This window comes from Rutidosis leptorrhynchoides, chromosome 2 (genome assembly GCF_046630445.1).
Source record: "Rutidosis leptorrhynchoides isolate AG116_Rl617_1_P2 chromosome 2, CSIRO_AGI_Rlap_v1, whole genome shotgun sequence".
NCBI lineage: Eukaryota > Viridiplantae > Streptophyta > Magnoliopsida > Asterales > Asteraceae > Rutidosis > Rutidosis leptorrhynchoides.
Genome location: NC_092334.1, coordinates 635,531,831 through 635,603,919, shown reverse-complemented (window position 1 = coordinate 635,603,919; position 72,089 = coordinate 635,531,831). Strand labels below are relative to the sequence as shown.

At 32.4% G+C, this 72,089-nt stretch overlaps 2 protein-coding genes across 3 annotated transcripts; one reads left to right on the top strand and one right to left on the bottom strand.

The window, feature by feature from the left end:
• Nucleotides 1-3,598: 3,598 nt before the first annotated feature.
• Nucleotides 3,599-8,162, bottom strand: LOC139893666 (uncharacterized). Of its 2 annotated transcripts, none has more exons than XM_071876841.1 (8): nucleotides 8,012-8,162; nucleotides 6,629-7,839; nucleotides 6,417-6,535; nucleotides 5,457-6,056; nucleotides 4,967-5,249; nucleotides 4,716-4,884; nucleotides 4,203-4,305; nucleotides 3,599-3,929 (listed from the first exon to the last, which is right to left on the bottom strand). In XM_071876841.1, exons 2-8 carry the CDS (start codon nucleotides 7,748-7,750, stop codon nucleotides 3,812-3,814), a joined length of 2,514 nt encoding a protein of 837 aa, XP_071732942.1. In that variant the 5' UTR covers nucleotides 7,751-7,839; nucleotides 8,012-8,162; the 3' UTR covers nucleotides 3,599-3,811. The 2 variants fall into 2 exon arrangements, with proteins under 2 accessions (XP_071732942.1, XP_071732943.1); XM_071876842.1 differs by having other exon boundaries at nucleotides 4,716-4,881.
• Nucleotides 8,163-31,685: 23,523 nt separating this feature from the next.
• Nucleotides 31,686-32,324, top strand: LOC139890111 (uncharacterized). The gene has a single exon (XM_071873012.1). It carries the CDS (start codon nucleotides 31,686-31,688, stop codon nucleotides 32,322-32,324), a length of 639 nt encoding a protein of 212 aa, XP_071729113.1.
• The last annotated feature ends 39,765 nt before the right edge of the window (nucleotides 32,325-72,089 follow it).

The window sequence follows — 72,089 nt, the reverse complement described above, 5'->3', positions numbered from 1 at the left end:
TGGAGGCGTTACGATCACGATTCTTTTGGGGTGGTAATGATTCCGTAAAAAAACTTGCTTGGGTGAAATGGGAAACCATCTTGTCATCTCATGATCGTGGCTGGTTGAATGTAGGGAGCTTAAAAGCGTTTAATCTGGCTTTAATTCACAAATGATGTTGGAGGTATTTGTACATGTCTGGCGATTTTTGGGTTTCGATTTTAAAGTCTATTCATGGGGATAGTTTCGATCAGACTAATGGTAATAGTTGTTGGTTCTCTATTGTAGCTGCTTGTCACAAGACCATCTCTACTAGTTTGTTGCCCTCTAATGTAATTCGTAGGGATGTTGGTAACAGTCGTCAAGTGAGTTTTTGGCATGATACGTGGCTTGGTAACTCGAGTTTAGCCTCCCGTTATAACAGATTATTTCATCTGGACGTTAACAACCATGAGTTCATCGCGGATAAAAGGATTAACGATGATTGGAATTGGATTTGGTCTAGGGAAGATATTGGCCCTCGTAATCGTATTTATCTAAACTCGCTTCGAGATGAGTTGCGAGAATGTCATTTATCGGATCGGGACGACAAATGGGTTTTTTCTTTGAATAACGATGGTTTGTATTCATTAAAAGGAGCTAGAGAATATATTGATCGTGTCATTCTACCCTCTTCGTACTATGTGACAATTTGGTTAAAGTTTCTTCCAAGGAACGTGAACGTCTTTTTATGGCGTCTTATGTTGGACGCTCTTCCCCTTCGTTGGAATCTATCCGCGAAATGTATAGAGATTAATTCCATCGTTTGCCCGGTTTGCAACAATGGTGTCGAAACAACTACACACCTATTCTTTGAGTGTTCGTTGATAGTGGACATTTGGCATTCTGTATGTACTTGGATGGGTCAAAACACTCCTCATTGCTCTTTTTGGGTCGACTTGGTGGCTTGGATCGAGACTCTACAGATGACAAAGAGCAACAGAGACCGAATAGTGGGGATAATGGTTACAATGCTATGGGCTACTTGGCGCTTCAGGAACGGTGTCGCATTTAATGACCTTTTTTTACTAGTAGTAGCCTTGTTGATGTTATTAAGTTATTTTCTTTTCGTTGTTTAAAACATAGAGGCCATTTAGTTTCGAATTGGAATTCATGGCTCTCTAATCCTTTGTAATCATTTTTTGTTAAATGCTAAAACCCGTCAATGTTATTGATTACATCAACGGTTATTTGTAGAGTAGCTAACCCTAGAATTCCTAACTCTCTGAGCATCTTGCTAGGGAGCGCGTTATAATATATATTTTTGGTCGTTAAAAAAGAAAAAACAACCCCTATGAGTTTCCTAGGATTAAAACAAGGTTATCCGGAGAGTTAACGATTTAACTACCCCAATCCTCACACCTTTTTTTGTACTCGGACAATTATTTGCTTGATCACGTGAAAAAGCCTTATATTTGAATAAAATCCCTTCTACATGTTAATAGATCTAACTAGTTGTGGAGCTCTCGCTTCGCGCCGGGGGCTCCGTTTTGAATGCGAGTTATAAAAAAAAGGTCTTGATCTATTTTGTAAAAAAGAATTTTTTTCGACATCTAACATTGAAGGGTTGTTCCTTTTGTGAAAGTTGCTTCTTTTAGCGTTATTATTTTTTTTTTCTTAAAAAAAAGTTAGTTGATCTATTTTGTAAAAAAGAATGTTTTTCGACATCTTTTGGTAGTATTGAAGGGTTGTTCCTTTTATGAAAGTTGTCTCCTTTATCGTTGAGGAAGAAAAAAAAAATTAGTTGATTTTTTTGGTAAAAAAGAATTTTTTTCGACATCTTTTGGTAACATCGAAGGATTGGTTCTTTTATGAGAGTTGATTCTTTTATCGTTGGAGATCGAAAAAAAAAAGGTGAAATGACGAAAATACCCCAGATTACTATTGATGAATGATGTTACAGGATTTTGTCTATTAGATATATAGATAATAAGAGACCACGTTTAAAAGCTTGCATTCATCTCCATTGTTAATATCATGACATTTATTTGTTATCGTTTAAACTCTACATGTCTATTTGTTTGACCAAGTACCAACTTTGAAATACTATAATGTAATATTGTTTTTATTTTTTTATTATTAATTTTTTAACACCAATTCGAGATCACCCACCCAGACTAAACCACCCACGCGTTCATCTCCCGTAGTTGCATAACCTGTCCAAACTGCTGCCCTGAAGGAAACCCGGATCAATCTGAGGGCAGGGCCGGTAAAACCCATATCCCCCACTGCACCTAAGGTGATGTGTGAAAGGCGACATTGAGTGAAATTTAAGATCAAGGGGATATCTTTGTGTGCGATGTTACCACTTACCACCCCAGAAAATCGAACACACAACCTCTAAAAAAGAGGTATGGGCCATAGCACTAAACTAACAACACAAAGATAAATATAATATAATATTGTACTCCGTAATTTATTTTTGAACGGCAATTTTTTAATATTGTACTCCGTACTTTTTTTCGAATGGCGATTTTTTTAATATTGTACTCCGTACTACTTCCATAGTGTCATCTCATTTTTATTATTCACGTTGTCTTTTACTACCTTCGTCCCAATTCAGTTGTCAACGTTGTCTTTTACTATATCCGTCCCAATTCAATTGTCCACTTGTTATGATTTTGGTATTTTCTTTTCAATTTTGACTTTAAAATATTTTTATTTGTATCATATATTATTCGATGAACTTTATATCAATGGATTGGTTTTTAAATATATATTTACCGGTACAATGATCATTAAGTATTATATAACACATAAAAAGTAATTTAAAGTCAAAATTGAAAAGAAATAACATCTAAAATTAAAACATGACAATTGAACTCAAACGGAGAGACTAAGATGTTACCAGTTTTAACCAATAAAAAAGTTTATTAGTAGTAAAAAATAGTACGTACAATTATTGTATTTTTTTTTTCTTTAATTAAAAATGGGCCCAAAGCTCTAGTGGACAACCAAACGGCGACAACAAAAGTCCTTCGCACAACCTAGAAAATGACTAGTTTTAGTAATATATTATTAAACTATTAAATTATTAAATGGACCGACACGTACGAGGATAGGTCGAGTCCTTATTAAAAAAAAAAACACCATAAACATGAACGGTAAAATGAATCCGTAAGTCCACTTACAACTATTAGTGATGATAAATCCACTAAAAACACATTAACAAACACGTTGACAGTTGTACCCTTTGATCAATGGATCGCTAAATAAAAAGCAACAAAAAGAAGATAATATTAAACATAAGTCAAAGCAACAAAAAGAAGATAATATTAAACATAAGTCCATAATCAGCACAAGCTGGTGATGTATGCATTTGTTATATTAATGTTGAATGAAAGAGACTCGAATATGTAGAAAAAAATGGTCCAGAAACATTTAAAAATGAGAGAATAAAACATGACCTTACATTAATTATATTTAGACAACTCGTGCAAGAAAAGAATGTAACTGTGATGTATGACAGCAATTTCTCAACCACTTGGGTAGACTGATTAATAGCTTCCCTCAAATCAAACTCAAAACATTTATAAGAAATTGCTTTAAAAGGTTAAAAAAACACACATTTTTAGGGCTACAAGGAAACGAACTGCTGTATAATTTTATTTACGTGATAATCAGTTTATACTTATACAATGCACAGTGTGCGAGTTTCACATTTAATCAGATTAGAAAGTAAATAACTGAACAAATTTACATTAATGAGAACATGAAGAACCTGAAAAGACCTACTAATGATTTCAACAGTAGATGATCGAATTCTTGTTTCAAATAGTTCATCATCATCTTTTTACGATATGGAGTAAGCTCGAACTACCTCAGCAATGGGTGCCCGACACAAGGGACATTTTCCTCCTCCACGAACCAACTCATTTGCACATTTTGAACACGTGCACATGTGCCCACATCTGTACCCAGATGACGACAACATTAGATTCAAAACAAAGATCAAGATATTGAATTATTATTTTTTTGTTAATAAACATCACCCGTTTCATTACTAATTTAGAGAAGCAAACAGTCATTGTTATTGCAACAATGAAACAAACACACAAAATTGACCATCAAACCTCTTTTATTAAAAACACAGAAATTGTTGTGCCTTTTGCAAATAACCAAAATCCTCAGCAACCAATATTATATATAAAAAAAAAAAAAAAAATAGACAGATGATTGAGTACCTGTACAGTAGCGAATCAATTTGGCTGTCGCAACAAATGCAACAAGTTCCCCTTTTGACATGAACCCAGTTAGATCCATCTTCAGAAGTTGTTGCATCAAAACCTAAATGACATTTTGCAATGTTTAACATTCTTTTTTCTGCAAGCAACTAGTATAAAATGGGCGGAGTCCGCGGAGATGGAAATATGGGCAGGTTCGGAAACCAATTATAACAGATAACAATTTTGCATGGCCACAAAACACTTTTTGTCCATAAGTTTGTTCTTTTTATATAGAATTAACATGTCAAGTATAATTACAGTAAGAATATTATTCCAATGATTTTTATATTGAGTTAATAAATAAAGAGGTTGTATTCATCAAAAAAACGTCGTGGACTTGAACCATTTTACCCATTTGCGCCTAATCCGTTTCTTTTTTGTTTGACCCGCTAGAGATAAGAAATAGCCCAGATCAACCAAATTATTAGCAAACAGGTCACAATTGCCACTTTGTAAAAATAAATATAGTACCTTTTTCACCCGGTGTCCGATTCAAAGCAGCAGACACTTCCTGTCTGACAGAACGTTGCAACTCAAGCTGCATGTCCATACAAGCCTCAAGCATCCTCTGCATGTGACTCATTCCTTGCTGCAACCTTGCCATGTCAGCCCTCAGATCATTTATCATCTCCCACTCCTGCTATACAACGTTTCACATTCCCATATTATAATCATTAAGATGATAAAATAAAAAAAATAATAATAATGACATAAGCACTTACGAGTTCAGAGCGATGTAAGCTGTGATGGGACCAACTAGAATGAGGCAAATCATGATGGTGCCAAATTGGTTGTGGTGGGGGTACTGGTGGAGATGGTGCGGTTAGTGACGGTCTATCAATGGGTTCGTGCTGCTCTTGGCCACCTTGCGGTGACATTGGCGTCGGCAAGTTTCGGTGAAGGTCCCAATCAATGGGTGCACGACTTTGCCTTTCGACGTACGATTGAATCAAATGGTCTAAACTCTCACGGAAACCACTTCTTAGAAGATTAGAAACACTTCTCCTATGATAAACATGTGAATAAGTTACATAGGGGAACACTTTAAATTACTCAAACCCATATACTAAACAAATACACAATTCACATTATACATGTTTACAAGTGTAAACAACTTAACTAATATTACACATTTTCCTGATAAATGTGGAATAAAGTGTGTGCAAATTGCATATTTGTTTTAAGGGAATAACTTAAGAAATCTTGTATTACCTGCTTAAAAGTTCTCGTAATTCCATACTGTAAACATTATCATCCTCAGGTGCATGGAATCTGTTGGCCCTCCTAACAGGAACCGAACGCCGCATTGATCTTGGAGGATCAGGACGCCCTTCAGACCAACTTTCAACTGATTCTCGTGACCCAGATTGATGCCATGTGTCATTTGTTTCTTGCATACGAGTGCCTACTTCACTCCCTGAGGTTTCTTGTACCCAATCATTACCTGAATTTTCTTGCCAATTACGGTTAGATGAATATTCATTAGTAATACCATGGCCCTGCAAAGTTTCTCCTTCAGTAATCATTGTTTGCTGATTTGTACTTTGAACAGCTGCGTTACTTTCCACATATGTAACCGGATGACTGCTGGGTTCATGAACCAAATACTGGGCTTGGGCTTGGGTTTGGGCTTGGGTTTGGGTTTGGGTATGGGTATGGGTTTGGGCCTGATTTTCATGTTCAATCTCCTGTGTAGTGTTTGCATGAGTCTCATCACTTCTTAAATCAGTGTTGTTATTGTTAGATGAATTTTCAGATTGGCTGCTTACTTGACCACGAACAATGGATTCTAATCTGAACCGAAACCCTTCCCTAATTTAAAGATATAAAATTGTCAGAAAAAAAATAATAAAACAAGTATATAAGCATGTATCAGCAAACAACAACAAGTTACATTATAATTGAAATACAATTCTAGCAATTAAAGGTGGAAATATCTACCCTTTACTTATGAATGGGTCCAATTAATGTTAGTACACAAAGTCTTCCCCTGCCTAATTAATATAATGATAAAGAAGTAGGCTAAGTAAAATTTTTAAGTATATAAACATTTATTAGCAACCAAAAAACAAGTTACACTGAAATTGAAAATGAGTCAATGCAATTATATTATACAAAAATCACTATTATTTAAACAAACGATATATTTTTGGATTAAACAGCAAAATGTACCTCAAACCAGAGACTGTGTGACGTTGTCTGAGCTGAACCAACTCACTTGCTGCCATTGACGGTAGTCTTTCCTCCTCCACGGGCCTCTCGTTTCTTAAGAATCTTCCTCTTAATAACGACTAACATAAAAAACACAAATATCATGATCTGATCATCCATTATGTGCGTTGTACTACATTTTAATTTTAATACTAAATACTAATAAAACTAACCTGAATTCGATTGCGATGAGCAAAATCAGAAACAGCGCGAACTTCAGTCAAGCCCTGAAGTTCCCTCTGACGTTCCCTTTCAACCCTAACAAGTAGGTCAATTAAAGCTTGTCTCCCACGCAACCGCAACATGTCCCTTCGTATATGTTCCGGTTGACCTTCATCTTGACTATGATCATGAACCACTGCAACCTGTTCTTCCCTTTGACTACCACGTGACCCTCGTTGCTGACTAGTCATTTGCACCCACTCTCTCACAATCCTAACCCGTTCACGCTCAGTTTCACCGAGCCACTCGGCTCGCGGACTAACACTAGATGAATTATCGGTCACACCTGCATCCCTCCAACCCTGTACAATATGCCTAACTCTCTCCCTCTCGTTTTCATCACCCTCATTTAAATCAGCTGACTGGTTAATCACCGAATCATCGTTTTCTTGATGCTCGTTTTGTACTTCCATTTGTTCATTTGACCAGACTCCATAATCATTCTCACTTTCTTGTTCACTTACTCTGCTTTCAGACATATTAGACTCCACACTCCTCTGCTGCCTGAGTCTCTCTCGAACCCGTTCACGAGCCCTATTCAAAACATGTTCGTCTTCCAATTCCCGCCACATCTGCAAAATAGAAGACGCGCGTGTACTCGGTCTCTCAACGTTCCCCTGCATCCTCGAGTTAGGCGATTGAGACGGAGACTGAGACTCCCTCAAAAACGAAGAATCCAACATAGAAACTGTTTGTAAACCTGCAAGTGCCATCAACTCTGACTCATGATTCCTTCTCTCTATTGTAGTGATCATCTCTTGGGCTTGCCTAGCGGCCCACCTACTCAAAATCCTCGACTGCCGCCTTCTTGCAGCAGATGTTTCTGCTGTATCATCACCCTCGAGATCCAACCTTCTTCTCCTTCTCACAAGCTGATCACCATTTTCACTCTCACCATCATCATCATTCTCATCTTCATGACTACATGAAGCGAATGACAAACAATCATCCAGATGCCCTCTCATTAATTCTTCCAATCCCCTCTCGAAATCCGACCCATCCCTCTCGAATTCTGAACACGTGTCAGTAGTACTCTCAGGCTTCTGTAGCAGTTGTGATTGAACATCTGTCATCTTCTCTCACTAACCCTAAATGGCTAAATCCACCTCAATTCACCATATAAAAAAAAACACCTAAACACATAATTCACCATTTCTTCGCCCTATATATTAATTATCATCAGCAATATATTTAATTCGATATGAAATCAAGACGAATTGAATCCGAGATCCAGCATAATTCAATTTAGAAAATCAAAATAACAAACGAAAAACTACGAAATCAATTCATATCACAAAAATGAAACTATAGATTGAAAACAAAGAAATACGTACCTATGGCGATAATTTACAAAAAGTAATAATTATGATCCAGCAAAAACATCAAAATCGAATAAATGAAGTGGATGACGACAAAAGAGACAGCAGAAATGGTAAATCAAAGTTGATAAAGAGAGAATTTTGTGATAATTTAGTTTTCGATTGAGTGATCGTTTGTGTTTTTAGAGATGAACTAAAAAAACCCCTAAAATATCTATCTTTTAATTGATTATTAATTAATTAATTAATAATTAATGTAAATGTAATTAAAAAAAAAAAAAATGACACGCTATCATCATATCATGGAACAAAAAGTATATTTGCGATGACGATGTTTTTTTTCTTCTCTTATTTAAAAATAAAAATACAACAAAAACATAATCACAAATTGAAAGTATCTAACGTGTGGGATAAGCTCACATGAGATTTGAGATTCATTATCTCAAAAAATAATCTCTAAGTAGACTCGTAAATTTACATGTATTAATTAATCACGACTTTATACAAATAAGTTGTTGAAACGAGGATTAAAAATCTGCGCTTCGTTGCGGGACGATTTTGGTCGGCTAACGGTTGATCACTTAAACGTTAAAAAATTTAGTTAACGATTGATTAATTGTACGCTTAAAAAATAAAGGATTAAAAAAGGTGAAAAAGGTAAATGAAAAAAGTACGGTTGGTTAACTAAACTGTAAAAGAAATAATTAATGGTTGTTTAAATTTGTCGTTTAAAAATTAATGATATGTAAAAGGAAGGTAAAAAAAGTGTTAAACAATAATATATGAAAAAAGGCTTTAAGGGAAGAAAAAAAAAATAAGAGGTTATCAAATTAACCCCAAAGCTGGAGAGTAATTACACCGTGTCACCATGAAGTGTCACCATGAACAGTAAATGACTTTTAGTATTGTAGATAAAATAATTAGTTTTTAAACTCTCGCTTCGCGCCGGAAGTTCGGTTTTCAACGTATTTTATTGCGTTTAGTTTGTAAAATTATTTCGTGGCTAACGATGATGTCGTTGAAGCGCAACTCGAATCGAACTAAAAGGTATAATTCGTGAAAGATTTAAATGTTATTTTAAATTAACAATATATGTGCACCTCCGTGTTTCGCTATGGAATTGTCGACATTTAAAAATTTAACGCAAAATCAACGTGTATGAAAAATACCTCAAATATTTAGCGTTTTTTAAAAAACGTCCGTTTTGCATATAGTTAGTGACATTATGTTCCTAAAATTATTTCGAGTTTAACGATGGTGTCGAAAAATTTCACTCGTTGCGAACGAGAAAATATGACCCGTTGAATATTTGGGTGAAGTTTATCGGGGGTCGATTTTAATTATTCAACAAAGTGGGGGGCCTTTTTAGGTATAAAAAAAGAAGGTGGAAGGAAAAAAAAGGAAATGACGAAATTGACCCTGGTTACTATTCATGATTTTTATCTATTAGATATAAGTATTAAAATTAATATTAATATTAATTTAGTTTTCGTTATTAATTAATGGATCACTTGCAATGACGGTAAATGTTTTATCTGATACAATTAAGAACAATTATTGTCAATGTATAGAAATATTATTGGGGTTATGCCATGAAACAATAAAGTAAAATTATAAATAAGCATGTCAATATTCATCATAATGCTTTTTTTCTTGACCGCTAGAAATCAACCAACAAAAGTTTTCGTTTACTTCTTCACTACTCGTAACTCATGTCAGCCTTCTCACTTTTGATATCTCCAGGTCTTGTCACCAAAAACCTTTTCGGATTGACAGAATGTTCCGCTACTGATACTGGAACATATGATACGGTTAGGATTGATAAAAGGACTTTTCTTGCAGCGAGAGGATAAAGCCCTCTTCCAACAGCTGCTATAGATGAGTAAATGACATCACTTTTTTAATGCACTCATTGGTTGTCAATGATGTCATGGATATTTGTGTTGATGTGAGATTTTTTTTATCTCGTTTAAAGTACTTTTGCTTAGGTCATTGGCGTGAAAAATAATTCAAGTTGTATAAATTTTCAAATAATGTAGCGATTCAAATAATGCTATTATAACCTTATCTAAAAAGATTCAAGAACCGCAATCCAATTGTTTCCGATATGTGAATGATGTAGTTTGAAATAGCATATTGATCACCTATATCAACACATGATTTTCCCATCAAATGTATCAGCTAAAGTGTATTGTAGATTGACAATATCAGTTGTAATGTTAGCCTCGGCTTGGATATGATTAAAGTTTTAAGGGTGATAATTCATATGACATGATCAATACGTTCATGATTTAAGTAATGCATCACTCGTAAAATTCAAAAATATTTGGGGCGACTGTCCTTTGAATTTTTTTATATAGTATCACACTAATTCCGATAGCTATATTTACATAAACTCAAGTGTACACAAAATAAAAAAATAAAATAAAAATAGCACCACCTTATTATCAATATTTTTTTTTTAATTTTTTTTTTTTTTTTGACAAAAATAACGAGAACATAAAAAAAAGGAAAAACGTTTTAAAAAAGAAAACGGATTCAACAAAAGATACAAAAGAGAAGCACCGATGAGGCTCGAACCTAAAAAACGGGTAACAGCCTAACTATCAATATTTGTTACTACTCCATCCAGTTCATCGATTAAATGTTTAAAATTAAGTGTAATTGTAAATTTTAATCGGGAGCTAAAATTTAAGGATAATATTTCTATAATGTGTACGATATCTCTTAACATTCGGGGAATTGGGCAACTGGGTAAAATTAGCTGGCTTAAGCGTATTTGTCATAAAGAGAAACCAACGATACTTGGGTTGCAAGAAAAAAAAAAAGCGAACAAATTCAAGATAACATCATGGAATCATTTTGGGGAAACTCCGACTTCAAATTTGTCCAAAAAGATTCGGTTGGTGCCTCGGGGGGAATCATTACGATATGGGACTGTAATTCTTTTACCTACGACCATGCTTGTAACACCCCGTCAAAAATCCCTTTAACGGAATGTTAACTCTGGTCCCAGTGCTTGGCTTGACTTATACGTAACAGCAATATTCTACAGCGGAAGCAATTAATACCTGAGAATAAAACACGCAAAACGGATCAACAACAATGTTGAGTGAATCTACAGGTTTTAAGTAAACAATACATTATGTTTAAGAAATAACATTTCGAAGATGTTTATTAGTGGAAGACCACCAAGGTTTAACATTAAAAGTTTGTAGACAACACCGTGTCCCATTTCAAAAGTTTGTTGACATGACCATGTCAAGTTTCAATCATTTGTAGACAATACCATGTCAAGTTTCAAATATTCGTAGACAATACCATGTCAAGTTTTATCTCATTTGTTCGTAAACCACAGTTTTAAATAACGTTGTATAGTATCTGAAAACAGTTATCAGAAAATAGTTTAAGTTCCTTGATCACGAGATTTTACAAGTACAACTCCAAGTTGCGAAACGTTTGCATAATCTATGAGCACCTGAATACTAGCAATGACCCGAGTATAGAATCCACTATACCCGCCTTTACCTCATAAAAATGTTATACACTTGTACGAATGTATTATGTTCAAAATAAATGCACCACAGTTTTTATAGCGGGTGAGGTTGTCAACCTAACGGATCCGTCCATCTAAATTGTGACTACACCGATGGTATTTAAAGTATTCAAGCTAGAGGCTTTGTGTACAAACTCAATATGCAGATATAGTACTCGTGTCAACACAAAAAGCATTTGATAATATAAGTATAACAGCGTGTATTCTCATCCCTGAAAACATGTAAAAAGCGGGACTGTAGACTCACCTTTGAATAAAGCTCGGATTGAAAAGTGGACAATTTACTTGTACGGTTTATAGCCGAGTAATGCAACCTAAGTATATGTATTTAGGTTGGTCAATAAATATGTCTTAAATAAGTGTGGTTTCATAGTATAAGTTGTTTTATTGCTCGAATCGACGCGTTTCAAAGTAGAAGTCAACATACAGTCAACTAATTCATGCAAGTCAAACAAAGTCAACCGAAGTCAAACCGAAAGTCAAAATTGGTCAAAGTAGTCAACCAAAGTCAACATCAGTAGGTTCATGTCAAATGTTGGTCAACATGTCAAACCTAAGTCAAACAACACATTTTAGATCATAATTGGTCAATTTCACAATTTCAGTTTATCGTTGTGCACAAAGTTCATGTACATGTAGCAAACTTAGCATATTATCTCATAGTAAAAAATTCAAGTAAATATGGAAAACTCCAGATCATAAGTATACTCAAAATCGATTCCAAAAAGTCCGACCAGGGTCTCATACGATAATTAAAAGTCAGGAATCAGAAGGGGTACATTTGGGGTTCACCAAGTCAGTTTCTGACCGTGCACTGATTTGGTTTTAGCTATAACCGGAGTTAGGAACATGCAATCAATACAAGACCAGTGTCCATAGTTCACAAACAAGTTAAACTAACACATATCAAAAATCGAGCAATTTTGGTTTAGCCAATTTGTACAGTTTATTCATGCAAATTGAACATTTAGTTTTTCAGCTCAAATCAGAATTTACATAAAGTATGGCCCTATTGTGCCCAATGCATAAGGTTTCAGAGATTGACATAAGCTAACAATAAGTCACATATCATGTTAAAATTCATATTCTTGAAGCTTACATGCTCATTCAATAAACATAATCCACAGACTATAAAACAGAGAGCAATTTACAGATTCGATTCTAGTTTCGCTAGTCACATTCGAACGCGATTAGCCGAAGATCTAGATACAATTAGCCTATGATATCTACATGAAAGATGAAGTACTTTTTGTGTAGATTTCAAATATGCAAAGCTTTAATCACAGAAGCTAACACATTTTATCATACAAGGTCATTTTCATGCAAGTGCTGTATAAAACTACTTTTACACTAATTCAAGCATATCTCGGGTTTTACATAAGCAAACGACATGATATCCTAGTCTAAAGTGTGTGTTTTTAAATTATATTTCCAGTGGTATAATTTTCACATGCCAATTTGTAACACACAAATTGCAGTTTTCGTTTTGTTGCATAATTACATAATGAAACTTCAAACGATCATAACTTAGGCTATACTAAACGAAATCATGCGATTCAAGCGAGAAAATTCAATAGTTTTTCGATATCTATCCATCTAAACACTTTTTAATTACAGAAAACAAAGTCACAAAACCAGTAGCATAGCAATACAATTCGTGATTAAACCCTAACTCGCAATTCAGGCAATATAACGACTAATTACATGTACAAACGCGACCAATTGAGCAATAGAACATCTAAATCATATGATAAACAATTAAATCTGGAAAAATAGAGTTTTTAGATCTTACCCTAATCATACAATTGTTGGTATAGATACATGGGGCTCGTCGAGAGGAACACGGATATGCGATCAATTTAACGATCAAGCAAACATCGAGGGTGTTCTTGAAGAAAAGATGATCGATGATGGTGAGTATTCATGAGATATGATGCACCATTTAACTCTTTATTTTCTGATTACTAGTTTTACATGTAAAAGGTGATGCACATGTCTAAAAAAAATTATGAGATTACCTACTAATGGCCTCCTCTTTTTGACTAATATAAGATATTTTATGATATAATTGCCACCTTCTTTTGACTAATATAAGATATTTTAAGATATAATGGCCACCTTCTTTTGACTAATATGAGATATTTTAGGATATGATGTATGAGGTCACGGCCATGTGGCCTCGGGCTCGGGTCTCGGACTCGTTTTGTGTAAAAGCTCGTTCGCGCGTGGTTCGTTTCGAGTGCCGTTAACCGTACCGAATCTCCGAAACGTTAACTATTCGTTGAAACAAAATCACCGTGTTTAATTCATTAAGTAAATAATAAATTAAATTTCTTTCGTAAGTTCAATAATTATTAACAATAATTATTCTATCGTTTTTCTGAGTTCCGTTAACTGAAAAGTTTTCTAGGCGATTAACTTTAATCGTGTCGTTTCTTGTTTAATTCATCAACCGAATTAAGTTTACTAATTAATATAACATATTAATTCAAGTAATCCACTAAGGATCAAGTATGCATTTAATTTCTTTAAATACAAAAAAAAAAATTCACGTAAGTTCCATTAACTAACTAACGGACAGTTAACTAAAGTAACGAAAAAAGTTGGGTTGTTACATTACCTCACCGTTATTGAAATTTCGTCCCAAAATTTGGATGATGGCAGTTATTGATGAAAATAAAATATTTTCGTATCATTAGAAATCCACGTTTCAACGTGAGCTTGAATTCTATAACGAAGTTTGCAAATAAAGTTTATACTTGGCTTGAATAGTTTGTCTTTCCAGACGTAAGCCTTCATAGATTCTTTTAATAAAAGAATTTGGTCATATACGAGTGTTTCGTCAAATAATATGATAAGATTAAATAATCTTTCGAGATCTCTATACGGATGGACTTCTAAGGTCCGTTCGATTTCGTAATGAATACCAGTTAAGTGTATAGAATTTCTTATCATCAAGAATATGAATGAAATGATTCGGTTACGTGTAAAAATACGACTGAATATGTCACTAATGGATGTATTGAAGTAATAGTTGTCCGCCTTGACTTTTCGATGTAATCACTATTGATTCTTCTAAATTCAAGGGATTTGAATATAATCGTTTGAAATCTGTGAGATTTGAATCCCGGTAATTAAGGAATTTAGAATCCTTTTCTTTTTGATTTAGTACGATTATCTTAATCGGTTGACGCGCTGCTATGGTAAAAAGTTCTGATATAAATTAATCATCTCTGCGGCCTTATTTTCTCAACCTCAATCTTCTTACTTTCAAGATTCTATTTTCGAAAATTTTGTGAAGATGCTTCATCCGCTCTTGATTTTCGTTACTATTTTGACTGTGTATACAGTCATTCTTCTTTTTAGTCTTCCACCAGAAGAATCTCTGTTTTTCTATAATGCTCTAGGGGTGACAGTATTTTTAATTCTACCACTCCTCTGTTTTTCAATACTTATTGATATAAATGGTTTATGATCTTCCATGTTTGTTGTCTTTTATATTCTGACCTATTTTTCGAAGACTCATGCTTTTTATCCAAGAAGATCTTCAACTTGTTCTTCTATACATGGTCAAATAATACGGATCAATAGCCGATGATGATGCGGAAACATTCGCTGTTCATCGTCATAATATCCATTTTCACCTTGTTTTCTCTTCTCGACTTTAAATCAAGCAAGTAATGGTCCAGAATTCGTAGGTATGGAGTTTCGAATGATCATAATATACAAGGTAGAAAGGAAAGGTAATAGCACGATTTGATTTGTCAAATTACCAGAATATTCGAAAAAGACCGAATCATCAAGAAATATATTTCCTTGATATGTTTAGTAGTTAAATAGAATGAAAGAGTTATGTAACATGGTTCATGATGATTGTAAGGTCTGTGAATCATCATCTTCCATTAGAAATTCAGCATGACTTCAGAGCAAGATATTCTCTAAAGATATCATCGGATCCAGAATTACCTGGATTCTTTGAATATAGGGTTTGGTCCTTGTATTTATCCTTGGTCTCCTTCATGGTTAGCTCAATCCGTTTTTCAGTTCCAAATCTGAGCCTTTTTCAATACGTTATTCTTTATCATCGAACTTTTGGCCATTAAGACCATCTATATCTTTTGCTGCTTCGTCAGCATTCTCAAGGTTAACGAATCTGAATCATTGGTTATCAATCCGAGATGGTTTCAAGAGATTTTATTTTTAGATGATTAAACGCTGATTGTAATCGTTAACGGATCTAATGGTTGACGAATAGGCGTTGTTGATTTCAAAAGTAATGAATGATAATTTCGATGGTTTGATGCGATAATTCATCATAGAATACAAATGAATATAATTCATGAATGTAGTGATCTTTAGGAAGATAACACTTGCTAAAGCTTTACTTAGATTCCGATACGTCAAAATCAGAATATGTAGTAGTTGTTCTTCAGTGAACGGATACACATATCTTGTGAGTGTAATTAGTATAGTTACTGATTATTGAATCAGAATTTGAAGAATGTATAATGTAACATATTAATGTGAGATATAAATATTTCTCGGGTTTTGCCTACCCGTTAAATATTTTTACAATTTACAGTTTGTACAGAAGGGTTTTTAATTACAATCTTTATGAAGATATATATTCGTATATATTCTTCAGATGTAATCATAGATTTAATGAGTTAATATAATATTAAACTCATTTGATTTAAGGTTGAAGATAATCTCCAAAGCCTTAGAGATTTCATAATTGTCGCGAAATATTTTGCTAATGAAGTTATGAATCAATACTTCATCGTTCATTGTTTATTGATATACCTCGGTATATGATATTGATGCTCGTGGAGTTCTTGTGAAATTTACAAGGCACGAATAATGTTTTCTAGAAAGTTTCGAGTACATCGAAAATAGAAGTGAAAAATCAAACATGTATTTGAATAATACACTTAGTTTATTATGAAATGGAGTTTATTGTGCTGAAGCAATGATTAATGATTGTTAAGTCATTAACGAAGGATGTACATTATAGCATATTAATGATATGATTTAACCAAGTAGTACATACTAGTTAAGATTCACACGTAATAGTTTAGTACGAAAAGATTTATTATTGTTCCAAACCATATATATATAAAGTATACATATATAAATTTTTTTTTTCCAGGAAGAATGAGTCAATACATCTTAACTCACAATTACTAATATTCCTTGGTATCTATGGGGCGTATGATGTTGATATCCGAAGTACCGAGTGTGATGTTGAGGTGTGGGATGCGGATGTTGTTGGTGAAGTTGATGCTGTTGGTGGTGATGTTGATGGTACTGGTGGTGCTGGTTATGCTGCTGGTGCTGCTGGTGCTCTTAGATTTCGCACCATATTCTCCAGAGCTACTACTCGAGCGCGAAGCTCGTTGACTTCATCTACTATTCCGGGATGATTGGCGGTTCGGACAAGTGGATGAATAAGATCTAGAATTCTGGATATTAGATATTCGTGGCGGGATATCCTGGAAATGAGGGTGAAAATGGTGTTCCAGATTGGTTCGCCGGTAAGTGCTTCAGGTTCTTCACCAAGAGGTGAATTCGGTTGGTGGAAGGGATCACCTTCTTCTTGTCTCCATTAATTGAGTCGACTACGAACCCATCCCCAATTCATCCAGAAATGATGATGACTAATTGGTTCGTTCGTTTCGGTTATGCTGCCATTGGAGCTCAAGGAGTTCGAGGAATCAAGTGAGAAATCCATATTATATGATTGGATAAAGGGTTTTTGTTATGAATGGGTGTTGAATACTGAATGATATATTCGTCTCCTCGATATACGTATATAAGCAAAAAGATTTCCGTATTTTACGGAGGAAATTTAGGAAAAGTGTTTAGACAAAGTCTATTGGATAGATATGATAAGATATGATTTGTCTATACTCCATTTACGCAATAATTGCAGTAAGATGTCGGTGGATCAAAAATGATAAGCAGTGAGAAGTAGTGATCGGTCGCGACTAGTAGTGAGAGGCAGCGTTGAGTAGTAGTAAGCAACGAAAAATAGCAAGGAGTAGTGATATAAGATGATGAGTATGTCCAGGCAGTGTCTTCGTAGTGCCAAGTAGAAATCAGGGATGACGGACAGTGTCGGGTAGTGACGAATTGTGACGTGATTACACGCTCATTATAGGTTATAATAACAATTAAATCGTACAATGTAAACTTCTACTCATATTTGAAATTAAACAGTTTATGTTCTAAATGGTATTTATCCAAGTAACCTACTTGACTCTATAACAACCCCCATTTTTCCAATCTGAGTTTATCATCTTTCCCTTAGGGTTTCGTTGTCTTATTCAGTATACTATCATTACGGTTGTTATCCGTTCATAATTAATGATCTTAATTAATACTAGAATTTATTAAATACGAAAACCCTAATCTTATTTAAAACCCTAAACCTAACCCTGTACATTAAATACTAAACCCTAATACCCTTAATATTAAATATTAAACCCAAACCCTAATAACTATTATTATTATTATTATTATTAATGTTATTATTATGATTAAATAAAAAGTAATTTAAATAAAATGTAAAGTTATAAAAAATATAAAATATATATATATAATATAGTGGTTGCCGAATAAAATAAAATAAAATAAATAAATACATATATAACTAAATAAAAATCGGCTAATAAATAAAAAGGGGAAAAGATTTAATCACAACTCCTAGTCTAATTCTAATGCTTGCAATCCTAATCCTAATCCAAACCTTGATCACCAAGTTTCCTAGCTATTTTAAAGGGATTACAACTCTTGCAATTCATCTATAAAAGGCATTATGTTTTTACATATTTTTGCACCACAAAACAAATCACAATTTCCTTCCTAAACTGGCTGCATTAGTCGACAGGTTACCAGCTGTTTTCCCTCTATTTTTGTCGACTAAACAGCCCACCAAAATAACCTCCTGCATCGACTACAAATAGCCCCTCAATCAGCCCTTTTAGTCGACATTTATACCTTTCAAAACAGCTGCAAACTCGCCATCCTTCCTGCTTGATTTGCTAGCTGCAAGTCGCCATCTGATCAGCCCTCCAAACAACTCCCAAAGCAGCCTGCAAACCACCACGAAACTTGCTGTGTTCTTGTTGCAATACCCTCCTGTTTTCCTGCTGAATTCGTGAGCTCAACAGCCCAAGAACCTTCTGTTGTTGCTGCGTTTTCTGCTACTGTGTGTTGCTGTGTTTCTGTCTAACAAGAAGACTCAAAACAGCCTCTTATGGGTCGTACTACATCTGCTGGTTTCTGTCTCCTGCTTCGCAAATCTTCATCATTAATCCTTGATCCTTAAACCCAAAGGTATACCTAATAACTCTAGTTAATCATGTGTTTAAATCAAATTACTTTTAAGATGTTAATAAGATCAAGTATTATGTTTAATAATGAAGATTAAGATGTTGATTATGATAAGTTAAAAACATTATGGTTAAAGTATTATTATGAAGTATTATGAATATGGTTGAAAGGTTAAGATTGATACATTTAAAAGTAATATAGATAAGTAATTAAATTGATCATGATATAAATTATGTATATGAAAAAGATTAAAATTATTATGATTGTGAAGTATTAGTAAAATTGGTAATTAATAAGTATAGGATCGTGATTGTGATTATAGATAAAGAATAATAATAATTGTAATGATTATGATTTTATGTAGGTGAAGGTGGTGGTTAATAAGATTGTAAAACTTAAGAGATTATGAATAAGTTAGATGATTAATGGAAAAAGGTTAAAAGTATCATAAATGATTTTGATGATGATTAATAAGATTGTTAGATTAATAGTATTATAACTAGGTATGATGTTAAAAGGTTATGAATGAGGTTAAAAGTTATTAGGTTATAATCTAGCTAGTATGTTTATGTAAATTAATATGGACTTGTACATATAAAATTGGATTGGATGATAATTGTGGATAGTAAAGATTAGTGTTAATATATGATTTTAAGGATTAGTAATGTATAATGAATAATAAGATTGTCAACTTATCAAGGATGTGGTTAGTAAGATTAGGGATTATGTTTATGATGAGTTGTTATAGAAAAATAAGAGTTATGATTTTATGTGATGGTGATTAATAGTATTAGGTTATGATTATGACAAAAGTTATGATTTTAGAAACTTAGAAAAAATAATAAGAGAAGAAATAGAGAAGATGATATACGTGCATGCATGCATACTTATGTATGTGCATATGTATAGGTAGGTATATGTTTGTGTATATATGTAAATATATACATACACGTATATGTATGTATATATATGTATGTATATGTACGTGTGTATATATGTATGAATGTGTATTGTGTAAGTTATATAAGACTAATAAAACGTGAAAAGTAAAGTAGTTATATGTATATATATGTACCACCTTTCACTAGTGTATATGTAACACATACATATAATATATACATGTACATCATATAGCTATAAACACATACTTGGGTGATAATAATAAAGAATATATGTATGTATCATGTATGTAACTATATTTATGTAACACATACAAAGATTATATTATGTATGTATATAAAACATGATAAGGTTTTATAAGGATGATTAACTAATAAAGGTTGATTAATTAAATAATAATACTATTATTAGTATAACTTATACACCTATATATATAGTAACACTTAAGCACACTAAGTATATTATCACTTATATAAATATAACTTTTCTTGAGAACGGTCACTGTTAATATAGTTTACTATATTAATAAACAAATTTTATGTCTATTAGACATTAACTAATCGAACATAATATCTCTAGGTTGAGATCTCTGTGTTCAACACTCCGATCATATAACTTGTGTGGAATATCTATCTGCTATTAATGTGAACTTCATAGCCCCTCTTTTTACTATTTCTTAACTGTTTTATAACTTTGGGGTGAGACACATGCTTGCTTTTAAACTGTTTTAAGCTTAGGAATGAGTACTCAAACTTTATTTTGATTGGTTCAAACTGTTGCTAACATGCTTTGATTCATGCTTAATCCCTACCATGATATCGTTAGTTGCTACGTATAAAGGCAAGCTTAGTTATTGTGATAGCGCTATTGAGGGTGACGTCTCTATCCGGATGACCGCTGGTCAATGGATACATAATAATGATGAACGACACGAACGTGATGTGTTTAGGGTAACTAATGGTTAGTATCGATATCATATACACCAGCACTACTACCGAACTAATTAAACCGCTTATTTAAATCTTGTGGTCTAAAAACTTGTTATGATTATTAAACCTATGTTGTTCACTCAACCATTTTTGGTTGACACTTTTAAGCATGTTTTGTCTCAGGTACTTAGATATATTGCTTCCGCTGTAGAACTCTGTTGTTACTTAGAAGTCAAGCCGAGCACTGGGACCAGAGATAACATCCACGTCAATGGCGATTTTGGCGGGGTGTTACAGTTGGTATCAGAGCTCTGGTTATAGGGAACTAGGTTACATTAGTGTGACTAACATGAATAGTTATGATGCATTAGTGAGTCTAGTCTATAACCGAGTTGTTCATTTGCATTGATTATTTGCATTACATTCTAGATTATGTGCATTAAGTTCACTTATATTTGTTATGCCTAGAACTCCTATACCATTCAAATATTTAGAAACACTTTGCTATAGGAACTATACTTACACGTCTGACTCTTAGAATAAGAGCCATGACTTACTTATATTCCAATAATAGAATGCCACCATACCTATCTCATTATGTAATTTAGGAGAGCCAAGGCTTGTTATAGAGAACCAGGATTGCATTCTATGTGTGCCTTATGTGGGTGCCTTAGCAATCTTTAGGTCTATAACCTTTTCTGCCTTAGTTTTAAGTGCTTTCCCTTAATCTTTATACTGCCAATCCATCTTACTACATGTTTTTACCTCTTCTGACATTATGTATCCTTTCTTAAGGATGTCAAGCCAAAACCCTATCATATTGCATGATCCCGACTCCGAAGGATCAGCTAATATGTGATTGTTATCATATCCAAACATATCCTATGACCAGACCTCACCATTGTGATTCAAAGTATTCTTTGACTCACACGAAGGGATGTCACTCATGAATCAATAATCCCACGTCAACTAACTAAGTTTGATCACGTGTCCTGACCTTATGGAGTGACCTTGGAATGGAAATACGAATTAGTGAAATATAATGACGCTTGGCCAACGTGATTATATTACAGTAATTCATATAGAAATTTCAATATCATGACATATGGAATAGAAAGTGAATCAAAGAAAAATTTCCAAGCCATTCATTCAAAAATCTCAATGTTATTACATGAAGTGTAATTATCATCTGATTTATAGATATACGAAGAGATCGTTACGATCAAACTATCTATCTCATATCCACGAGTAGATTAACAAATTATCCTATCCCATAAAAGTTGTAAAGCTTAGCATTCTTTCCTTCTTAAACAACTTATCTCTTTGACGTTTAATTATCACATCTCCGCTGGAGGAAAGGATTCATGTTCTTAAGTGACCTGAAGTTTTTCCATTTTCTCGCGAGGTGCGGCTTGAGCTAAACCCCCCTAATCACATATGAAACTACTCTAGTGGATAGTATCCACATTTCTGGCCAGTTAAGGCTGAAGTGTACATATATTTCCATCACCATATTGAAAAGCACGTAATCCTTCACACGCTCCATATGATCAAAGGTAGCATTGGTATGATTATCATTACGTTACTTATGGTCAAACAACGCGTGATTTGTTGTACCTAAACAAAAAGTCGCGACCCTTGAATCATTAACCATTTTTACGATAAATCTTACGATTTTGCCTCGGTGTTAAAAGCATGTTAGATGTATCATCAAATGATCCTATATTAATGGTCCTAACAATAGGCAAGTGACACCCCCGAAACTTCTTCGAAGCATGCCTCCTGTTATCTGCAATTACGCTCCTAGTGTAGATTTTCATAAACCCATTAGGAAACCCGTCGAAGATAAGCGACAACCACTCGCAAGATTTTCATTTGAATATTCAAACGAAGATATTATAAACACCACATTCACTGTCCCGTTCTCATACTCTACCATCCATATCTCACTTGCCAGCAACAGCTTCACACATGAACTTTTCGAATTCCAAAAACTTATGATAGTCAACAACCGCATTTAAATACAATAGAATTCATTACCACGCAAGATTTTTGCTTAAAAATTGCCCAAAATTTTCAAAATTCCATCACCCGATTTTCATCAAACTTTTTCCAACCCGTAACCTCCAAAATGGGAAAATTCTGTCATTCTTGCAAATTTTATAAATCGTATATAATAAAGTAATTTACCCTTACGTATTTTTGACTAGTACATATAAAATTTTACTTTGACTTTTATAAATCAATTCTTTTATTTAAAATATATTTTACTTAAAATAGTACATGTTGTACATAACTCTAGTTTTACTAAGAACTTCGTTTCCTTTTTTTTTAAATTGTCACCTTAAACGACTCGAACTTCTGTAAAAAAAAAAAATTCATTGCTTGTTTATATAAAATTTTCGTATTATCCTACACCACGTATTAATCACAATCCCTCCAGCCCTTTGAAACTTATCATTAAGTTCATCATTCAAAACTCTATGTTCACGTCAACTTTTTCCCTTTTGAGGTTGAACGTTGAGAGGGTTTTACTTCTAATATCTCACGATTAAACCACAACACCCTCGTGAACATCATTTCTATAATTCTATATTTTGTGGTACAAGAAATCCTTTTTGGATATTTTCTCACCTAATGAAAACTATTCTTATACCCAGTGATTCCCATTTCTTCTCATCCGCACTTAAATTCATAAGTGAATGATAGATCGACTCGCCATCTGAGCGAGAAAGTCTTTCTCATTAAAATATCACACTTTTCATGCGGATTCCTATCAGAAATATGACTTATGATCCTCGCTATCTTCTTTAAAGGAGTGTCCTTAAATGTATATGACATTTATTTGTTTACTCCAAATATCTCTCTTCGTTGGTTGTAACTAGATGATTATCCTAGATAAGGGTTCGACCTCTGTTTCGACCTAACGAAAATCATAATCATAAAGTTACATTCGACAGTGTGCCTCTAAAATTTCTTCCAAGGATAAGTTCACATGTATCGTAATATATTGGACAGTATCTTTTCCACAAGACCATTTTGAGGGCATCTTAGTAATCATGGCTTGCTTTGCATATAAGCCAGATTAATGACCCCTTGGCTGGAATCTCCTTTCGTCGATTCACATTAGGAATTCCTTGAAAACCAAAGGTATCATGAAGTTGGCACCATCTCCTAACAAACACAAGCCATGCATCAAACTACATGGTTGTGATCTCCACGTACTCCTCTCTGATTGTCTGCCCTAATGGCGACATAAACGCCCAAGGTTCCAAATAAACTTAGCAATGTTGGTTGCACATGTCAGGTATCCAACTTACTGAAATGCTTGTACGACTAAAATATCACAATCCCTTTTAAGGAAACCTGGTCAGATGACACTCTTGTTATCCCATTAATTACCTCCGCATTGATAATAAAATGCACTTCATCGAAAAACCTATAGAAGTTATGGATAGTGAGGTTAAACGTTTGAAACAAAGCTCTATTCCTGTTGTTAAAAATCCGTTGGAATACACGTAGAGGCCCCGAGTATACCTGAGAACGTGAAGACCAAATGAAACAGAAATACCCACATCTATTCTCACCTGCTGATGCATCCGAGAAGTCTTCCTGAAACTTCGGGACGAAGTTTAAATTAACGGGGAGGTACTATAACAACCCTCATTTTTCCAATCTGAGTTTATCATCTTTCCCTTAGGGTTTCGTTGTCTTATTCAGTATACTATCATTAGGGTTGTTATCCGTTCATAATTAATGATCTTAATTAATACTAGAATTTATTAAATACAAAAACCCTAATCTTATTTAAAACCCTAAACCTAACCCTATACATTAAATACTAAACCCTAATACCCTTAATATTAAATATTAAACCCAAACCCTAATAACTATTATTATTATTATTAATGTTATTATTATGATTAAATAAAAAGTAATTTAAATAAAATGTAAAGTTATAAAAAAATATAAAATATATATATAAAATATGGTGGTTGCCGAATAAAATAAAATAAAATAAATAAATAAATATATAACTAAATAAAAATCGGCTAATAAATAAAAAGGGGAAAGAATTTAATCACAACTCCTAGTCTAATTCTAATGCTTGCAATCCTAATCCTAATCCAAACCTTGATCACCAAGTTTCCTAGTTATTTTAAAGGGATTACAACTCTTGCAATTCATCTATAAAAGGCATTATGTTTTAACATATTTTTGCACCACAAAACAAATCACAATTTCCTTCCTAAACTTGCTGCATTAGTCGACAGGTTACCAGCTGTTTTCCCTCTATTTTTGTCGACTAAACAGCCCACCAAAATAACCTCCTGCATCGACTACAAATAGCCCCTCAAACAGCCCTTTTAGTCGACATTTATACCCTTCAAAACAGCTGCAAACTCGCCATCCTTCCTGCTTGATTTGCTAGCTGCAAGTCGCCATCTGATCAGCCCTCCAAACAACTCCCAAAGCAGCCTACAAACCACCACGAAACTTGCTGTGTTCTTGCTGCAATACCCTCCTGTTTTCTGCTGAATTCGTGAGCTCAACAGCCCAAGAACCTTCTGTTGTTGCTGCGTTTTCTGCTACTGTGTGTTGCTGTGTTTCTGTCTAACAAGAAGACTCAAAACAGCCTCTTCTGGGTCATACTACAGCTACTGGTTTTTGTCTCCTGCTTCGCAAATCATCATCATTAATCCTTGATCCTTAAACCCTAAGGTATACCTAATAACTCTAGTTAATCATGTGTTTAAATCAAATTACTTTTAAGATGTTAATAAGATCAAGTATTATGTTTAATAATGAAGATTAAGATGTTGATTATGATAAGTTAAAAACATTATGGTTAAAGTATTATTATGAAGTATTATGAATATGGTTGAAAGGTTAAGATTGATACATTTAAAAGTAATATACATAAGTAATTAAATTGATCATGATATAAATTATGTATATGAAAAAGATTAAAATTATTATGATTGTGAAGTATTAGTAAAATTGGTAATTAATAAGTATAGGATCGTGATTGTGATTATAGATAAAGAATAATAATAATTGTAATGATTATGATTTTATGTAGGTGAAGGTGGTGGTTAATAAGATTGTAAAACTTAAGAGATTATGAATAAGTTAGATGATTAATGGAAAAAGGTTAAAAGTATCATAAATGATTTTGATGATGATTAATAAGATTGTTAGATTAATAGTATTATAACTAGGTATGATGTTAAAAGGATATGAATGAGGTTAAAAGTTATTAGGTTATAATCTAGCTAGTATGTTTATGTAAATTAATATGGACTTGTACATATAAAATTGGATTGGATGATAATTGTGGATAGTAAAGATTAGTGTTAATATATGATTTTAAGGATTAGTAATGTATAATGAATAATAAGATTGTCAACTTATCAAGGATATGGTTAGTAAGATCAGGGATTATGTTTATGATGAGTTGTTATAGAAAAATAAGAGTTATGATTTTATGTGATGGTGATTAATAGTATTAGGTTATGATTATGACAAAAGTTATGATTTTAGAAACTTAGAGAAAATAATAAGAAAAGAAATAGAGAAGATGATATACGTGCATGCATGCATACTTATGTATGTGCATATGTATAGGTAGGTATATGTTTGTGTATATATGTAAATATATACATACGCGTATATGTATGTGTATATATGTATGTATATATACGTGTGTATATATGTATGAATGTGTATTGTGTAAGTTATATAAGACTAATAAAACGTGAAAAGTAAAGTAGTTATATGTATATATATGTACCACCTTTCACTAGTGTATATGTAACACATACATATAATATATACATGTACATCATATAGCTATAAACACATACTTGGGTGATAATAATAAAGAATATATGTATGTATCATGTATGTAACTATATTTATGTAACACATACAAAGATTATATTATGTATGTATATAAAACATGATAAGGTTTTATAAGGATGATTAACTAATAAAGGTTGATTAATTAAATAATAATACTATTATTAGTATAACTTATACACCTATCTATATAGTAACACTTAAGCACACTAAGTATATTATCACTTATATAAATATAACTTTTCTTGAGAACGGTCACTGTTAATATAGTTTACTATATTAATAAACAAACTTTATGTCTATTAGACATTAACTAATCGAACATAATATCTCTAGGTTGAGATCTCCGTGTTCAACACTCCGATCATATAACTTGTGTGGAATATCTATCTGCTATTAAGGTGAACTTCATAGCCCCTCTTTTTACTATTTCTTAACTGTTTTATAACTTTGGGGTGAGACACATGCTTGCTTTTAAACTGTTTTACGCTTAGACACGAGTACTAAAACTTTATTTTGATTGGTTCAAACTGTTGCTAACATGCTTTAATTCATGCTTAATCCCTACCATGATATCGTTAGTTGCTACGTATAAAGGCAAGCTTAGTTATTGTGATAGCGCTATTGAGGGTGACGTCTCTATCCGGATGACCGCTGGTCAATGGATACATAATAATGATGAACGACACGAACGTGGTGTGTTTAGGTAACTAATGTTTAGTATCGATATCATATACACCAGCACTACTACCGAACTAATTAAACCGCTTATTTAAATCTTGTGGTCTAAAAACTTGTTATGATTATTAAACCTATGTTGTTCACTCAACCATTTTTGGTTGAAAATTTTAAGCATGATTTGTCTCAGGTACTTAGATATATTGCTTCCGCTGTAGAACTCCGTTGTTACTTAGAAGTCAAGCCGAGCACTGGGACCAGAGATAACATCCACGTCAATGGCGATTTTGGCGGGGTGTTACAGACTCGTTCCCAATTCCTTATTTTGCGATGTCAGAACTTCTATATGAATTACCGTAATGTAATCCCGGTCATTACATTACGCTATCTCATATTTCCATTCGACTTTACTCCATAAGTTTAAGATAGCGTAGTCGACTTAATTCTGTTAAATCTCGCGTCGCATGTACGTATGCGATTCGTAGTATAGTGTTTAATTCAAGTCCATATCATATGGGTACAGTGTGTATATGTATGTGATGTATTGTGTTGCACTACATGTAGCATAGTGACACAAACAGTGCAAGTACGGTGTATAAAAGTCATCCAAGACACACAGCTATAGATTAGACCAACTAATGCGCCCTACTGTTAGACACAGTAATGCATCCAGTTCCCTATAGCCAAAGCTCTGATACCAAATGTAACACCTCGTCAAAAATCCCTTTAACGGAATGTTAACTCTGGTCCCAGTGCTTGGCTTGACTTCTACGTAACAGCAATATTCTACAGCGGAAGCAATTAATACCCGAGAATAAAACACGCAAAACGGATCAACAACAATGTTGAGTGAATCTATAGGTTTTAAGTAAACAATACAGTATGTTTAAGAAATATCATTTCGAAGATGTTTATTAGTGGAAGACCACCAAGGTTTAACGTTAAAAGTTTATAGACAACACCGTGTCCCATTTCAAAAGTTTGTTGACATGACCATGTCAAGTTTCAATCATTTGTAGACAATACCATGTCAAGTTTCAAATATTCGTAGACAATACCATGTCAAGTTTTATCTCATTTGTTCGTAAACCACAGTTTTAAATAACGTTGTATAGTATCTGAAAACAGTTATCAGAAAATAGTTTAAGTTCCTTGACCACGAGATTTTACAAGTACAACTCCAAGTTGCGAAACGTTTGCATAATCTATGAGCACCTGAATACTAGCAATGACCCGAGTATAGAATCCACTATACCCGCCTTTACCTCATAAAAATGTTATACACTTGTACAAATGTATTATGTTCAAAATAAATGCACCACAGTTTTTATAGCGGGTGAGGTTGTCAACCTAACGGATCCGTCCATCTAAATTGTGCCTACACCGATGGTATTTAAAGTATTCAAGCTAGAAGCTTTGTGTACAAACTCAGTATGCAGATATAGTACTCGTGTCAACACAAAAAGTATTTGATAATATAAGTATAACAGCGTGTATTCTCATCCTTGAAAACATGTAAAAAGCGGGACTGTAGACTCACCTTTGAATAAAGCTCGAATTGAAAAGTGGACAATTTACTTGTACGGTTTATAGCCGAGTAATGCAACCTAAGTATATGTATTTAGGTTGGTCATTAAATATGTCTTAAACAAGTGTGGTTTCATAGTATAAGTTGTTTTATTGCTCGAATCGACGCGTTTCAAAGTAGAAGTCAACATACAGTCAACTAATTCATGCAATTCAAACAAAGTCAACCGAAGTCAAACCGAAAGTCAAACTTGGTCAAAGTAGTCAACCAAAGTCAACATCAGTAGGTTCATGTCAAATGTTGGTCAACATGTCAAACCTAAGTCAAACAACACATTTTAGATCATAATTGGTCAATTTCACAATTTCAGTTTATCGTTGTGCACAAAGTTCATGTACATGTAGCAAACTTAGCATATTATCTCATAGTACAAAATTCAAGTAAACATGGAAAACTCCAGATCATAAGTATACTCAAAATCGATTCCAAAAAGTCCGACCAGGGTCTCATACGATAATTAAAAGTCAGGAATCAGAATGGGTACATTTGGGGTTCACCAAGTCAGTTTCTGACCGTGCACTGATTTAGTTTTAGCTATAACCGGAGTTAGGAACATGCAATCGATACAAGACCAGTGGCCATAGTTCAAAAACAAGTTAAACTAACACATATTAAAAATCGAGCAATTTTGGTTTAGCCAATTTGTACAGTTTATTCATGCAAATTGAACATTTAGTTTTTCAGCTCAAATCAGAATTTACATAAAGTATGGCCCTATTGTGCCCAATGCATAAGGTTAGCTAACAATAAGTCACATATCATGTTAAAATTCATATTCCTAAAGCTTACATGCTCATTCAATAAACATAATCCACAGAGTATAAAACAGAGAGCAATTTACAGATTCGATTCTAGTTTCGCTAGTCACATTCGCACGCGATTAGCCGAAGATCTAGATACAATTAGCCTATGATATCTACATGAAAGATGAAGTAATTTTTGTGTAGATTTCAAATATGCAAAGCTTTAATCACAAAAGCTAACACATTTTATCATACAAGGTCGTTTTCATGCAAGTGCTGTATAAAACTACTTTTACACTAATTCAAGCATATCTCTGGTTTTACATAAGCAAACGACATGATATCCTAGTCTAAAGTGTGTGTTTTTAAATTATATTTCCAGTGGTATAAGTTTCACATGCCAATTTGTAACACACAAATTGCAGTTTTCATTTTGTTGCATAATTACATACCGAAACTTCAAACGATCATAATTTAGGCTATACTAAACGAAATCATGCGATTCAAGCGAGAAAATTCAATAGTTTTTCGATATCTATCCATCTAAACACTTTTAAATTACAGAAAACAAAGTCACAAAACCAGTAGCATAGCAATACAATTCGTGATTAAACCCTAACTCGCAATTCAGGCAATATAACGACTAATTACATGTACAAACGCGACCAATTGAGCAATAGAATATCTAAATCATATGATAAACAATTAAATCTGGAAAAATAGAGTTTTTAGATCTTACCCTAATCATACAATTGTTGGTATAGATACATAGGGCTCGTCGAGAGGAACACGGATATGCGATCAATTTAACGATCAAGCAAATATCGAGGGTGTTCTTGAAGAAAAGATGATCGATGATGGTGAGTATTCATGAGATATGATGCACCATTTAACTCTTTATTTTCTGATTACTAGTTTTACATGTAAAAGGTGATGCACATGTCTAAAAAAAATTATGAGATTACCTACTAATGGCCTTCTCTTTTTGACTAATATAAGATATTTTATGATATAATGGCCACCTTCTTTTGACTAATATAAGATATTTTAAGATATAATGGCCACCTTCTTTTGACTAATATGAGATATTTTAGGATATGATGTATGAGGTCACGGCCATGTGGCCTCGGGCTCGGGTCTCGGACTCGTTTTGTGTAAAAGCTCGTTCGCGCGTGGTTCGTTTCGAGTGCCGTTAACCGTACCGAATCTCCGAAACGTTAACTATTCGTTGAAACAAAATCACCGTGTTTAATTCATTAAGTAAATAATAAATTAAATTTCTTTCGTAAGTTCAATAATTATTAACAATAATTATTCTATCGTTTTTCTGAGTTCCGTTAACTGAAAAGTTTTCTAGGCGATTAACTTTAATCGTGTCGTTTCTAGTTTAATTCATCAACCGAATTAAGTTTACTAATTAATATAACATATTAATTCAAGTAATCCACTAAGGATCAAGTATGCATTTAATTTCTTTAAATACAAAAAAAAAATTCACGTAAACTAACTAACGGACAGTTAACTAAAGTAACAAAAAAAGTTGGGTTGTTACAATGCTATTGAAGGCGAATTTTTTATAGCAATCTGCGGTTCATGGGCGGGTTATGACTCGAAGATTGCTTTCATAAATGTCTACGGTCCACATTCATCTTCCAAAAAACAAAGACTATGGTCTGAGTTATCCTCCCTTGTAAACTCCCTCGTGATTCCTTTCATCATCTTCGGCGACTTCAACGATGTTAGAAATGCTTCTGAACGCATGAATTGCGAGTTTAATCAACAATGGGCTACTAATTTTAATAATTTTATTTACAATTTCGGACTAATCGACATTCCCCTTGGTGGCAAAAAATTCACTAGAATCTGCATAAAAAGAATGAAGTTTAGTAAACTAGATAGATTCCTCGTTTCAGATGACATTCTAAAAATATGGCCTAACGTCTCCTCCAAAACTCTCGATCGCGACCTCTCTGACCATTGTCCCATAATCCTTAGAAACACGTACATCAACTCCGGTCCTAAACCTATTCACGTCTTTAACACTTGGCTCGACCTCAAGGACGCTGATTCGGTCATTACTCGGGCCTGGTCATTACCAATGACTGGAAGCCGCCCTGATTGTATTCTTCGTAACAAACTGAAAAACGTCAAAATGGAACTTAAAAAACATAGTGCACAACTCGATAACCTTGACTCTCAAATTCGTGATCACTTAAATGCCATTAACGAATTGGAAGCTTTAGTTGAAAGTAGACCTTTATCCGAATCCGAGAAAAACAAATGGCTCGAAGACAAATTTTCACACATAGAAAAAGAAAAAAAGAAAACAAACATGCTAAAACAAAAGTCAAGAATTAAATGGGCTCTCGAAGGCGAAGAAAATTCGAAATACTTCCATAACTATATTAAAAAACGTAGTAGTAAAAACAACATCCACGGCATATCAATTAACGGAACTTGGATAGAAGACCCCAACACCGTAAAACACGAAACCTACCTTCACTTCAAAAATCTCTTTAAATCTAATAAACTTAACAACCACTGTCCTTTTGATAATGCACCTCACCTTGAATATATCTCCCAACAAGATAATCTCCTTCTCGAATCCGAATTCCTTGAAAAGGAAATATGGGATGCTATTCACGACTGCGAAAGCTCGAAAGCACCCGGTCCCTATGGTTTTAACATGAAATTCTTCAAAAAAATATTGAGACCTTATAAAACACGACCTCATTAAAGCGCTAGATTGGTTATGGTCCAATTCGGAAATATCCAAAGGTTGTAACGCATATTTCTTCACCCTAATTCCCAAAAAACCTAACCCTATTGGCTTGAATGAATACCGTCCTATATGTCTAATCGGAAGTAATTATAAAATTCTAACCAAAATCCTTTCTAATCGCCTCGCCAAAGTCATCCACAAGGTCATTGGGGCTGAACAAACAACTTTCCTCAAAGGTCGAAACATCTTGGATAGCGTGCTAATTGCCAACGAAATTATAGATGAACTTAAACGTAAAAAAACGTAAAGGCCTCATCTTCAAAGTCGACTTCGAAAAAGCCTTTGACTGTATCGAATGGGACTTTCTATTTAACACCATGCACTACATGGGATTTGGCCCTAAATGGATTAGTTTCATTCGTGCTTGTCTTTCCTCTTCATCCATCTCCATTCTAGTCAATGGCTCTCCTACTGAAGAATTTCACCCTGAAAGAGGTATACGTCAAGGCGACCCAATCTCGCCTTTTTCTTTTCATTATCGTCGCCGAAGGCCTTAACATCCTCACTAAACGGGCATTATCAAATGGCCATCTACGTGGAATCGATGTTGCAATGACAACATCACCGTCACCCACCTTCAGTACGCTGACGACACAATTTTTTTCGGGGAATGGAGTAAAAGAAATGCCAAACACATTTCCAAACTCCTCAAATGCTTCGAGAAAATCTCTGGACTTAAAGTCAACTTCCGAAAAAGTAAACTCTACGGTATCGGTACTTCTCTACAAGAAATTGAAGAAATGGACAATTACATTAGTTGTTCTTCCGGTACCACTCCATTCACATATCTTGGTCTTCCCATCGGTGTTCCCTCATCACACCCTTCCTCCTGGCAACCAATCTTGGAAAAATTCGACAAAAGACTTTCCGACTAGGCGGCTAAATCGGTTTCTTTTGGAGGCCGACTAACCCTAATTAAATCTATCCTAAGTAGCATACCATTATACTACTTCTCCCTCTTCCACGCACCTTCCTCCATCCTTAACCTCCTCGAATTCAAAAGACGTAATTTTTTTTGGGGTGGGTCATCAACAGAAAATAAAATTAACTGTATAAAATGGGGTCAAATTCTATTATCTTATGATAATGGCGGTTTAAATTTAGGCTCTCTTTTTATTAAAAACATCTCATTACTATGTAAATGGTGGTGGCGCTTCAAAAATGAGAAAAATGTTTTATGGGTAAAAATTATTACTAGTATCTATTGGGGCGGGGGGGTTGGAATCTAACGTTTCTTGCAGGAACATTTCAGGTCGCACGGTTCGGAAAGAAATCATTAAAGCCTGAATAATCGCAGACAGCACGGGCGCCTCATTCTCCTCTTCCATCACAAAATGTCTCGGAAATGGTGAGACCATCAAATTTTGGAACGACACCTGGTTTGGTTCGGAACATTTTATCACACTATTTCACAGACTATACATGCTTGAGTTCAACAAAGTTGCATCCATCGCTGAAAGAATTACACACAGCAATGGATCTTCATTCGGTAATTGGTGCTGGATAAGGCCTCCAAGTGGCTGGGTTCTAAACGAAATTACGGAACTAAATAGCATTGTATCTTCTGTTACACTATCCGACAAACAAGATTCCTGGAAATACAATCTTGACTCCTCCGGATTGTTCACCACTAAATCATTGGCACATTTGATTAACACCCTAAAGCTTGGCGGTAATGCTCTAATGTCACGACCCGGAAAATTTCGATTTATTTTGAATCAAAATCTATATGTAATTTAATATTTTTGACACGATAAGCAAAGTCTGTAAGGTTGAGTCTCAAAAATGTTTGAACCATTTCATATATTCAACTGACCTTCGACTGCTTCCGGCGACTCACGATACGATTGCTTGTAAATGGATATGCATATATTTAATATATATATATTTGTATATAATAATATGAGATAGTATATATTGTAATTGTTATAATTAATTTTGTAAAAATAATAATAACATATAAAAAGTACCTTTATATAAATAATGTACATATAATATATATATATATATATATATATATATATATATATATATATATATATATATATATATATATATATATATATATATATATATATATTGTAATTTCGAAATTATTTAGAAAGCAAAGGTAACGCTAAATTGTCATTTGATTGTCAGTAAACGAGTTAAAAAGAAACTTATGTGATTTTAAATTAAATGGTGATCCGAAAATAAGATATATAATTTTTAGGCTTATTAAATATGTATTTAAGAGCTACTCGTTAAACTTTAACACTTTTTATATTTTACCCAGAATTGAGAAGGATAGTTGATGTAATTTTTATTTAATAAATAATGACCAAATTTTATGCCATGATGACTGAAATAATTAAAGAAACTTAAGGTAAAAATATGGGATTTTTCCGGAGACTTTTATCCGTTCACTGTTTTAACCACGGAGTATGAAATATACTTAATAATAAGTGTCGGCAGTCAGATGTCAATATCCCTTAGCTGTAATCATGTCTTAATTTTTATGATTCATATGAGACACACAATTAACATTATATATGTAATGACCCGGAAATTTCCGACCAAATTTAAAGCTTAAGCTTTATATGTTTCCGACACGATAAGCAAAATCTGTAATATTGAGTCTAGAAAGTTTGAAATTTATATTCGGATACTCAATTACCCTTTTGACCAAGCCTGACGATTCACGAACAATTAATTGTAAATAGTTATGTGTGTAAATAGATATAAATAATAAAATAAAAATAGGATATTATAATAATTATTATTTAAAATATATCTATATATATAAATAAAGATAATTAATCTAAAAATTTGGAATTTTTCTAAATACTTTTATCCGCTACTGATTAACAACGGAAAACGAATTTCAGTCCGTGAAAGACGATGGCTAATATTATCACACGTTTATATTTTAAATTATATTATAAGTATTATTATAATATATATTTTTAATCACACTTTGTTATTTAGATCCGTGATTGAATTGAGAGTTGTGAATTACTGTAGTGATTGAAGAATAATTCTACTGCTTAGCCAATCTATATCTTAATTATATATACATATACCTATGCACAAACACACACATACACAAAAACTCACTCGCCTATCTATTTATTCTATTCTGTTTCTCTAGCCATCTTAACTCCTCTTCCTAATTTATGATCATTTACAAACCACACAAATATACTTTCAAATGATATTACCACTACTCATCCCTTGCAAATACACCAACCATTTTTGCAGTTAATATTCGGATTAAACCCAACTCAAATCACCCAAGTCATCAACAACTAATCAACCTTAATTTGTTTCAAACTATATGACCACCCTAAAACCACCATCGTGAACTATCACCATCCTCAACTATAGCCACCATCGTTCACCACCTTAAACATCACCACCTTCTTGAATCATACATCACCACCGTTTCATTTTGATCACCACCACACCCACGACAACTACAAACCACCCTACTCTTCCGCTTCCTGTTTATGTCTATCAAACCATCACCAACCTATCAAGTAACATCGTCTTTATTACTTCCTCTTTCGTTTTGTTTTGTACAACGAACAATACAACTAAACCCTTAACCATCTTCAACCAAACCACAGGCCACCATGCCATCTGTCGCCACCACCCTAACTTCCATATAGAACCACCACTATGACCTCGTCTCTCCCCATCTCACTCTCTCTTTTCTTTATCTATAAACATCTCTTTCTCTTTTGGTGAACCCGACAAAATTGTTGAACACCCCTGCTACGTTTGTATCTACTTCCTGTTTAAATCACCAAACAACCATAACCATTAAACTTTCCTTGTGTTTCTTCCTGTCCAGTTTTCTATTGAACCAGACTACAAAACGAACACCATTTGCAATTACCACTGATGTTGTTCCAGCTCCACGATCACTGTATTAATTTTTTTTTTTTCTTCTCTTTCGACTACAGCAGCGAATTCATATCTTTCTATTATAAAACCCACACCATTTAAAAACCTATAAATAATGTTTTACCTTCGTGGGTACAGCTGGTCATGTTATGAATTTCTAACAACTTAAAGTTGATGTAGACAATTAATATCAAATTGGGTTAAGTGTAGTGGAATGCTAAGTTGGTGGTGGGACAGAAGTTAAATAATAATCGAGGCATCATGAGCTGTATCTATTCCTACTTTTCAGATGAACCTCACTTGTGATCTAGTTTTGGACGAGTTTTAAGATAACTAACGAGGACCGTGTGATGAGCTTTGGGCCATTTTTCTCTTTCCAGTTTCTATTAGAATTGGGTTAATAGTGGACTAATTGAGTTGGGCTGTTATAGTCTATTATCCAAATGGACCGAAGCCCAAAATCAATTAAGTGATGAGATTGTTGGCAGTTTAACGAATAGTGATAATAAATATGAAGTGTTCATGATATTGTGACGATTATGATCATGTTAATTACTATTTGGTAAACGATTAAAGAGGATGAGATGATAATGATGACCGTGATTATGATTATGGGAATATGATAATGAATACTAGTAATTGATACGATGATGTTAAGGTGAGAATGATAGTTTCAAACTGAAATGAAAATGGTTAATAAGAATTAACCCGTAAATATAATCAAGAAAGAATAAGATAGAGGAGCGGTCTGGTTGAATGTTAGGAGAATGAGAGGTCTTGGGTTCAAGTCCCGTCCCAAGCAATTTATCTCTTTTTAACCTTCCTAAGGTATTAATATTATTATTATTATTATTATTATTATTATTATTATTATTATTATTATTAGTATTAGTATCATTGTTAGTATTACTATTAAAATTATCATTTTAAAAATTTATTATCATTAACAAAAGTATTTTTATAAAATTTTTTTTTATCATTTTCATTATATTATAATTATTATTATTTTTACTATCATCATTAACATTATGTTAATATTATTATAAAAATTATTTCAACAAAAGATAAAGATATAAAGATATAAATATTACATACATCATAAGAATAACAAAATTACTATTTTCAAATATTCTAATAACATATATAAATATATATAACATTTGATATAATAAATACATTACCATTTTAAATAAGTAATATATTATATATAATTAATATATATATATAAACTGGTTTGATCACTATTACATGTTAATTAGAGGTGTTAATATATATACTTGATATAGGTTCGTGAATCCGAGGCCAACCTTATACGTGTTCAATGATGTTATATGTATTTTTACTACAAAATACATTAGGTGAGTATATAGTCCCTTTTAAACTCTAAATATTTTTGGGCTGAGAATACATGCACTGTTTTTATAAATGATTCACGTTATGGACACAAGTGATCAAAAATAAATTCTACGTTGAGTTGTACCATGGCATATTTCTTTATACTTGGTAGCTAATATTTACGTGAGGAGCGTAAACGCGAATCCTGTTGATAGATCTATCGGGCCTGACAACCCCAACCGGGCTGGACGACCAGTTTTAAACGGTTGCACAGTACTTCGTTTCGTTACTACACTTGGTACGGTGTAGGGTTTATTTAAGAATATGCTGCTGTGATTTAAATGTTAAGTATGGTTACCAAGTGCTCAACGACTTTTCATACACGAGGAGTGTATTATGTATAAACATGAAATCTTGTGGTCCATAGTTATAACGCTGCTAGCATCAAACCTATATATCTCACCAACTTTATGTTGACGTTTTAAAGCATGTTATTCTCAGGTACGAATTAAGTCTTCCGCTGTGCATTAGCTCATACTAAAGACATTACTTGGAGTCGATCATCGCAATGGAACCAAATGTTGAAGACTTTGTCCAGGTGGATAAGGACGGGTCTTTACAGGTGGTATCAGAGCGGTGGTCTTAGCGAACCAGGCCTTGCATTAGTGTGTCTAACTGGTAGATGTTAGGATACATTAGTGAGTCTGGACTTTGACCGTGTCTACATGTCAAAAAGTTTTGCTTATCATTTCTAGTCGGAAACCATCTGCTTATCATCCTTAGGGAATTGCCTGCTTATCATTCATAAGTCTAGACACGTCTTACTGCATTTACTGCATTGATAGTGTATAGACAAAATTTATATCTTAGCGTATTTGTTACTATAGAATTGCCTGACACATGTCGTAAATTCCTCCGTGGACTACAGAATCCTTAAGTACTATATATATATATATATATATAGATATTCTATGGAGTTAGAATATTATTCTATATTCGAAAATCATTTCACATCGAAGATTCTTTCCATCCATTAAATTGTCCTCTTGGTGATGAACCTGAAGCACTTATCGGCGAACCTGTTCGAGAAACCATTTTCTCTCTCATTTCTAGAGTATCTCATCACGATTATATACTATCCCACATTATGGATCTTGTTCATTCGCTCACTCCAACCGCCAATCATCCCGGTGTACTAGCAGAAGTTAACGAACTTCGCGCTCGCGTGACGACTTTGGAAAACATAGTGTGAAGGTTACAAACACCAGCAGCAGCACCAGCAGCATAATCAGTACCACCATCATCGACGCCGATAGTACACTTATTACTCTCAACCACAACCACGTCATAAACCTCAACATCATAATCTGTACCTCGGATATCAACCTCACACACTTCAATAACCCTATCTGTACTTTGAGTATGATCTTCGTTCTACATATCGTTTTACATCAATTATCTTCGCTTTACGTATCGTTCTACCTCATTCACCTTCGTTCGACATGGCAGTTATGTAATCTCTAATGCTTTAGAGATTATGTAATCTAGTAATAACGATAAATCAAATGAGTTTAATATCGTATTGACTCATTAAATTCATGATTACATCCGAAGAAAATATATATGCAAGTATACTTTCATAAAGATTGTAATTAAAAATCCTTTCGTACAAACTATTAATGGTGAAAAATATTTTAACGGGTAGGTAGCACCCGAGGAATATTAGATTTCACATTAATAAATTACACTGTAAATTCTTCGAATCTGATTCAACAGTCATTTACTATCCTACTTACAACCACCGATATACGTATCCATTCACCACAGAATAATCATTTCCATTCAAATTTCAAAATCGGATTTTGATCTATCAAAATCCAACAAGTGGCATAATGAAGAAAATATTGGACATGATAAAAATTTGTTAGAAACAAACGAAAATAAATTGAAATATTGTTAGGAATCCACGCTAACTGTTCCTAGCTAACTGTTCCCAGCTAACTGATTATCATTTAATTTATCACAATTTACATTCTCACAATTTTATTTATCGTCATTTAATTTCTGCATACCGTCGGGACACGTGTACAACAATACGTCGGATTAATTCTGAGACAACACGTTGTATAATGGGTCATGATATATCTTTATTTATTTTACGCACTTTAAATAACGGGACACGTATGCAAGGTTTCGACTTATCATATTGACCCATCTATATATATATTTTGGAACAACCGTAGACACTCTATATGTGAAGGTGGGAGTTGGCTATACAGGGTCGGAGTTGATTCCAAAATATGTATATACTTTGAGTTGTGATCAATACTGAGACCAGTACACGGGTCACGATACGTATTAATTAATTTGAATATTATATATTTAATTTATATATGAATTTATTGGACCATTGGACAATCAGACTATTGGACTGCTAACTTTGGACAATTAAAATGAATTAAAAATGTTGATTATAACATATGAAACTAAACAATTCTTCAAGTTTGCCACTTGATTCTATCTTAAACCTCACTCGTATCTTAGCGATTACAGTTCGCATTCACAACTTTTCATGATTCTTGAAAACACCTCGATCGGAAAGATGAACCAACCGCACTTCATCTACGGAAGCAAAGATTTATGCACCTGAAAAACTCTCGAATCCAAATTCATAGTTTAACACATACCGTGTTGAATCCTTTGCCATTTATTAGCAAAAACAACCCTACAATTCCTTTTCAAGAAGCTAATTTTGTCACAGCTCCACTTCAACTTCTCAGTGAGACTACTCCTACTATAACCTCGATATTTATACCTTGTCCTTTCGCCGTCATTACCGGAGAACCTTTTATATTTCACAACATCATCAGCAGATGTACCAGCAACTCGTTATCTCTTTGGCAAAATCTGCAATCAGTATTTTGAAAATCTCGTAGAAATTCTCCCAGTTATACCGAAAACGTTTGTCCCTAAGAATTACAAATTTCGAATGTGAAGTTTTTGAAAAATACCCTGAATTGCGAAGTAGTTCTTGGAATGCTGATGAAGCAGCAAAAACCATAAACGACTTTAGCAGTCAAAAGTTTGATGATAAAGTATAGTGTGTTGGTAAAGCTCAGAAAAATAGAAGGGGTTGGAATTGGAAAATGGATTGAGCAAAGTATGAAAGAGGCTGTGGATAAATCACAAGAACTGAACCTGTTTTCAAAGAATCCAAACGATTCAGTGCCTGCTGAAACCGTTAGTAAGAACCCTAATCCTTATTCTAAACCTTTCCAGTTGATATTCATCATCATCAACTTATCTTAGATATTATAAGATATCTTCATACCTTCTGTTATACATATTCTCCATATTTCTGGAGATCTTTTCACAACTATTCCTATCTGCGATCATGTATCTCTCCGTAATATCTGCGTTATAAAATAAAAGAAACTGTGTTAGTTTCTAAATTCTGAAACCTTCGAAATTAAAATATGAATGTTTTGAAGTAGTGTTGGAAACTGATGTATGAATTAGTATAATATAATGAAACTTGATCAACTTCATTATATTACAGTAAGTCATGTTAAGTTTCTAATGGAATATGATGATTCACAGTACCGTCATCATGTGCCATGTTACACGACTCTTACATTCCATCTAATCCCCAAACGTATCAGGAACATATCGTCTTGATAGTTCTATCTTTTCCAGGGTATTCTGGTAATTTAACAAATAAAAATTGTGCCAATACCCTTTCTTTCTTAGAACATTAGCTATGCTCATTCCAAACCTCATATCTACGAATTTCGGACCATTATAAAAGATGCTTAGTTGAAGAGGAGGAAAAGAAAAAGAATGAAGCTCCGAAATAAAAATTGTAGTAAAGATCGCAGCAATTAGGAAAGAACATTAACTGTGGACGACAATGATTATAGAAAACAAAAGCAATAACATCGAAGTATAAGGAAAGATATAAAACCCAACAACCACCCAGGATTTACAAACCGTGTATATCAATACGTATTGCAACGTAAAGACACGGGGGAATTAAAAACATTATAATTCCGAGGAAATGATAAAAGTAAATAGATTCTTCCGGCGGTAGATAGAAGGGAAGAGTTACAGATATGAAAGTTAGAAGTATAACAAGAATCAGAACGGGATGGAGAATTTTAAAGAATACTTTAAGGTATGAATTGAGGGAGAGAGGATAGAAGATGTGAGGTAGGGAAATAAGGAAGAAGGGTAGGAGGTGGATTTATAGTAAAATATCCGACAAAGAAATCAAAACAGATTGCCGCACTAAATCAAAGAAGATCCTGATCGTCGAAGAACCAAATCTTATTACGTAAGATTTTCTTTAAATCCCTTAAATTCCGGAAGTTAATAGTGACAACGTCATCGGTTGAAACAAATATATGTATTTACTCATTTCACTCTTTTGTGATAGCTTCACTCGTACGCTTCACTTGATCGAATCGTTTTATCTATATCTTTCAATACTGATAAAACTCTATTATTACCTCATATTCGTCATGAAAACATTCCTATTGTTATTTATGACAACCTCTACCAAATTTCGGGGACGAAATTTCTTTAACGGGTAGGTACTGTAATGACCCGGAAATTTCCGACCAAATTTAAACCTTAAGCTTTATATGTTTCCGACACGATAAGCAAAATCTGTAATATTGAGTCTAGAAAGTTTGAAATTTATATTCGGATACTCAATTACCCTTTTGACCAAGCCTGACGATTCACGAACAATTAATTGTAAATAGTTATGTGTGTAAATAGATATAAATAATAAAATAAAAATAGGATATTATAATAATTATTATTTAAAATATATCTATATATATAAATAAAGATAATTAATCTAAAAATTTGGAATTTTTCTAAATACTTTTATCCGCTACTGATTAACAACGGAAAACGAATTTCAGTCCGTGAAAGACGATGGCTAATATTATCACACGTTTATATTTTAAATTATATTATAAGTATTATTATAATATATATTTTTAATCACACTTTGTTATTTAGATCCGTGATTGAATTGAGAGTTGTGAATTACTGTAGTGATTGAAGAATAATTCTACTGCTTAGCCAATCTATATCTTAATTATATATACATATACCTATGCACAAACACACACATACACAAAAACTCACTCGCCTATCTATTTATTCTATTCTGTTTCTCTAGCCATCTTAACTCCTCTTCCTAATTTATGATCATTTACAAACCACACAAATATACTTTCAAATGATATTACCACTACTCATCCCTTGCAAATACACCAACCATTTTTGCAGTTAATATTCGGATTAAACCCAACTCAAATCACCCAAGTCATCAACAACTAATCAACCTTAATTTGTTTCAAACTATATGACCACCCTAAAACCACCATCGTGAACTATCACCATCCTCAACTATAGCCACCATCGTTCACCACCTTAAACATCACCACCTTCTTGAATCATACATCACCACCGTTTCATTTTGATCACCACCACACCCACGACAACTACAAACCACCCTACTCTTCCGCTTCCTGTTTATGTCTATCAAACCATCACCAACCTATCAAGTAACATCGTCTTTATTACTTCCTCTTTCGTTTTGTTTTGTACAACGAACAATACAACTAAACCCTTAACCATCTTCAACCAAACCACAGGCCACCATGCCATCTGTCGCCACCACCCTAACTTCCATATAGAACCACCACTATGACCTCGTCTCTCCCCATCTCACTCTCTCTTTTCTTTATCTATAAACATCTCTTTCTCTTTTGGTGAACCCGACAAAATTGTTGAACACCCCTGCTACGTTTGTATCTACTTCCTGTTTAAATCACCAAACAACCATAACCATTAAACTTTCCTTGTGTTTCTTCCTGTCCAGTTTTCTATTGAACCAGACTACAAAACGAACACCATTTGCAATTACCACTGATGTTGTTCCAGCTCCACGATCACTGTATTAATTTTTTTTTTTTCTTCTCTTTCGACTACAGCAGCGAATTCATATCTTTCTATTATAAAACCCACACCATTTAAAAACCTATAAATAATGTTTTATCTTTGTGGGTACAGCTGGTCATGTTATGAATTTCTAACAACTTAAAGTTGATGTAGACAATTAATATCAAATTGGGTTAAGTGTAGTGGAATGCTAAGTTGGTGGTGGGACAGAAGTTAAATAATAATCGAGGCATCATGAGCTGTATCTATTCCTACTTTTCAGATGAACCTCACTTGTGATCTAGTTTTGGACGAGTTTTAAGATAACTAACGAGGACCGTGTGATGAGCTTTGGGCCATTTTTCTCTTTCCAGTTTCTATTAGAATTGGGTTAATAGTGGACTAATTGAGTTGGGCTGTTATAGTCTATTATCCAAATGGACCGAAGCCCAAAATCAATTAAGTGATGAGATTGTTGGCAGTTTAACGAATAGTGATAATAAATATGAAGTGTTCATGATATTGTGACGATTATGATCATGTTAATTACTATTTGGTAAACGATTAAAGAGGATGAGATGATAATGATGACCGTGATTATGATTATGGGAATATGATAATGAATACTAGTAATTGATACGATGATGTTAAGGTGAGAATGATAGTTTCAAACTGAAATGAAAATGGTTAATAAGAATTAACCCGTAAATATAATCAAGAAAGAATAAGATAGAGGAGCGGTCTGGTTGAATGTTAGGAGAATGAGAGGTCTTGGGTTCAAGTCCCGTCCCAAGCAATTTATCTCTTTTTAACCTTCCTAAGGTATTAATATTATTATTATTATTATTATTATTATTATTATTATTATTAGTATTAGTATCATTGTTAGTATTACTATTAAAATTATCATTTTAAAAATTTATTATCATTAACAAAAGTATTTTTATAAAATTTTTTTTTATCATTTTCATTATATTATAATTATTATTATTTTTACTATCATCATTAACATTATGTTAATATTATTATAAAAATTATTTCAACAAAAGATAAAGATATAAAGATATAAATATTACATACATCATAAGAATAACAAAATTACTATTTTCAAATATTCTAGTAACATATATAAATATATATAACATTTGATATAATAAATACATTACCATTTTAAATAAGTAATATATTATATATAATTAATATATATATATAAACTGGTTTGATCACTATTACATGTTAATTAGAGGTGTTAATATATATACTTGATATAGGTTCGTGAATCCGAGGCCAACCTTATACGTGTTCAATGATGTTATATGTATTTTTACTACAAAATACATTAGGTGAGTATATAGTCCCTTTTAAACTCTAAATATTTTTGGGCTGAGAATACATGCACTGTTTTTATAAATGATTCACGTTATGGACACAAGTGATCAAAAATAAATTCTACGTTGAGTTGTACCATGGCATATTTCTTTATACTTGGTAGCTAATATTTACGTGAGGAGCGTAAACGCGAATCCTGTTGATAGATCTATCGGGCCTGACAACCCCAACCGGGCTGGACGACCAGTTTTAAACGGTTGCACAGTACTTCGTTTCGTTACTACACTTGGTACGGTGTAGGGTTTATTTAAGAATATGCTGCTGTGATTTAAATGTTAAGTATGGTTACCAAGTGCTCAACGACTTTTCATACACGAGGAGTGTATTATGTATAAACATGAAATCTTGTGGTCCATAGTTATAACGCTGCTAGCATCAAACCTATATATCTCACCAACTTTATGTTGACGTTTTAAAGCATGTTATTCTCAGGTACGAATTAAGTCTTCCGCTGTGCATTAGCTCATACTAAAGACATTACTTGGAGTCGATCATCGCAATGGAACCAAATGTTGAAGACTTTGTCCAGGTGGATAAGGACGGGTCTTTACAATATAAATACATATGCATGAACATATTGAAAACACACACTTAACAAACTCAAATTACTTTTGACAAATCTCGCCAACCGTACACCAACCATGGGTGCTTCTACGTGTTCTGTTTAAGCCATGGAAAACCACTTCATCACCTAAACCCACTGCTATCTTTACTATCAAATTACTATATCATCTCGTTACTCTATTAATGCTTTGTGTTGCTTCCGGCTACAACCCTCACCATGATCACTATAACGATCACCAACTATTTCTACATCTATTTCCTGTTTCTTGTTCGAAGACCCAATCAAACAACCATGAACTAGCACCCAACATAACCACCTTCACCATTCCACCATGGTTCCATCACCAAAACTACCACTTCCTTCACAACCTTCGGCTCCTACACCTGTTTCCTATTTTCTATTCGTCGACAATCACCACCGTAGACACCACCCATTTAACCCCTACTTGACACACTTTACACCACCAACTCGCTGTCACAGACCCATTTCATGACCACCCTCGTCAAGTTCATCACCAAACCAAACACAAATTCTTTTTATGCAACTACTACAGCTCCAAATTTTTGGTTCTATTCGAAGACTGCTCAACCCCATCATCAAACAAAACTTACTGCTATTGTTGGCTTCGGTCAGACCCAGATTACATGTAAACATAATCAAATCGAGCTGTTAACGACCCAAACACCTTAGATTTTGCTACTGCAATCGCCACTCAACACAAACCATAAATCATCTTCCAAAAAAAAACCAACATCACCTTCATTAACATACTACAACTTCTATATATTTTTTTTTCTTCTTTCGAAAACCACAATCAAAACAAATCAAACTTGCTGTTGCTTGTCTGTGTTTATTCACTGAAAAACCGACCCAAAACAATCACCACATGCTAGATGGTTCTGTTTGTTTTTGTTCTTAGTTTGATTAACAATCACACTCGAAACCCAACTGTTGTTACTCGATACTTGCTTCTGTTCGTTCCAATCACCACCACAGCAACTATATTACGTTTCTTTTCGTTGACAAAACAAAACCACACCCACTTGATTCGTCACCCTCACCACTCTACAAACCCATAAACCGCCACCAAAATTCCACCATCTTTCACCTGCTACTGCTGCAGTTATACTTCTATTCTTTTCGCTTTAAAACACGCCACTAACCACCATTAAAAGCTACAAATTATTGCTATTATTTTCGTGACTACAGCTGACCAAGGTTGTGGACCTTAACAATTAAAGTTGAAGTGGACGTATGTTAATCAAATAGATTATCAAGTAGTGGAATGTTAAGTTGGATGTGGGGTCAGGATATAGAACGAATCCTAGATGATTTGTAATATGTGGTGTAATTCGCTGGACTGTGTTACCATGATTTAGCCGAGAATTTTGTTTAAGTAATGGACCGATAACTTGTGTTGGGCCAAGATCCATGTTTTGCCTTCTATTGGGTTTCTTTGAGCATTTGGACTAGTGGTGGATTAAATCTTTGGCCATACATATTTAAGGTGAAATTAGAATGAGATATTAAGTAATGATAAGATGATGATAGTTATGATATACGTACGATGAAGATAAGTAACGAGGATAGAGGGTAATGATTATGATAATAAAGTTGATGCGAGAAAAATGTTATGATTTATGGTGATGATGTGATTAAACAAAGAAAGTGGTGTTACGATGGTGATGATGATATTAGATTATGATAATGATAATGAAATGATACGTGTTTGATGAAGACGAACTAATTAATTATACGGGTTAATACCAAAGCAAATCGTTGGTTCGTTGGTTTAAAAGTTTTAACGGGTTAGCGGGACGTCGCGGGTTCAACCCCGGACTTGGGCATTATATTTAGGGCTACATCCTTAAGGTAGTTATTTATCTAATTATTATTATTATTATTATTATTATTATTATTATTATTATTATTATTATTATTATTATTATTATTATTATTATTATTAGTATTATTAAAATTATTATTAAAAATATTATAAATATTATTATTAGTATCATATTTATCAAAATTATTATTATTATTATTATTATTACTATCATTATTTTTATTCTGAAATTAATATTATCATTTTCATATTATCAATTTTATTATCATAATAACTACTATTATTATTATTATTGTAAAATAAAACAACTTTTAGTTATTATTGTTATCAATATTACTTTGTCAAATAACTATTAATTATATAAAGCTATATTTACTACATATAACATAACTATATTAATATTTTAATAATAAATAAATATAACTTGTTAGGGTTTTAATGAAACACTTAATTAAGATAACAATGATATCACTAATAATATGTAAATTCGTTCAATTTCAATTATATGTGTTAATATATACATAAATGATATAGGTTCATGAATTCGAGGTCAACCCTATACTTGTTCAATATCGTCATATGTATTTTTACTACAAAATACATTAGGTGAGTTTCATTTGCTCCCTTTTTAATTGTTTTTGCAATATATATTTTTGGACTGAGAATACATGCACTGCTTTTATAAATGTTTACTAAATAGACACAAGTACTTAAAAATATATTATACGTTGAGTTGTACCACTGGCATACTTCCCTGTAGCTTGGTAACTACTATTTACATGTGGTATTGTAAACGCGAATCCTGTTGATAGATCTATCGGGCCTGACAACCCCAACCGGACTGGACGACCAGTATTCAACGGTTGCACAGTACTTCGTTTCGTAACTACACTTGGTACGGTGTAGTGAGATTTCATAATAAAGGGAATATGCGACGTTGATTAAATGTTAAGTATGGTTACCAAGTGCTCAACCACTTAGAATGCTTTACATACACTTGCGAGTGTATTATGTTTATGATTATGAAATCTTGTGGTCTATTAAAATATTGAAATGATTGTTATGATAAACCTATGAACTCACCAACCTTTTGGTTGACACTTTTAAGCATGTTTATTATCAGGTACGAATTAAGTCTTCCGCTGTGCATAAGCTCATTTTAAGGACATTACTTGGAGCCTTTCATCGCAATGGGACCAAATGTTGATGACTTCGTCCAGGTGGATAAGGACGGGTTGTTACAGTTGGTATCAGAGCGGTGGTCTTAGCGAAACAGGTCTTGCATTAATGTGTCTAACTGATAGTTGTTTAGATGCATTAGTGGATATGGACTTCGACCGTGTCTGCATGTCAAAAGTTTTGCTTATCATTTTTGTCGAAAATCATCTGCTTATCATCTTTAGGAAATTACCTGCTCATTATTCTTAGTCTAGACACATCTTACTGCATTGACTGCATGATTAGTGTATAGACAAAACTCATATCTTAGCTTATTTGCTAAATCATATCTTAGCGTATCTATTACGATAGACTTTGTCTGATATCTTCCGTAAATTTCTCCGTAATTTAGGGGAATCTGGTACTATATATATCTATGCATATGATGCATTGAGAATACCATCCAACTATCAATTGCTGTCACTAAACTCTTCATACCAAAAATCTTTTCTGAGATCGCGTAAGATGGCCTCTACGAATCGACCAAGTTCCTCTTACTCCGAAGACAGCGTGACAGGAGCACACCAACCAATCAACTACCGTGATTACTGGAGAAAATGGGTGTGGGTTCGCAACATACTCACCCTATGGAGAAGGGAAGAAGGTACTCCATATCATGAATCGAATCTACCACCTAACCTTGGATTACTTGACCCGCTAACCGGCGAACCCGTTCGCAACACCGTTTATACCCTTTTTGCAAGAATTTTTCGTCTTGAGACTACCATTAACGGAACTAGAGAAGATATCCGACCTTTACCTCACACTGATAACCAACCAGGGTTAGTAGAAGAAGTTAGAGAACTCCGAGCTCGAGTATTAATTTTAGAGAGCACGGTACACAATTTGCAAGCACCAGCAGTATCACTAACACCAGTAACATCACCAGTTTCAGCACCAACGGTACCAGTGCCACCAATAACCCAAGTTTCAACAATCCATGCCTCACCATCTCATTCTGTACCTCGGGTATAATCATCGTTCTAAGAATCGTTCTACATCAATTACCTTCGTTCGACATGACGATTATGTAATCTTTAATGTTTTAGAGATTATATATTCTCGTTCTAACGATAAATTAAATGAGATTAATATCATATCAACTCATTAAATCTATATTACATCTGAAGAAAATATATATGTAAGTGTATTTTCATAAAGATTGTAATTAAAAATTCTTTCGTACAAACTGTTAATGGTGAAAATATTTTAACGGGTAGGTAATACCCGAGGAATATTTAGATTTCACATTAATAAGTTACACTGTACAATTTTCGAATTTCATTCAACAGTCATTTACTATCTTACTTACATTCACCGATATACATATCCGTCAACACAGAATAACCATTTTCATTCAATTTCATATTTGGATTTTGACTTCTCAGAATCCAACAAGTGGCATAATGAAGAAAACATCGGACAAAATAAAATTTGTTAGAAACAAACAAATTAATTATAAAGAATTTTGTTAAGAATCCACGCTAACTGTTCCTAGCTAACTGTTCCTAGCTAACTGGTTACATCTTATTTATCGCAATTTAATTATCGCAACTTACATTCTCGCAATTTTATTTATCGTCATTTAATTTCTGTATTTATTTTTTTTACGCACTTTAAATAACGGGACACGTATACAAGGTTTCGACATATCATATTGACCCATCTATATATTTATCTTGGAACAACCATATACACTCTATATGCAAATGACGGATTTAGCTATAAAGGGTTGAGGTTGATTCCAAAATATATATATAGTTTGAGTTGTGATCAATACTGAGACCGGTACACGGGTCACGATACGTATTAATTAATTCGAATGTTATATATTAAACTATATATGAACTATTGGACTGTTAAATGTGGACTATCGACTGTGGACGAATAATATTGGACAATTAAAATGAATTAAAATACTGATTATAACATATGAAACTAAATAATTCTTCAAGTTTGCCACTTGATTTCATCTTAAACCTCATTCGTATCTTGACGATTATAATCTGCGTTCAAATCTTTCATGATTCTTGAAAACACCTCGATCGAGAGGATGGACCAGCCGCACTTCATCTACGGAAGAAAAGATTGATGTATATGGTTACGCACCTGAAAAATCCTCGGAAACTGAGTAAACGTTTAATACGTAGCTGTGCTAATTCCTTTAGTGTTATTATTACCCAAAATAACTTTGCAGTCTTTTTCAAAATAGCCAAATTTTGTCACAGCTCCAACAAGACAGCTTCGACTTTTCACTCAAAACAACCTAATTATAACCTTTATATATATATGCGTACTCTTTTATCGTTACCGGAGAACCTTTTATATTCCACGATATTACCTTCAGCGTTTAACCATCTAAAAACACAATTCTCCTTAAACCACCTCGGTTTGAAAACCGATGACCCATATCCGTTAAATTTGAAAATGCTGACGAAGCAGCATGTTGTAGATGGTTTTAATGGCCAAAAGTTGATGATAAAGAAGGAAGTGTTAGGAACGCTCAATAGAAAATTTGGTACTGAAAATCGGATTGAGCACACCATGAAGGAGACCAAGGACAAATACAAGGACCATACCCTATATTCAAAGAATCCAGGTAATTCTGGATCCGATGAAATCTTTAGAAAATATCCTGCTCCGAAGTTGATATCGCATATTTTATACGCATTTTCCTGAGCGATATCGGGTACATTTTGGTCCTTTTGGATACGATTTGGAATTATTTCGATGAAAGTTGTGAAAAGTTTGAGTTCCAAGACCAAGGAGGTTAATTTTGAAGTTATTTGATGGTTTTGGGTGATTTTCGATGTAAACGAGTGAAAGGGTTTGGTCCGATTCGAGTTTTGGTGTTTGTATTAAGTTTTTCAGTTCATTTCAGCAAAAGTGATATGGAGCGCCGCTCCAAAAGGTGGCGCGCCGCGCCATTACACATAAAATACAGTTCGAGCATTTTTAAAAGGCAGATTTCAACTCATCAGTTATTTGGCGCGCCGGGCGAGTAAGGGCGCGCCGCGCAGTATCTTAACCGGGTTCAGAATTTCACCTATTTAAAGCCCGAAAATTACCCTAATTGATCATTATCGTATCCAGAAGAATTCCAGCAGCTTTTTGACGAACTTAGGTGATTTTTGGGGATTTCCAAGGTCATTCTAAGGTATCAATCATTCCGGAAACAAGTCTCGATTCGTTTATCTTTCAGGATTCAATCATTGATTAGGTTAATCTCTTGTCATAAACAATGAATTTCTCTATTACTTTATTTGTGATTTTTATTGTTGCCATGATTATTGGCTAAGTTCTTTAATGTTTGTCTAGATTTAATAACCTATGTATTGGATGCTACTTATCAGTTGTTTTATTAATTTATGATGATTTGATGTTTGGATTAAAGAACCATTCTTATTGAAGCTAGACTCTTCGATTCAATTAGTTGTGTACTTGTTTGATAGGACGAGAGTTCATTAATTTAGTGCATTAATTTACAATTGGTTTGTCTTAATTGATTGTTTGCTTACTCGGAGACGAGAGTAAATTGAATTCAAAAGGCTAGACGAAATAGGAGTGAATTATGCGCAACGAGAGTTGGTGTGATTGTGATTTGAGTCTTCATCTCAGTTGAACTGTTTAGTCACAATTAGGAGGTCTTAGGCTACGGGGAATTCCGTGTCGTGTAATCTTAATTGAAGTGTTTGCGCTGGGGAATTCCAGGTGAACCGACTAGATAATTCACATAAGTTAGATAATAACTGGGGCTTAATCTAAATGCATCCGATACTAGGTGAAAAAGGTCTAGACAAGCATTCATTTTTTTTTATTGTTTACAACTATCTTATTTTACTCGTTTGTTTGCTTTAAAGCTTAAAACTGAAAACACCAAAAATATTGTTCATCTTGTTATTAATTAATGCTATCTTTGATTTTGGCTAATCGTTAAATAGCCAACCAAACAAATTATCTCGTAATTCAATTTTCTAGATTTAACTTAGTTTAATTCATTAGTTACAATCTTAATTTTCACGTCTAAACTGTCCTTGGAATGATCTTGGATTTACCAACTTTATACTATTGCACGATCGGGTACACTGCCCGTTAGTGTGTAGTAAATCTTTAAACCGGTTTTTCCCATTATAAATAATAGACGCGATTTCACACATCAGAAGTCATGTTAAAATCTTGCGGAAAATCTTTCTTCATCAACCTTCGAACTTAGAAATTCCAAAATACCATCATAAATATCCTCGATATTTTTGAGAATATTTTCATAAATATTCTTATCCGAAATTATCTACCCCTTCGTGCTTTCTGTATTCCATTATATTGGAAACTTCTGTAAAATCTAAGTATAAATTATGAATGAATTGTGGAGAAGTGTTAAGAACTGATGCATGAGTTAGTATAATATAATGCGCTTGGCCAACGTGATTATATTACAGTAAGTCATGCTGAGTTTCTATTGAAACATGATGATTCACAGATCATAACGTCATCATATGCCATGTTACATAACTCTTTCATTCTACTTAACCTCTGAACATATCAAGAATATAGATTCTTGATACTTCCATCCTCAGGAATTCTGGTAATTTGACAAATCAAATCGTGCTAATACATTCCTTTCTGCTTAGAATACTATAATCATTCGAAACTCCATACTTACGAATGCTGAACCATTACTCGCTTTACTAGAAGTCGAGAAGAGAATAAAAAGGCAAAGAGCTTCGAAATATAAGGGAGAATATAAAGCCCGATAACAACGCATAACTTACAAACCGTGTATGTCAATGTTTATCGCAACATAAAGACACGGGAGAATTAAAAACATTATAACCCCAAGGGCGAAGTAGAAGAAAGTAGATTCCTCTGGTGGAAGTTGGAAAAGGAGAATGAATGTTGCGATAGTAAGGATGAGGACAAGGATCAGAACTGGATTAAGTATTTTCACAATCGTTTGAAAGTATGGATCGAGAAAGAAAGAATTGGAGGGGTGAAAATAATGGAACGAAAGAAGTTCATTTATAGAGAAGATACCAGACAAAGCAATCGAGACAGATAATCGCATTAAATTAAAGAGGATCCTAATTTTCCATAAATCCCGAAGAATCAAATCCTATAGATTTCCAAGATTTTCTTTTAAATCCCTTGAATTCCGAAATTCATTCGAGACAACGTCAAAAGTTAAGATAAACCTTATTTTAAAAAAAAAAAAAAAATTCAACCACGACTAGTCAAAAGTTATGATGAAATTTGTCCTTCTCGTTTCACTATTTAGTGATAGCTTCATTCGTACACTTCGAGTAATCGAATTGTCTTATTCATATTACTCAATAGTGATAAAACTCTATTTATCAACTCATATTCGTCATGAAAACATTTTTATTGTTAGCCATGACGATCGCATTCAAATTTCGGGACGAAATTTCTTTAACGGGTAGGTACTGTCACGACCCGGAAAATTTCGATTTATTTTGAATCAAAATCTATATGTAATTTAATATTTTTGACACGATAAGCAAAGTCTGTAAGGTTGAGTCTCAAAAATGTTTGAACCATTTCATATATTCAACTGACCTTCGACTGCTTCCGGCGACTCACGATACGATTGCTTGTAAATGGATATGCATATATTTAATATATATATATTTGTATATAATAATATGAGATAGTATATATTGTAATTGTTATAATTAATTTTGTAAAAATAATAATAACATATAAAAAGTACCTTTATATAAATAATGTACATATAATATATATATATATATATATATATATATATATATATATATATATATATATATTGTAATTTCGAAATTATTTAGAAAGCAAAGGTAACGCTAAATTGTCATTTGATTGTCAGTAAACGATTTAAAAAGAAACTTATGTGATTTTAAATTAAACGGTGATCCGAAAATAAGATATATAATTTTTAGGCTTATTAAATATGTATTTAAGAGCTACTCGTTAAACTTTAACACTTTTTATATTTTACCCAGAATTGAGAAGGATAGTTGATGTAATTTTTATTTAATAAATAATGACAAAATTTTATGCCATGATGACTGAAATAATTAAAGAAACTTAAGGTAAAAATATGGGATTTTTCCGGAGACTTTTATCCGTTCACTGTTTTAACCACGGAGTATAAAATATACTTAATAATAAGTGTCGGCAGTCAGATGTCAATATCCCTTAGCTGTAATCATGTCTTAATTTTTATGATTCATATGAGACACACAATTAACATTATATAAATACATATGCATGAACATATTGAAAACACACACTTAACAAACTCAAATTACTTTTGACAAATCTCACCAACCGTACACCAACCATGGGTGCTTCTACGTGTTCTGTTTAAGCCATGGAAAACCACTTCATCACCTAAACCCACTGCTATCTTTACTATCAAATTACTATATCATCTCGTTACTCTATTAATGCTTTGTGTTGCTTCCGGCTACAACCCTCACCATGATCACTATAACGATCACCAACTATTTCTACATCTATTTCCTGTTTCTTGTTCGAAGACCCAATCAAACAACCATGAACTAGCACCCAACATAACCACCTTCACCATTCCACCATGGTTCCATCACCAAAACTACCACTTCCTTCACAACCTTCGGCTCCTACACCTGTTTCCTATTTTCTATTCGTCGACAATCACCACCGTAGACACCACCCATTTAACCCCTACTTAACACACTTTACACCACCAACTCGCCGTCACAGACCCATTTCATGACCACCCTCGTCAAGTTCATCACCAAACCAAACACAAATTCTTTTTATGCAACTACTACAGCTCCAAATTTTTGGTTCTATTCGAAGACTGCTCAACCCCATCATCAAACAAAACTTACTGTTATTGTTGGCTTCGGTCAGACCCAGATTACATGTAAACATAATCATATCAAGCTGTTAATGACCCAAACACCTTAGATTTTGCTACTGCAATTGCCACTCAACACAAACCATAAATCATCTTCCAAAAAAAAAAAACCAACATCACCTTCATTAACATACTACAACTTCTATATATTTTTTTTCTTCTTTCGAAAACCACAATCAAAACAAATCAAACTTGCTGTTGCTTGTCTGTGTTTATTCACTGAAAAACCGACCCAAAACAATCACCACATGCTAGATGGTTCTGTTTGTTTTTGTTCTTAGTTTGATTAACAATCACACTCGAAACCCAACTGTTGTTACTCGATACTTGCTTCTGTTCGTTCCAATCACCACCACAGCAACTATATTACGTTTCTTTTCGTTGACAAAACAAAACCACACCCACTTGATTCGTCACCCTCACCACTCTACAAACCCATAAACCGCCACCAAAATTCCACCATCTTTCACCTGCTACTGCTGCAGTTATACTTATATTCTTTTCGCTTTAAAACACGCCACTAACCACCATTAAAAGCTACAAATTATTGCTATTATTTTAGTGACTACAGCTGACCAAGGTTGTGGACCTTAACAATTAAAGTTGAAGTGGACGTATGTTAATCAAATAGATTATCAAGTAGTGGAATGTTAAGTTGGATGTGGGGTCAGGATATAGAACGAATCCTAGATAATTTGTAATATGTGGTGTAATTCGTTGGACTGTGTTACCATGATTTAGCCGAGAATTTTGTTTAAGTAATGGACCGATAACTTGTGTTGGGCCAAGATCCATGTTTTGCCTTCTATTGGGTTTCTTTGAGCATTTGGACTAGTGGTGGATTAAATCTTTGGCCATACATATTTAAGGTGAAATTAGAATGAGATATTGATTAAGTAATGATAAGATGATGATAGTTATGATATACGTACGATGAAGATAAGTAACGAGGATAGAGGGTAATGATTATGATAATAAAGTTGATGCGAGAAAAATGTTATGATTTATGGTGATGATGTGTGTGACGATCGCTCCAAATCCATATGGACGAACACGTCATTCATTGATTTCATTGCGAGGTATTTGACCTCTATGTGATACATTTTGTAAATTGTATTCGTTTGAAAAGGTATTTCATAAATGAATATATAAATTCCAGGTTTTTAACATCTGATGATTCCTACGTATAGACAATCACCATTTAAATGGTTTACAATAATACATCAGTTAACAATACAGTCAAAATAAGATACATGGTAATGGTTTGGTGAATGCAAGTTTCTTGTATATAGCATGTATGACTCCACGCACATATCTTGTATCACGTATAAGCAAACAGCGGAAGACTTCTAGAAACCTGAGAATAAACATGCTTCAAGTGTCAACACAATGGTTGGTGAGTTCATAGTTTTAATATTACACATAATCCGTATATCAATGTGGATTACAAAAGTTCAGTTGTTTTATTCAAAATGTTTATCAATAGGTTTTACATAAAAGGTGGATCACAAGATTTCAGTTGTTTCATCCGAAACGTTTATCAATCGGTTCTAAAAAATTGAGCACCCTGGTAACTAAACTTTAACGTTTATATAATTTGTACCCTTTGTATAATCATCTTAATAATACACGCAAACCAACGTGTACGCTTCTCAAACAGCATACGTCCGTTAAAAGGCTAGCGCTCTAGCTCGGACGGGGATATCAAGCCCTATGGATCCATATACTACTACTCGCGCCCACCAGTTCTTATAACTGGCAGTTAACAGTTACCAAAGCTAAGGGATTTTCGGTTCAAACTCAGTGTAGAATTTAGTATGTACTTGTATCCATTGCGTTTAAACTAAAGTGCATGTATTCTCAGCCCAAAAATATATATTGCAAAAGCAATTAAAAAGGGATCAATGAAACTCACACATATAAATATTGTATATCGGTTAATAAAGCATTTGCATGTATTCTCAGCCCAAAAATGTAGAGAGTAAAAGGGATCTTATGAAACTCACTGTTTAATATTGATATACAATATTGTAGGAAAGCACGTAGACGCATCGGAGATGATAAACACGAGGTTTGCTTCACAAAAATACCCCCGAACATTACCCATAACCTCCTTGGTAATAACCCATATTTTCCCTAGCTCTAGCTCGCTTGGAAACTCGTTTTGAAAATTACTTGGACAGCACTCCGTCGTAATATTTTATGTACATTATTATTTTTGTATCGCAAAAATAATAACACTAATAATAAAAATAATAAGATTAATAATAATAATAATAATAATAATAATAATAATAATAATAATAATAATAATAATAAATATTATACGGAGTAATATATGTGAAAAAAAATGGAACGAATTCGACTGAATTTATAGATGTTTTCTGGATCCAGCCTCCATGCGATCGCATGGAGTTTCTTTGGTATGCTCATGCGATCGCATGAGCTTAAATGACAGCTCAAATTTGATTTGTTTTGTAGTTCGTCGACATAATTAAATATTAATATAATATATATAATTTATATAATTAATTATATATTATATTAAATTCACGTGCATAGTTGATTTGAAATTTTCGTTCCGATAAGTCGTATGTCATCACTCGACTTATGTCCCGGTTCCGGTTTCTCGAACGCATTTTCGTACGCTTAGGAAACTAGTACTTTTCGTTTTGTGACTCGTACCTTTGTCACAATATAAACTTAAATTATCCCTAAATTATATCACTCAAATTATAACTTATACATTTGAGTGTTTTGGTCATTTACTTCTATAAATCATCGTCTCGCTATTTGTTAAAATACATTTTAAAATAGTGTTTTACTGTAGCAAAGTTACTGTAGCAATTCACTGTAGCAAAGTCAATTTCACTGTAGCAAATAGTGATTTTCGAAAATACTGTTACATTTTGAGTAATGTGGCAATTTGAAAACACTGTAGCAAATTAGTGTTTTACTGGTTCATCTTAAATGCTTTAGTTAACTTATCTAAATATCAATCGAATCAATAAATGAATGTTACTATCGTTTACTAAATAACTTGAAATCATATATATTCAAATAGATATATAAACCAATAAGTTTAATGTATGGTATCATGCAAATAAAACTTTGTTACGTTTTCAAGTTATAGTATATATATGTATCTATTTACATATAATGGTTCGCGAATCGTTGAGAACAATTGAAGGGTAATTGAATAGTTCAAAATTTTGAGATTCAACTTCATAGGCTTTGCTTATCGTGTCAAAATCATTAATCATTTAAGATTAAGTTTAAATTTAGTCGAAATTTTCGGGTCATCACAATGTGATTAAACAAAGAAAGTGGTGTTACGATGGTGATGATGATATTAGATTATGATAATGATAATGAAATGATACGTGTTTGATGAAGACGAACTAATTAATTATACGGGTTAATACCAAAGCAAATCATTGGTTCGTTGGTTTAAAAGTTTTAACGGGTTAGCGGGACGTCGCGGGTTCAACCCCGGACTTGGGCATTATATTTAGGGCTACATCCTTAAGGTAGTTATTTATCTAATTATTATTATTATTATTATTATTATTATTATTATTATTAAAATTATTATTAAAAATATTATTAATATTATTATTAGTATCGTATTTATCGAAATTATTATTATTATTATTATTATTATTACTATCATTATTTTTATTCTGAAATTAATATTATCATTTTCATATTATCAATATTATTATCATAATAACTACTATTATTATTATTATTGTAAAATAAAACAACTTTTAGTTATTATTGTTATCAATATTACTTTGTCAAATAACTATTAATTATATAAAGCTATATTTACTACATATAACATAACTATATTAATATTTTAATAATAAATAAATATAACTTGTTAGGTTTTTAATGAAACACTTAATTAAGATAACAATGATATCACTAATAATATGTAAATTCGTTCAATTTCAATTATATGTGTTAATATATACATAAATGATATAGGTCCATGAATTCGAGGTCAACCCTATACTTGTTCAATATCGTCATATGTATTTTTACTACAAAATACATTAGGTGAGTTTCATTTGCTCCCTTTTTAATTGTTTTTGCAATATATATTTTTGGACTGAGAATACATGCACTGCTTTTATAAATGTTTACGAAATAGACACAAGTACTTAAAAATATATTCTACGTTGAGTTGTACCACTGGCATACTTCCCTGTAGCTTGGTAACTACTATTTACATGTGGTATTGTAAACGCGAATCCTGTTGATAGATCTATCGGGCCTGACAACCCCAACCGGACTGGACGACCAGTATTCAACGGTTGCACAGTACTTCGTTTCGTAACTACACTTGGTACGGTGTAGTGAGATTTCATAATAAAGGGAATATGCGACGTTGATTAAATGTTAAGTATGGTTACCAAGTGCTCAACCACTTAGAATGCTTTACATACACTTGCGAGTGTATTATGTTTATGATTATGAAATCTTGTGGTCTATTAAAATATTGAAATGATTGTTATGATAAACCTATGAACTCACCAACCTTTTGGTTGACACTTTTAAGCATGTTTATTCTCAGGTACGAATTAAGTCTTCCGCTGTGCATAAGCTCATTTTAAGGACATTACTTGGAGTCTTTCATCGCAATGGGACCAAATGTTGATGACTTCGTCCAGGTGGATAAGGACGGGTTGTTACATCTAAGCATATCGATTCCTCGCAACAAATTCCTGCCTCAAAAAGTATACATCTTCATCTGGAGGGCCAATCAAAAAAAGATTCCGGTTAGATTCGAATTAGACAAACGGGGCATTGATCTCGACTCCACTCTATGCCCCTTATGCGAATTGGACATAGAAACCACCGAGCACATTCTCGGTTCTTGCCCCAAAACGTCACTCATATGGAAACTCGTTCTCGATTGGTGGGCCCAAGATATCACACTAATCTCCAATCTTAACGATGCCATCATCAATAATCAATCCTTCACTCGCAACAATTTCGGCTCTTCATTATGGCAAGCAACCAAATGGATTACATGCTACATAATATGGAAACATATGAACTTAAAAGTATTATCCAATAAAGCTTGGTCCCCTGATTCGATTCTCTCCGAAATACAAACACAAAGTTATAGTTGGATAGTCAAAAGAACGCGTAAAAAGAAAACACTCGAGTGGTATCAATGGTTCATTAATCCTTCTTTCTTTGTTGCGGAACCTCCTCATCGTGTCGGGATCGGCTAATACACTCTTTCTTACACTTGTGTAGCTCACGAATTCTATTTCTTCTATCGAGGGTTTGATTAATCGGGCTAGTTTGTGTTAACTTTGTTGGCGCTAGATCGTCACTGTTTTCCTCTCAATCCCGGCTTGTTTTTTCAAGTTCTTATTCCCTCTTTAGTTTTAATGGTCTTCGTTGGCTACCCTCGATATTATAGTCTCCAATAATTGTACTTCCGCTCCATAATTGTATAGATGTGTATAGGGCCTTGTAATTACATATTTCATTAATAATAATAAATTTTGCTTTTCAAAAAAAAAAAAAAAAAAATTCTATAACTACATTTATCCTTAAAATGTACCAAGTATGTCCGCAAAACAAACGCCAACAAATAACATGTTTAACAATAGCACTATTTTGTTTCTTGTTTAAGATGATCTGAAGGACCCCTGAATAGATAGTCTTGTACTTTTAGAAGTTTTTCTGTCCCAAAAATGTCAGAGACGAATCATAATATCACCAAGTATATTGACATTTGCAGCCATGAATATCAACAATATGAGTGTAAAAGACATTTGACAACATCAAAGAAAAAACTAAACTCATTGTGCTACCGTATAAGCTTCACAACATGTGATACCTTCATGTTCCGACCAATCTAGATATGCGAAATCGGCTACCATTAGAAAAACTAGTTTTGTTTATCATTTTTGTTCTTACCCAATTGCATAACTGAAGTATGCAAGAAACTTAGATCATGATATTTTACGAGATTATTGCCTAATTATTCAATAATGGACTAATCTAACGGTGTAGATTAATTTAAGTTTACCAATAAAGGGTTTTATCATTTAAGATTACCTATATATGCTTTTATGTTAATGTTAATATAAAATAAATAAATTAATATAAATATGATTATGAATGATGATATGTACACAACTATTTTTTACCATCCGAGACGGATTTGAGGGAGTTCAACACGTGCGTTGTCACAGTACCCATAAATCAAATGGGCCCATAATCCAACAATGTGTAGTATTTATGAAAAATATTGTTATAACTAATGCTGATATTTAACCTAATTTTTGACTTTTTTGCTTCGTTGGTCTCTCAATTTTACACCAAATCGCTAGCAGCATCCCTTGCTTTCTAATTTGGATTTCAGAATCCTTTATTTTTCCTAATTTGGCAATTTGCGTCTCTCCGTCAACTTTGTGTTAAAAAATTCCGTTAACCCTTGTCATGTGCCTTGCATGTGAGGGTAAATTCGTCTTTTTACTATTTTGTTCACTAAAGCGAAGGACCACCGGCGTAAAAAATAAAAAATCTTATAATTTATATATTTTTTATCTATATATTTATTCTAAAAGATTAGTATAGTTTATATATTTTAAATTAAATTTATTATAAATTTACAAAAATAAAGAATCTATAAATATAATTATATATACTTTTATTTTAATTTAATTTATTTTACTCTTCATCTTCATTTACTCTCCACCTTGTTCTTCCCCAATTCATAAAATCAAAAACCCTAGTTAAAAACTCAAATCTAAATCCAAAGTCTGCATTGTATTTACATTGTTAAATTTGTTTAGTCTTCTGAAAATCCCAAGTGAAGAAAGTAGATTCGATGACTAGCTGCCGTGAAATAATATTCAAAGTGAAGAGGTATAATTCGTGATTTCACCAATTGATGATTGTTTGTACAATTTGAGGTTAGATTCATGATCAACAATCAAAACCGAACAATCGTGAATCATTAGTTGGGCATAACAGTTACAGATTCAATGATTTAGAGATCAAGTTCTTGGTTCTTCATAAACTAGACCGATTTGAGCTCCAGATCATTCCAGCAACAATTCTCGAAATGTGAAAGTGTAAATCTGATCTAAATCACTTCGTGAATGTGTATGTACAATCTCGGATCCTAATTCTAAGAATCGAATCCGAATTTTGAAGTCAAACTTCGGATTTCAAAAGTCAACCGAATCTTCATCCTTCTAATTCGTGATTTATGGTGTGATTCAGATCGTGTTAATGATCCACGAAGGTTATGTAAAGGATTTGCAAGGTTTTTCATGAACAAATCTAGATCTAAAAGCATCTAAATCGAATAATCATGCTTGAACCTCATGATGCTAACCGTCAAAGTTAATGTTGCTGATATTCGATTTGTTTCAGTAATTCATGATGATTTGGTGTTTGATTCTTCTTCAAATCATTTAGTCGTTGCATACGGATGCCTTCTCAACCGATTCTAAGCATCAATTTCATCAAATTCGTGCTTTACAAATTTGGTGTTCATCATAGCATTCGTACAGTAGCAGACGATGAATTTGATGAATTTGAAAGAAAAATAATAAGTATTTGATTCTGAGGGTTTTGAATGTTGGGTTCATATTTTTGGTAGATGACGAAGATGATTAATATGTTTGGTATTTAATATACCAAAATTATAGTAATAAATATATGGGGATGATTCTAACACATCCTTTTTGATCCTCACACACCTATTTTAACCTTTTACATACTCCATTTCTTTAAATTGGTGTGTGAGGATCAAAAAAGTGTGTGTGAGAATCATCCCCCTAAATATATAGATAAAAAAAATATATAAATTATAATATTTTTATTTTTTTCGCCGGTGGGCCCTCGTTTTTAGTGAATAAAATAGTAAAAAGACGAATTTACCCTCACATGGAAGGCACATGACAAGCGTTAACAGACTTTTTTAACAAAAAGTTTACGGAAGAACGCGGATTGCCAAATTAGGAAAAACAAAGGATTCTGAAATCCAAATTAGAAAGCAAAGGATGTTGTTAGCGATTTGGTGTAAAATAGAGCGATCAACTGAGCAAAAAAGTCCTAATTTTTTAATATTTACTGAACTTATTCTTACATATACTTTTGTATACAAAATGCCTATTTCTTGTTAATTGAACAGACTCATATGAAATATTGAAATTGACGAGACGCCTCTAACAATGAAAATATTTTGATTATTTTATCTCTCTTTCCGTGAAGGGAAAGAATGGTAATTGTAGGAACGGTATATAGTTAAATTATTTAATTTGGTTGTGTATGATAAAAAAAAGTTGTATACAGATTAACACCTTATATATAAAGAAAAGAGATAAATAGAGATATACAATATAGAGAAAAGAGATAATCTAATATTATGTGCCTCGTAATAATTTAGATTGTCAAAAGTTACAAGATAAATGGTGGATCTAAAAGATTATATTATATGTAATAATTAATCTTAGTGTAATACAACTTCTATCACAAACCACACATTAGAGAAATCATATTGATATCTATTTATAGTTATATAAAGTTCTAAAATGATGATGTCAACATTAAGTTAATTACTCTTTAATTTTCATAATGATGATGTCATAATTATATATTAATTTAATTTAAAAATAATACAAAATCTTTTATAAAAGAAATACTATTCTCTCTTAAATTGTAATTTTAATTTTCTAAAAAAAATTAAAAGGCATTTATTAATACTAATAATAATTATTATTATTAAAAATATAAATACTCAATTTTGAGCGAACTTAATTATTATTATTTACTTTTAATATAATAATTATAATTATAATTATTATATTATTAATATTCAAATATGGATTCTTTTTACGAAATTAATTACGTTACATATGTATCGAAAATACATGTATCTATATATTTGTAAAAACAACGATAGGTTTCTTAGTCAAACAGGTCAGTAAAAGAAATGACTTTAGCATTTACATTCACTAATACCTAAAATATGTCATTAAATTGTTTCGTTTAAACAAACTCGTGATTTCACAGGTCATTTCACTAGTATCTTACTAAAAGGCCTAGTTGAATTGATGAAATCTTACTTGAATTCAATGTTAATCGTAATGAGCATACAAATATTCATCAATGTTAAGCTAAATTATTTTCCCTTTACTCCTAAAGATGGGTAATGATATCATTCTTTTAGACAAACATGAATTGCTAATAATTGCATGGATGTTTGTTGAAATGTCCCGTTCATATTGATTATAAACGTTCCATATTAATTGATTTCGTTGCGAGGTTTTGACCTCTATATGAGACGTTTTTCAAAAGCTGCATTCGATTTTAAAACAAACCATAACTTTTAAAATATTCCGACGATTATCAAATAATGATAATCTAAAATATAGCATTTTCACACGACCATTACATAATGATTTACAATAATATTACACATCAATATATGACTTCGAATGCAGTTTTTAAACAATATTATATAAGCATGGACTCCAAATCTTGTCCTTAATTTAGTATGCAACAGCGGAAGCTCTAAACAATCACCTGAGAATAAACATGCTTAAAACGTCAACAAAAAATGTTGGTGAGTTATAGGTTTAACCTATATATTTATCAAATTGTAATAATAGACCACAAGATTTCATTTCTCATAAATACACATCTCGTATCAGGCATTTCGCAAACTGCATAGAGATAAAAATCATTCATATGGTGAACAACTGGTAACCGACCTTAACAAGATGCATATAGAATATCCCATATCATTCCGGGACTCCTTTCGGACATGATAAATTCGAAGTACTAAAGCATCCGGTACTTTGGATGGGGTTTGTTGAGCCCAATAGATCTATCTTTAGGATTCGCGTAAATTATGGTGTATGTTCCCTAATTCTTAGATTACCAGACTAAAAAGGGGCATATTCGGTTTAATAATTCAACCATAGAATGTAGTTTCACGTACTTGTGTCTATTTTGTAAAACATTTATAAAACTGCATGTATTCTCATCCCAAAAATATTAGATTTAAAAAATGGGACTATAACTCACTTTCACAGATTTTTACTTCGTCGGAAATTTAAGACTTGGCCACGGATCGATTCACGAACCTATAACAAATATATACATATATATCAAAGTATGATCGAAATATATTCACAATATTTTTTATTACGTTTTAATGATTTAAGTTTATTAAGTTAGCGGTCCAACGTTAGTAATCTACAACTAGTTGTCCACAGTTAGATGTACAGAAATAAATCAATATATATTATCTCGAATCAATCCACGACCCAGTGTATATAAGTCTCAGGCTAGATCACAACTCAAAGTATATATATTATTTTGGAATCAACCTCAACCCTGTATAGCTAACTCAAGCATTACTGCATATAGAGTGTCTATGGTTGTTCCAAATAATATATATAGATGGGTCGATATGATATGTCAAAACATTGTATACGTGTATATGGTATCCCAAGATTACATAATATATGTTAGAATACATGTATAATCCAATATAAGTTAGTTAAGTTATGGTTATTCTATATTTGTTACAAAATTTTCGTAGCTAAAACTAGCAAATTTATCAAATTTTGTTGTACCCGTCATTTCTTCGTTTCAAATCCGTTTTGAGTGATTCAAGTTGCTATGGTTTCATAATGAACTGAAATTTATGAAACTAAACAGAAAAAGTATAAGTTTATAGTCGAAAATACAGGTTACAAGTCATTTTTTAAAGAGGTAGTCATTTTCGTCGAAAAAATGACATCTTGTTGACCATTTTGAAAAACATACTTCAACTTTGTGTTTAACCATGATTTTTGGATATAGTATCATGTTCATATGAAATATTATTTTTCCAGAAAACAAACTTCCAATTCAAATATTAAGATAGTTTTTATTTTTCTAACCCAAAACAGCCTCCGCTTTCACTACGACGGCGTATGTCCAGTTTTACGGTGTTTTTCGTGTTTCCAGGTTTTAAATCATTAAGTTAGCATATCATATAAATATAGAACATTTGTTTAGTTGATTTTAAAAGTTAATTTAGAAGGATTAACTTTGTTTGCGAACAAGTTTAGAATTAACTAAACTATGTTCTAGTGATTACATGTTCAAATCTTCGAATAAGATAGTTTTATATATATGAATTGAATGATGTTATGAACATCATTACTACCTAAAGTTTAGTAGGTAAACCTACTGGAAGTGACAAAAATTGATCTAGCTTCAAAGGATCTTGGATGGCTTGAAAGTTCTTGAAGTAGAATCATGACATGAAAACAAGTTCAACTAAGATTTTTACTCGAATTAAGATAGTTTATAGTTATAGAAATTGAATCAAAGTTTGAATATGAGTATTACCTTGAATTAGAAATATAACCTACTGTAAGTAACAAAGGTTTCTTGATCTTATATGATTACTTGGAATGGATTAGAAAGCTTGGTAGTAGACTTGCAAACTTAAAAGTATTCTTGATTTTATGAAACTAGAACTTATAGAATTTATGAAGAACACTTAGAACTTGAAGATAGAACTTGAGAGAGATTAATTAGATGAAGAAAATTGAAGAATGAAAGTGTTTGTATGTGTTTTTGGTCGTTGGTATATATATTAGATATAAAGGATGTGTAAGTTTTTTTTCTTGTAAATAATTCATGAATGATTTATACGGAGTAATACTTTTGTAATTTTGTGAGATATTTCATGCTAGTTTCCAAATGATGGTTCCCATGTTTGATGACTCATTAAGGGCTGCTAAGAGCTAATCATTGAATGTATATACCAATAGTATATATACCAATAGTATATACGTCTAGGAGCTGGGTATTGTACGAGTACGAATACGGTTGTATACGAGTAGAATTGTTGATGAAAATGAATGGGAATGTAAATGTAAGCATTTTTGTTAAGTAGAAGTACTTTGATATGTGTCATGAAGTCTTTCAAAAGTGTACTAATACATCTTAATATACTACATGTATATACATTTTAACTGAGTCGTTAAGTCATCGTTAGTCGTTACATGTAAGTGTTGTTTTGAAACCTTTAAGTTAACGATCTCATTTAATGTAGTTAACTCATTGTTTATTATATCTAATGAGATGTTAAATTATTACATTATCATGATATTATGATGTATGAATAGATCTTAATATGATATATATACATTAAAATGTCGTTACAACGATAATCGTTACATATATGCCTCGTTTCGAAATTCTTAAGTTAGTAGTCTTGTTTTACATATGTAGTTCATTGTTAACATGCATAATGATATATATAATTATCATTTTATCATGTTAAATATAGTGTAACAATACATTAATATGATACATATGTATTTAGTAAGGCGTTGTTATAACGATAATCGTTACATATATCGTTTTGAGTTTCTTAATTTAGTAATCTCATTTTTTATGTATATAACTCATTGTTAATATACCTAGTGAGATACTTACTTATCATAATATCATGTTAACTATATATATATATATATCCATATATATATCATCATATAGTTTTTACAAGTTTTAATGTTCGTGAATCGCCGGTCAACTCGGGCGGTCAATTGTCTACATGGAACTCATTTCAAATAATCAATTTTTAGCAAGTTTGATTGCTTAACATGTTGGAAACATTTAATCATGTAAATATAATTTTCATTTAATATATAATCGTGGAAAAGTTCGGGTCACTACATTTGTGTCGGTGTAGGAATTTTTTTGACCTCGTTTAAAGTACTTATGTGTAAGTCGTTAGCATGAAATAGTATTTATGGCAAGCCTGGAGTGGGCAATTCGTTTGAACAGTCCAGGAAAAAGTGGGCACCCAGTGGAGGCCACCCGTGTGTGAGTATTGGGTGTGATCTTCTCGGGTGCAATTCCCGGGTACACATGCCATGTGGGCAGTCTGTGTGCATGTCCCGGGTGTTGTGGCACCCGTGGGACTTAGCCGGGCACGTTTGTTTGTCATGGCTCGAACTTGTTTCCGGAATGGTAGCTTGGTTTCCGAAGTCGTAACTTGTTTTTCACTATTTTCGCTCTTAATTCTTTGTTTCAAGCTAGTTTTCTTCGATTCTTCTTGTTTTGCCTTCATAATTACTCGATCTACAAAATAAAGCAAATAAATGTTTGATTATTCGATAAAGTTTATAAATTTATTATTTTTGGGTTTATTATCGGGAGTAAAAACGTGATTTTTTACTCAATATCATAGTTGCAATTTGACGACCCGGAAATTTCCGACCAAATTTAAACTTAATCTTTATATGAATCAGACACGATAAGCAAACTCTATAATGGTGAGTCTCGAAAATTTTGAAACTATGTTCATATAACCAATTACCCTCTGACTGTGCCGCGGATTCACGAATAATTGTTTATAAATAAACATGTATATATAAATATATAAATATAAATGTAAATGTAAATATATATAATAATGTGAAATGATAAAATACAATTGAAACATATAAAACTAAATATGTAAGATAAGATATAAAGTTATTAAGTTGTACTTAAAATGAATTTATATATAAATATAGGATATCTATAGATAATTATTATAATACGTATATTGTAATATATACATGTGTATAAAAGAATTTAATACTTAATGAAAGTTGCTATATATAATCATTAAAAATTACATGATTAATAAATTGTATGTATTAAATGTAAATACAAGTTAAAGAATGTAGTCGTTATAATAACTTTATTATTACTTTCATTCTTAAAATATCAATATCAATATTAGTTTTATGTATATATTATAATTGTAATTTAAATATTATCAGTTATTATAATTGTTATTATTATTGTATTATAATTATTGTTAGTATAATTATTACTAAGAATTAAATAGTATGATTATGGTTATCATTGTTAATATCACTAGTTTATGATAATGAGTAGTAAAATTCTAATTAAGATTATTGTTATTACATATTTTTAATATTGTTATTATTATTACTAGTATTATTATTCAATGCTATTATCATTATTATTATTGATTACTATTAAATTCATTGAAATTATCATGATTATACCATCTTATTATTATTATATGTATTTCGATTATTATTATTATTATTATTATTATTATTATTAGCATTTATATTATTAATAATCAGTATTATTAATATAATTAGTATTAATTAGAATTATTATTACTTATATATATTTATTATTACTACTGACTATATAAATATCGATTTAGGAGATGAATCCGTTTAACATCACCATCATATATCGATTCCTGTCTACAACTTTAATTCCCATCGACTTTAATTAACAGTTTGAATCCAAAAATCTGTTTTGGGTCATTATCATTTTTTTTGTTTTATTATTTTTTTTCTCCTCTGAATTGATTCTTTCTGTCAAGGTTCAATACTACAAAATCAATGCTAAGTGAGTCATTTTGGTTGTAACAATATCACTTCCCTCTGTATAACCTTCTACCATTGCAAATTCAAAGAAAAACAGAAAAATAAAACCACGATATGAATGGAAACCGTCGGTCATCTCTGTTATTGCAAATTTTTCTAATAGCTCGAATCCAAACAAGATTTCAAAATCCATTAATGTAGTCTGGTTAGTGATTCTATATTCAAGCTACCTGTAAAATCTCATACTCCAATTCCTTATATCACGCTCAAATTTTTGGAGTCAAACCTTATAATTCAAAAAAAAATTAGAGTTTGTTTTAATAATTTTGTTTCAATTGACAATTCAAAAAGTTTCTAAGATGGAATTAGAACCTATTCCATGTTATAAGTTTCACCTATAACGATCTAAAATTCGAAAAGTGATTTTGAGTTCATAAGAACTTTACAGCGACTATTTTAAAATTTCTTTCTTTCTGTTATTGAATAATTCTGTTAAGGAAACACAATACGATTGAGTCTGTTTTGTTGCAAATTAAAAACCAATTCATTAATTTGGTGTTATGATGTTTGGGAAGCTCCAGTTGATCGATGATGAAGAAGATGAGGAGGGTAACCACATAAGTATACGGGTTATAATTAAATAGAAGGGATTATGAAACAGAAAATGGGCAACAGCCCAATGGTTAGGACAAGTGCGATTATTCGAGAGGTCTCGGGTTTGAGTCCCGACGGTGGCGTATTTTTTTGAGCTTTTCTTCAAAGGTTGTAATCCTTCATTATTATTATTATTATTATTATTATTATTATTATTATTATTATTATTATTATTATTATTATTATTAATATTAATATTAATATTAATATTAATATTAATATTAATATTAATATTAATATTAATATTAATATTAATATTAATATTAATATTAATATTAATATTAATATTAATATTAATATTAATATTAATATTAATATTAATATTAATATTATTATTATTATTATTATTATTATTATTATTATTATTATTATTATTATTGTTATTATTATGAGTATTATTGATGTTATTATTATGATTATAAGTATTATAAATATGATGATAATTATTATTACTATCATTATTATTATTATAATTGTTATTATTATTAGTATTGTAATTATTAAGATTATTATTACTAATATAAGTATTATGATATAAAGTTCACTTATTATTATTATGATTATAATTACAAATATAATTTTTAAAGTCATTACTAATATTAATATTATCATTTAAAAATGTAACTTTATCATTTTGCTACTAGTATAAGTATTATTATTATTATTATTATTATGCTTAGGATTATTATCATTATGTAAATAATGAAATTTATTATTATTCTCATTAATATTAGTATTATCATCATTATTATTATTAATAAAATCATTATTTTTATAGTTATTATTATTAGTATTCATTATTATTAAAATTAACATTTTTATTAAAAATTTATATTTTTATTTATTTTAAATATATAAAATGAATATATGAAACATATAAGTTATTAATATAAAAAGGATATAACTAATAAATTTATATATATATATAAATTTGTTCGATTACAATTATGTGTGTTAATATATATAAATGATATAGGTTCGTGAATCCGAGGCCAACATTGCACTTGTTCAATGACGCCATATGTATTTTTACTGCGAAATACAGTATAGTGAGTTTCATTTGCTCCCTTTTTAAATGCTTTTGCAATTGAAATATATATTTTTGGGACTGAGAATACATGCGCTGCTTTTATAAATATTTTACGAAATAGACACAAGTAATCGAAATTACTTCTATGGTTGGATTATCGAAATCGAATATCACCCTTTTAGTTTGGTAGCCTAAGAATTAGGGAACAGACACCCTAATTGACGCGAATCCTAAAGGTAGATCTACGGGCCCTAACTCCCCCCATACTGGAAAATGGTATGCTTTAGTACTTCGAGTTATCAATACAGATGGATTTCTATTTTGGGAATATTCTATATGCATCTTGTTAATGTTGGTTACCAGGTGTTCAATCCATATGAATGATTTTTAAACACTTGCGAGTGTATGATTATTGAATAAAGGAAATCTTGTGGTCTATTAAAATTATGAAAATGATTGATTATGATAAACTAATGAACTCACCAACCTTTTGGTTGACACTTTAAAGCATGTTTATTC

What these genes read in the sequence shown, in the direction of transcription:
- LOC139893666 (XM_071876841.1), bottom strand. Translation starts at nt 7,750, where the DNA reads ATGACAGATGTTCAATCACAACTGCTACAGAAGCCTGAGAGTACTACT. An exon ending in GCTTACATCGCTCTGAACTC is followed by an intron (nt 4,885 to 4,966) that starts GTAAGTGCTTAT and finishes AACGTTGTATAG; the next exon opens with CAGGAGTGGGAGATGATAAA. An exon ending in TCGGACACCGGGTGAAAAAG is followed by an intron (nt 4,306 to 4,715) that starts GTACTATATTTA and finishes AATGTCATTTAG; the next exon opens with GTTTTGATGCAACAACTTCT.
- LOC139890111 (XM_071873012.1), top strand. Translation starts at nt 31,686, where the DNA reads ATGACTGGAAGCCGCCCTGATTGTATTCTTCGTAACAAACTGAAAAAC.